General features: G+C 43.7%; 1 protein-coding gene across 1 annotated transcript; it reads right to left on the bottom strand.

Annotated features, from left to right (window-relative positions):
* Positions 1-29,291: 29,291 nt before the first annotated feature.
* On the bottom strand, positions 29,292-64,990 carry SMPDL3A (sphingomyelin phosphodiesterase acid like 3A). Its single transcript, XM_044289414.1, has 8 exons — positions 64,835-64,990; positions 56,198-56,411; positions 55,702-55,846; positions 49,567-49,663; positions 47,375-47,553; positions 36,863-37,043; positions 33,500-33,624; positions 29,292-29,884 (listed from the first exon to the last, which is right to left on the bottom strand). The coding sequence occupies exons 1-8, from the start codon at positions 64,929-64,931 to the stop codon at positions 29,546-29,548; spliced, it is 1,377 nt and encodes a 458-aa protein (XP_044145349.1). The 5' UTR covers positions 64,932-64,990; the 3' UTR covers positions 29,292-29,545.
* Positions 64,991-72,089: the final 7,099 nt, after the last annotated feature.

Genomic DNA, 72,089 nt, shown 5'->3' with positions numbered 1-72,089 from the left:
CACCTTCCTAGTTTGGACCTTTCCAATTATTGTCAGATAGGCGTGTACTTTGATAAGGAATGTGACATCATAACATCACCCAGACATTTTTCCCAATTAGAGACAGACCTCTAGGCGTCTCTCTGAATGTTTCTTACACTGTTGATCTATGGACCCATAATGATATAAATGGGCCTTGTCTTCTCACAGAGATATCTGTACCTCTTCTATACCAGCAGGTGATTAATTGTTAATTACAAAAACACCACATCTTTGCAGACACTCTTTACAATGTTTTAGAAGTGAATATTCTCCTATCAAGAAATATAAATAAACATATATATATATATATATATATATATATATATATATATGATACTCGATACATCAAGGTCCTTCATAACATCTAACAATATGAAACAATACAGATGTTCTATTAATTTTCTTATACAAAACTAAGGTTGATTATATGAATACATAGATATTCTGCTTAATTAATAAATACCTAACTGTTTAGGTAATTAGTACCAGCTGCTTCTAGGGCTTACACTTATCTCAGCTTAGGGGTATGGCAATGGGTAGCCCTTGTGCGCCCAGTTATGCCAACCTATTCCTGGGCTGGTGGGAGGACACCATCGTGTTTAATGAGCCATGTCATCAATGGGCTCAGATTATCCTATTCTGGGGGAGATACATTGACGACGTGTTTATCATATGGTATGGCACCAGTGACTCCTTTTCCGAATTTGTTACTCACCTCAACACCGATAATATAGGTCTCAGGTTCACCTTTGAAAGCGACAGAAACAGCATTGCCTTTTTGGATATACGCATTACTAAGCGTCAGGGTGAACTGCATACCGAAACTTACAGGAAACCGACGGCCACCAATAGCCTATTGCGGTGGGATAGCTATCACCCTGAGAGTCTTAGACGAGGTATCCCAAAGGGACAGTACCTTAGAGTCAGGCGAAATTGTTCCTCATATGAATCTTTCCATCACCAGGCAGCAGACATGTGCAAGAGATTTCAACAACGGGGATATCCCAATCGAGTTTTGAGGGATGCGTTTTTACACTCCAGTAAAATGGAACGCCAAGCCCTATTAGTAAACAAAGTAACAGACAGAAACAGATTGGTGGGTGTGGACCAATGGACAGTCAGCTGCGGTGCCCTTAATAGGACAGGTTCAAAGTCCTTAATACAAAATAGAAAAAGGTTTAACGGGTACCGCGCTAATTTGTAAAGCAGTATACAGGATCAAGAACCAGAAAGCAACGTGCCAAATTCGTATGATGCACAAACGAAAAATTCCAAATCCATAAACAATAATATACAGGCGGATCTCACACTTCCATATAAACCATGCGATGATTTTCAGCAACCTGATACTCAGCTGCGCATATATGAAGACGACTGTCTTACGTCTCCCAGTTCACATGCGAAAGAATGGATGTCCGCCTGCAATATACGGTGAAATCTCCCCTTGTGATAACAGTCACACGAAAAGCCTGATCCGAAAACAGTCCGGAATACCCTAATGAAGGACAGAAAAAGATTGCGCAATACCCTCGGGGTTTAAAAGTAGGAATACTTTAATCTACTTACAAAAGGCAAGTTTTCACAAGCATATAAAATACCCTAAGGGTATTTTATATGCTTGTGAAAACTTGCCTTTTGTAAGTAGATTAAAGTATTCCTACTTTTAAACCCCGAGGGTATTGCGCAATCTTTTTCTGTCCTTCATTAGGGTATTCCGGACTGTTTTCGGATCAGGCTTTTCGTGTGACTGTTATCACAAGGGGAGATTTCACCGTATATTGCAGGCGGACATCCATTCTTTCGCATGTGAACTGGGAGACGTAAGACAGTCGTCTTCATATATGCGCAGCTGAGTATCAGGTTGCTGAAAATCATCGCATGGTTTATATGGAAGTGTGAGATCCGCCTGTATATTATTGTTTATGGATTTGGAATTTTTCGTTTGTGCATCATACGAATTTGGCACGTTGCTTTCTGGTTCTTGATCCTGTATACTGCTTTACAAATTAGCGCGGTACCCATTAAACCTTTTTCTATTAGTAAACAAGACCTGGAATGCTAAAAAAAGGAGATAACACCATCAGAATTATCGGCACTTTTGATCACCAAAATCAGAAAGTTAGGGGTATCCTAAGTAGATATTGGGATGTTCTCCTGACCGATCCAGACATTAAGGATGTGCTCCCCCCCAGACCAGCGATTACATATAGACGTGGACGATCCTTAAAAGGACAGATTGGTACACAGTCACTACCAAAAACCAACAGGAATCACCACATGGCTCAATCCCAGACCAACTGGTACTTTTAAGTGTGGTGGAAACTGTGTCTGCTGCCCATTCATTTTAAAATCAAAAGTGTTCCCTAGTGTTAGCACTGTAATAACATACACTATACTAGACTTTGCCAACTGTCGTACCCAAGGGGTGATCGACCTGTGTACTTGTAGTTGCCCTTTAAGTTATGTGGGAAAAACCAAACGTGAGCTTAGGAGACGGGTTGGGGAACACCTAGGGGATGTCAGGAACCGCAGAGACAAACCGATCGCACGTCATGTGCTTGAGGTACATGATGGCGACATGAGTACACTCAAATTCCAGGTCATTGAAGTTATACGACAGTCACCAAGGGGTGGCGACTGGGATAATAGGATTCTCCGTAAGGAAGCCCAGTGGATATACCGCCTCAAAACAGTGTTTCCAATGGGACTAAATTAACAGATTTCCTATGGGTGTTTTATTTAGTCTCCTTCACGTTATTCATGCAGTAGCCAGCACTATGGTTATCCTTTATAAATGTAAATCAGCCGTATATCGGACCGGAATTGGTCCAGTTATATATATATATATATATATATATCAATATGGGGGGCCTGTTCCATTGACATAACCTTATGTTAATACAGTTTATTATATACAGCCTCTCTATACACCCCCCTCTATATGCATGTGGGATGATCGCTTCAAAGATGCACAGTTTTATAATATATGGCCCAAGAACTTATATACCTATTATTACTCCCCTCCCCCTCTATAATCATGGTGACAGTATCGCTATCTGCCGTCCTGATTCTCCTCCCACCTCCCTGCATGCGGTTCACAGGCAGGATATGATGTGAGTGAATGCCGGCTCACTTCCGGTTTTGGAATCACATGTGCGTTCCACCTGGCGCCGCGTGCATTCCAAACACCGGAAGTGGTGTTTTTTTCGATCCCAAGGCACTAATAGGGTTATCTAGGAGGCGGGGCTCAATTCTAGGCCTGCTATGTAATTTTCTGAGTTTTGCCCACCATTATCAGTTGGGCATTCATCTAATGAAACCTGCAAGAACCTATCAACTATCCTGAGTCCCCTGATGAACCAGCCTTTATTACATCTGGGGAAACGCGTTGGGACAAATTGCCAAAGAAGGGACGAACATCATCGATCCTTATAGGCAGGGTATCATTAGGCGACAGCGAGGGTTTAGCCACGAGAGGTGGGGTAGCCCCTTTCGGGGCGGGTGATCCACTTGTAGGCAGGGGTACGTTGAGGTTTGTATTAGGGATATTGTTCCCTTCTCCTTATCCGCCACCTCTCTATTCACTGTTTGGCCAGGTCCACAGTCATCTAACTGTAAGTTGCCGTAAATTTTTCTATACATCGGACTTCATTATCCTGATACGTCCAAGTAAGGCCTTGTCTATTCATTTGACGTAGCCTAACATACATACTAAGATGGGGTATTATTTTAACCAACAACAGTAAAAGTTATGTTTTATATAAAAAGTTATTTTTCTCTGTGATGTCTATATTGATACTTTTTGTAACCCTATAAATTCCACTGTGATTTGTTATGTACCTAGCCAGCATCTTTGAGGAGGGTTGAAGTGGCTCCCTAAGTTTTTGGTCCATCGTGAAATTTAACTGTAGGGTATATGGCCAATCCGCCCCTGCTGCTGTGCCATTCTGTAACTAGCAGTCTGTTATTTTGCCTCATTTTCTTTCCTCCCCTGATTCAGACCCTGCATATATATAAGAAAGGGACTGTCATCCAGTTGTGGGCCACTGTTTAGGGTGAATCGTGCAAATAGGTAGGGGAAGTGCTAGGCAGGACTGACAGGTATTCCAGATAAGAATTACAAAGATAGGGCAGGATGAGTACATGTGTGATCCAGAAATGGAAGACAGGCCAGGAATGATACTTGGTAGCTAGACAAGAGATTACACTTTTGCTGGTTAGTAGATACTAGAAAACCCAAAGCTCAGGCCAGGAGGTGAAACCACAGCCCAGCTAAATAGGAAGGCTGATCAACATCTTAGTCAGCAGCTGGACTGGGAGCAAGGATTAATTCTCACAGCACTGAAAAGAAGTTCACTGAGCACTAGTCACAAAACACACACATGGTATCTGGAGTGATGCCCACACCTGTCGGTACAGCAGAACAGTGGTCGTCAGCCTAACACTAGAGCTGAGAAATAAAGAGAAAAAAAAACCCACAGATGGTAGTTTTTTAACGACCAGTGAATATCGGCCATCAAAAAATAGGACATGTCCTGTTTTTGGCTGTTTTCATGGCCAGACAGACCCTACTGAAATCAATGGGGAATTTTTTACAATCGTTTAGACAGGAATGTACCCTAGTGCAAACTATGGGTATACTGGTGTAAATGGTCTTTCAGGGGTTATAATTTTAAAAAAAAACTAATTTACGTGCAAGCGCAGAGACATTCACTCCTCTCTTGATGCAGAAGGACCTGTGTACTCGGTACTCCCAGCGTGATGATATGACCACGCTGGGTTGTGCAGACCGATATCTACGGTCTGCAACATGGAAATGGCAAACATACAGTCATGTGAATGGGCCCTAAGGGTCCATTCACATGATCGTATACGTTTTTGTGGACCGCACAGTGTGCTGTCTGCATTTTTTGGGACCTCATTGAAATAAATGGGTCCACATCCGATTCGCTAAATTTCAGAACGTATGCGGACAGAAAAATACAGCCGTGGGCTCTAATGAAGACAAAAAGTTAAAGGGTTTCTACAACTTTTTATTACTGATAAGCCATCACTTCAATAAGGCTGAGCTGCTCCCAGGTCATTGATAATAGTCATGATGTCACTGGTCTTGTGGGAAACAGCAAAAAGGCTGTGGCGATACTGCGAGTGCCGCTGCCTTTTAAAACAGCTGATTGTCAGGGGTCCCAGGTGTCGAACCCCCACCAATCAGATGCTGATGATCTATCCAAAGGATAGAGGGATCAGGTAACCTGGGGCAGTGATCGGGGAACCCGAGGTGTGCATGCAGCAGCCCCTGTCCTACTGTGTGATGGTACCAGAGATGGTACACAATACTGAGGCGGTAAAACCTTCCTCAAAGCAATACAATTGAGGGATATACAACAGGGATGACCAAAATCCCATGTGGGGCCCTCTATAAGGTCCAGGATCCCTCCCTACTATGAACCTAGTGGTATTTTGCTTTTAAAATTGTTAGGATTTAGACAAGATGGCCGAACATGGTGGAAGAATTAAACATGGCTGCTGGATTATTGCAGCAACATTGTCCCTAGCGCATGAGCACTTGTTACGTCTCTCCCTATGCTCAGCTCACAGGACAATGGCGGAGACTATGTGGGGTGAGGGTTTTATAGGCCTGTGACGTCACTGGGGATGGTTACTGGTGGATTGGCTGGGTGCACTGCACTGTGGGTCATATCGAGTTCCCAGGTTTTTGGACTTTCACTTTGTAACATGCGCAGCCGCCATTTTAGGAAAATCTGATTTGTTTACACAAAGCCCAAGGAAATTCAGCTTCATTGCAAATCAAAGTTTTCCCATTTGGACCGAATTCTGCTTCAAATGCTTAGCTTCCACTTTATTTTATTTTAGTAATTTTTCTTTATATGTATGGAATGTGCCATTGCGCAATGCTGGTAACATTCTAGTGCACCTGGTAGCCTGCGTCACATGGCCTGTTATAGGTGGGGCTTGCAGCCTTATCCCTTCTACCACTGCATGAGTGATCTCACTATGGAGGTATGTGGGAGATTGGCTGTGAGTTAGATCTTAGCGCCATTCAAACTGTGTTCACACACCATAGGTAGTCTAGTGGTAGGACCCATGCCACACTGAGATACCTTGATGGTGGTGCAAAAGGGCTCTGTTGTGTTCCTGACTGGAGAACATTGGCTAAAGGCTCCGTTTTTAAAATCAGCCTGAGGTATTAGCCAGTATTGTCAGTTGCATATCATTGTGGTGCACCTTTCGCAGTGATTTATGTATTTGTATATTGTCATACACATATTATCCCATCTTGTGTAGGATGCCTTGTGGTGCATGTGGTCCGCTGCCGATATCCTCCATTTTCTCTGGGGATTGCCGCTACCAACGGATCACATGCGGAGGAATTGCTCCCCCGGTGATAAACACGCTATAGAGTTACATTTTTAGCCAGATTTATCCTTACAACTTTTTGTAAAGCATCATAAAAAAGTCGTGGCCAAAAGTTTGTACATGTACAGTCGTGGCCAAAAGTTTTGAGAATTACATAAATATTGGAAATTGGAAAAGTTGCTGCTTAAGATTTTATAATAGCAATTTGCATATACTCCAGAATGTTATGAAGAGTGATCAGATGAATTGCATAGTCCTTCTTTGCCATGAAAATTACCTTAATCCCAAAAAACCCTTTCCACTGCATTTCATTGCTGTCATTAAAGGACCTGCTGAGATCATTTCAGTAATCGTCTTGTTAACTCAGGTGAGAATGTTGACGAGCACAAGGCTGGAGATCATGTCAGGCTGATTGGGTTAAATGGCAGACTTGACCTGTTAAAAGGAGGGTGATGCTTGAAATCATTGTTCTTCCATTGTTAACCAGGGTGACCCGCAAAGAAACACGTGCAGCCATCATTGCGTTGCATAAAAATAGCTTCACAGGCAAGGATATTGTGGCTACTAAGATTGCACCTCAATCAACAATTTATAGGATCATCAAGAACTTCAAGGAAAGAGGTTCAATTCTTGTTAAGAAGTCTTCAGGGCGTCCAAGAAAGTCCAGCAAGCACCAGGATCATCTCCTAAAGAGGATTCAGCTGCGGGATTGGAGTGCCACCAGTGCAGAACTTGCTCAGGAATGGCAGCAAGCAGGTGTGAGCGCATCTGCACGCACAGTGAGGCGAAGACTTTTGGAAGATGGCCTGGTGTCAAGAAGGGCAGCAAAGAAGCCACTTCTCTCCAAAAAAAACGAGGGACAGATTGATCTTCTGCAGAAAATATGGTGAATGGACTGCTGAGGACTGGGGCAAAGTCATATTCTCCAATGAAGCCTCTTTCTGATTGTTTGGGGCATCAGGAAAAATACTTTTCCGGAGAAGAAAAGGTGAGCGCTACCATCAGTCCTGTGTCATGCCAACAGTAAAGCATCCTGAGACCATTCATGTGTGGGGTTGCTTCTCATCCAAGGGAGTGGGCTCACTCACAATTTTGCCCAAAAACACAGCCATGAATAAAGAATGGTACCAAAACACCCTCCAGCAGCAACTGGGTGGACAAACAAAAACCCACTAATTCTGACAAACTCCAAGAAGTGATTATGAAAGAATGGGTTGCTATCAGTCAGGAATTGGCCCAGAAGTTGATTGAGAGCATGCCCAGTCGAATTGCAGAGGTCCTGAAAAAGAAGGACCAACACTGCAAATACTGACTCTTTGCATAAATGTCATGTAATTGTCGATAAAAGCCTTTGAAACATATGAAGTGCGTGTAATTATATTTCACTACATCACAGAAACAACTGAAACAAAGATCTAAAAGCAGTTTAGTAGCAAACTTTGTGAAAACTAATATTTGTGTCATTCTCAAAACTTTTGGCCACGACTGTACTACAGTACCCTGGTGGCTTATAAACTGATGGAAACTGTGTAATCATTATGAATAGACTGAACTATTCATAGGTATATTGTGCAAAAATATAACAAATAGCATGCAACATTTCAAAAATGTATTGCAAAAAAATGTATTTGAAACCAAAGACGCTCCAAAAATTGACCAAAAAGTCACCAAATACAGACTTAGCAAATCTGAGCCACTCTATATAACCGAATCTGTGAAATTAACATTAACATGTCCAGCTCTGGTAGCCTTTCTGGCTGCTCCCCCACGGATCATGCCCAACATGGGCAAAATAAATTTGCTCTTATGCTCTTAGAATGCTCTGGATTTCTATATTGAAGTTTTTTTTTAATGTCATATTTGAAGCTTTTGAAGGATTCCAAAAAAGAAGATTGTGTTTTTCCCTTATAAGTGTCCTCTGCTTATGATCCATTTCTGGGTCTGGTTTCCAAAACTTCATCAAGATCCCTCAACATGAAAACCCAGCCTTATATTGCACTATATGGTTTGCCGGTGAAATGCAACATCCACATTTTGTTACACATAAGAATAAACACTTATATACTTGGAATAAAAATTTCCAGATGTTTATTAAGGTTACTACAGCCATCTAGTGGTAACTTTTACAATGCAAAGTATTCTGCAATTGTTGAGTCTATGTGTTAATTTGAGTCAAAATGAGATTGAATTCAAAGGGGAAGTGTGGAATTATCTATCTCCTTTATAGTACTTCTGAAATCTACAGTTACAAGCACACACACCTCTCAATTCATCGAGCACTTCAGTAGATGTGGATTTATTGAGGTATTTAGCATATACTGAGATATCAATAGAATTTAACATAGTACATAATCTTATCTCTGAAAAAAACCTCCCATATTGTTCCCAGAGTTTTCAAGAGTTAAACAAAATTCCCGAGGTACAGTCATAAAAAAAAAAAAAAAAGTGCAGTTGAATACAGTTGAATTATTGTTCTGGGGGCCCAAGGAACCCCAGTCCGATCCTGTTCTCAGTTATCTACTATTCACCTGTTAGATGCCTGGGCACTAGAGTTGAGCGAACACCTGGATGTTCGGGTTCGAGAAGTTCGGCCGAACATCCCGGAAATGTTCGGGTTCGGGATCCGAACCCGATCCGAACTTCGTCCCGAACCCGAACCCCATTGAAGTCAATGGGGACCCGAACTTTTCGGCACTAAAAAGGCTGTAAAACAGCCCAGGAAAGAGCTAGAGGGCTGCAAAAGGCAGCAACATGTAGGTAAATCCCCTGCAAACAAATGTGGATAGGGAAATGAATTAAAATAAAAATTAAATAAATAAAAATTAACCAAAATCAATTGGAGAGAGGTTCCATAGCAGAGAATCTGGCTTCCCGTCACCCACCACTGGAACAGTCCATTCTCAGATATTTAGGCCCCGGCACCCAGGCAGAGGAGAGAGGTCCCGTAACAGAGAATCTGTCTTCATGTCAGCAGAGAATTAGTCTGCATGTCATAGCAGAGAATGAGGCTTCACGTCAGCCACCACTGCAACAGTCCATTGGCATATATTTAGGCCCAGCACCCAGGCAGAGGAGGGAGGTCCCGTAACAGAGAATCTGTCTTCATGTCAGCAGAGAATTAGTCTGCATGTCATAGCAGAGAATGAGGCTTCACGTCAGCCACCACTGCAACAGTCCATTGGCATATATTTAGGCCCAGCACACACACAGGCAGAGGAGAGAGGTCCCGTAACAGACAATCTGGCTTCATGTCAGCAGAGAATTAGTCTGCATGTCATAGCAGAGAATGAGGCTTCACGTCAGCCACCACTGCAACAGTCCATTGGCATATATTTAGGCCCAGCACACACACAGGCAGAGGAGAGAGGTCCCGTAACAGAGAATCTGTCTTCATGTCAGCAGAGAATTAGTCTGCATGTCATAGCAGAGAATGAGGCTTCACGTCAGCCACCACTGCAACAGTCCATTGGCATATATTTAGGCCCAGCACACACACAGGCAGAGGAGAGAGGTCCCGTAACAGAGAATCTGTCTTCATGTCAGCAGAGAATCAGTCTTCATATCATAGCAGAGAATCAGGCTTCACGTCACCCACCACTGTAAGAGTCAATTTTCATAAATTTAGGCCCAGAACCCAGGCAGAGGAGAAAGGTCCCGTAACAGACAATCTGGCTTCATGTCAGCAGAGAATCAGTCTTCATATCATAGCAGAGAATCAGGCTTCACGTCACCCACCACTGTAAGAGTCAATTTTCATAAATTTAGGCCCAGAACCCAGGCAGAGGAGAAAGGTCCCGTAACAGACAATCTGGCTTCATGTCAGCAGAGAATCAGTCTTCATATCATAGCAGAGAATCAGGCTTCACGTCACCCACCACTGTAAGAGTCAATTTTCATAAATTTAGGCCCAGAACCCAGGCAGAGGAGAAAGGTCCCGTAACAGACAATCTGGCTTCATGTCAGCAGAGAATCAGTCTTCATATCATAGCAGAGAATCAGGCTTCACGTCACCCACCACTGTAAGAGTCAATTTTCATAAATTTAGGCCCAGAACCCAGGCAGAGGAGAAAGGTCCCGTAACAGACAATCTGGCTTCATGTCAGCAGAGAATCAGTCTTCATATCATAGCAGAGAATCAGGCTTCACGTCACCCACCACTGTAAGAGTCAATTTTCATAAATTTAGGCCCAGAACCCAGGCAGAGGAGAAAGGTCCCGTAACAGACAATCTGGCTTCATGTCAGCAGAGAATTAGTCTGCATGTCATAGCAGAGAATGAGGCTTCACGTCACCCACCACTGCAACAGTCCATTGGCATATATTCAGGCCCAGCACCCAGGCAGAGGAGAGAGGTCCCGTAACAGAGGATCTGGCTTCATGTCAGCAGAGAATCAGTCTGCATGTCATAGCAGAGAATCAGGCTTCACGTCAGCCACCACTGCAACAGTCCATTGTCATAAATTTAGGCCCAGCACCCAGGCAGAGGAGAGAGGTCCCGTAACAGAGGATCTGGCTTCATGTCAGCAGAGAATCAGTCTGCATGTCATAGCAGAGAATCAGGCTTCACGTCAGCCACCACTGCAACAGTCCATTGTCATAAATTTAGGCCCAGCACCCAGGCAGAGGAGAGAGGTCCCGTAACAGACAATCTGGCTTCATGTCAGCAGAGAATTAGTCTGCATGTCATAGCAGAGAATCAGGCTTCATGTCAGCCACCACTGCAACAGTCCATTGGCATATATTTAGGCCTAGCACACAGGCAGAGGAGAGGTTCATTCAACTTTGGGTAGCATCGCAATATAATGGTAAAATGAAAATAAAAATAGGATTGAATGAGGAAGTGCCCTGGAGTCCAATAATATATGGTTATGGGGAGGTAGTTAATGTCTAATCTGGACAAGGGACGGACAGGTCCTGTGGGATCCATGCCTGGTTCATTTTTATGAACGTCAGCTTGTCCACATTGGCTGTAGATAGGCGGCTGCGTTTGTCTGTAATGACGCCCCCTGCCGTGCTGAATACACGTTCAGACAAAACGCTGGCTGCCGGGCAGGCCAGCACCTCCAAGGCATAAAAGGCTAGCTCTGGCCACGTGGACAATTTAGAGACCCAGAAGTTGAATGGGGCCGAACCATCAGTCAGTACGTGGAGGGGTGTGCACACGTACTGTTCCACCATGTTAGTGAAATGTTGCCTCCTGCTAACACGTTGCGTATCAGGTGGTGGTGCAGTTAGCTGTGGCGTGTTGACAAAAGTTTTCCACATCTCTGCCATGCTAACCCTGCCCTCAGAGGAGCTGGCCGTGACACAGCTGCCTTGGCGACCTCTTGCTCCTCCTCTGCCTTGGCCTTGGGCTTCCACTTGTTCCCCTGTGACATTTGGGAATGCTCTCAGTAGCGCGTCTACCAACGTGCGCTTGTACTCGCGCATCTTCCTATCACGCTCCAGTGCAGGAAGTAAGGTGGGCACATTGTCTTTGTAGCGTGGATCCAGCAGGGTGGCAACCCAGTAGTCCGCACAGGTTAAAATGTGGGCAACTCTGCTGTCGTTGCGCAGGCACTGCAGCATGTAGTCGCTCATGTGTGCCAGGCTGCCCAGGGGTAAGGACAAGCTGTCCTCTGTGGGAGGCGTATCGTCATCGTCCTGCCTTTCCCCCCAGCCACGCACCAGTGATGGACCCGAGCTGCGTTGGGTGCCACCCCGCTGTGACCATGCTTCATCCTCATCCTCCTCCACCTCCTCCTCATCCTCGTCCTCCTCGTCCTCCAGTAGTGGGCCCTGGCTGGCCACATTTGTACCTGGCCTCTGCTGTTGCAAAAAACCTCCCTCTGAGTCACTTCGAAGAGACTGGCCTGAAAGTGCTAAAAATGACCCCTCTTCCTCATCCTCCTCCTCCTCCTCCTGGGCCACCTCCTGTTCCATCATCGCCCTAAGTGTTTTCTCAAGGAGACATAGAAGTGGTATTGTAACGCTGATAACGGTGTCATCGCCACTGGCCATGTTGGTGGAGTACTCGAAACAGCGCAACAGGGCACACAGGTCTCGCATGGAGGCCCAGTCATTGGTGGTGAAGTGGTGCTGTTCTGTAGTGCGACTGACCCGTGCGTGCTGCAGCTGAAACTCCACTATGGCCTGCTGCTGCTCGCACAGTCTGTCCAGCATGTGCAAGGTGGAGTTCCACCTGGTGGGCACGTCGCATATGAGGCGGTGAGCGGGAAGGCCGAAGTTACGCTGTAGCGCAGACAGGCGAGCAGCGGCAGGATGTGAACGCCGGAAGCGCGAACAGACGGCCCGCACTTTATGCAGCAGCTCTGACATGTCGGGGTAGTTGTGAATGAACTTCTGCACCACCAAATTCAGCACATGCGCCAAGCAAGGGATGTGCGTCAAATTGGCTAGTCCCAGAGCTGCAACGAGATTTCGCCCATTATCACACACCACCAGGCCGGGCTTGAGGCTCACCGGCAGCAACCACTCGTCGGTCTGTTGTTCTATACCCCGCCACAACTCCTGTGCGGTGTGGGGCCTGTCCCCCAAACATATGAGTTTCAGAATGGCCTGCTGACGTTTACCCCGGGCTGTGCTGAAGTTGGTGGTGAAGGTGTGTGGCTGACTGGATGAGCAGGTGGAAGAAGAGGAGGAGGAAGCCGAGAAGGAGGAGGTGGCAACAGGAGGCAAAGAATGTTGCCCTGCGATCCTTGGCGGCGGAAGGACGTGCGCCAAACAGCTCTCCGCCTGGGGCCCAGCTGCCACTACATTTACCCAGTGTGCAGTTAGGGAGATATAGCGTCCCTGGCCGTGCTTACTGGTCCACGTATCTGTGGTTAGGTGGACCTTGCCACAGATGGCGTTGCGCAGTGCACACTTGATTTTATCGGATACTTGGTTGTGCAGGGAAGGCACGGCTCTCTTGGAGAAGTAGTGCCGGCTGGGAACAACATACTGTGGGACAGCAAGCGACATGAGCTGTTTGAAGCTGTCTGTGTCCACCAGCCTAAATGACAGCATTTCATAGGCCAGTAGTTTAGAAATGCTGGCATTCAGGGCCAGGGATCGAGGGTGGCTAGGTGGGAATTTACGCTTTCTATCAAATGTTTGTGAGATGGAGAGCTGAACGCTGGCGTGTGACATGGTTGAGACGCTTGGTGACGGAGGTGGTGGTGGTGGTGTTGGTGGTACATCCCCTGTTTGCTGGGCGGCAGGTGCCAACGTTCCTCCAGAGGCGGAGGAAGAGGCCGAGGCGGCAGCAGCATAATAGGCCGAGGCGGCAGCAGCAGAAGAGGTAGCAGGGGGAGCCTGAGTGACTTCCTTGGTTTTAAGGTGTTTACTCCACTGCAGTTCATGCTTTGCATGCAGGTGCCTGGTCATGCAGGTTGTGCTCAGGTTCAGAACGTTAATGCCTCGCTTCAGGCTCTGATGGCACAGCGTGCAAACCACTCGGGTCTTGTCGTCAGCACATTGTTTGAAGAAGTGCCATGCCAGGGAACTCCTTGAAGCTGCCTTTGGGGTGCTCGGTCCCAGATGGCGGCGGTCAGTAGCAGGCGGAGTCTCTTGGCGGCGGGTGTTCTGCTTTTGCCCACTGCTCCCTCTTTTGCTACGCTGTTGGCTCGGTCTCACCACTGCCTCTTCCTCCGAACTGTGAAAGTCAGTGGCACGACCTTCATTCCATGTGGGGTCTAGGACCTCATCGTCCCCTGCATCGTCTTCCACCCAGTCTTGATCCCTGACCTCCTGTTCAGTCTGCACACTGCAGAAAGACGCAGCAGTTGGCACCTGTGTTTCGTCATCATCAGAGACATGCTGAGGTGGTATTCCCATGTCCTCATCATCAGGAAACATAAGTGGTTGTGCGTCAGTGCATTCTATGTCTTTCACCGCTGGGGAAGGGCTAGGTGGATGCCCTTGGGAAACCCTGCCAGCGGAGTCTTCAAACAGCATAAGAGACTGCTGCATAACTTGAGGCTGAGACAGTTTCCCTGGTATGCATGGGGGTGATGTGACAGACTGATGGGGTTGGTTTTCAGGCGCCATCTGTGCGCTTTCTGCAGAAGACTGGGTGGGAGATAATGTGAACGTGCTGGATCCACTGTCGGCCACCCAATTGACTAATGCCTGTACCTGCTCAGGCCTTACCATCCTTAGAACGGCATTGGGCCCCACCATATATCGCTGTAAATTCTGGCGGCTACTGGGACCTGAGGTAGTTGGTACACTAGGACGTGTGGATGTGGCAGAACGGCCACGTCCTCTCCCAGCACCAGAGGGTCCACTAACACCACCACGACCATGTCCACGTCCGCGTCCCTTACTAGATGTTTTTCTCATTGTTATGGTTCACCACAACAACAAATATATTATTTGGCCCAATGTATTGTATTCAAATTCAGCGGGATATAAATTTGAGGCCTAGTATTTAGGCGCTGGGTGACCGGTATGGATTTAGTGACAGAATTAGACTTGGAAATGCACAGAAGCGTGTGTGTGAAGTTATTCTGAATGACCCTATGTGCACCTTCAATATTATATACCCTTTTAGGGATAGATTTCAAATAGCTCTGATATAGCAGAAACCACTAAATTATGAAATTGCTAAATTGGGAATTGTACTTCAACCCAGAACAAAAAATGTGCTTTGACGGACACTAAATATCTTGCCCAGCAACAACAGTACAGCGGTGGGTAACGAGAGATTTAGAGGGATTTAAATTTGAGGCCTAGTATTTAGGCGCTGGGTGACAGGTATGGGTTTAGTGACAGAATTAGACTTGGAAATACACAGTAGCGGGTGTGTGTGAAGTTATTCTGAATGACCCAATGTGCACCTTCAATATTATATACCCTTTTAGGGATAGATTTCAAATAGCTCTGATATAGCAGAAACCACTAAATTATGAAATTGCTAAATTGGGAATTGTACTTCAACCCAGAACAAAAAATGTGCTTTGACGGACACTAAATATCTTGCCCAGCAACAACAGTACAGCGGTGGGTAACGAGAGATTTAGAGGGATTTAAATTTGAGGCCTAGTATTTAGGCGCTGGGTCACCGGTATGGATTTAGTGACAGAATTAGACTTGGAAATGCACAGAAGCGTGTGTGTGAAGTTATTCTGAATGACCCTATGTGCACCTTCAATATTATATACCCTTTTAGGGATAGATTTCAAATAGCTCTGATATAGCAGAAACCACTAAATTATGAAATTGCTAAATTGGGAATTGTACTTCAACCCAGAACAAAAAATGTGCTTTGACGGACACTAAATATCTTGCCCAGCAACAACAGTACAGCGGTGGGTAACGAGAGATTTAGAGGGATTTAAATTTGAGGCCTAGTATTTAGGCGCTGGGTCACCGGTATGGATTTAGTGACAGAATTAGACTTGGAAATGCACAGAAGCGTGTGTGTGAAGTTATTCTGAATGACCCTATGTGCACCTTCAATATTATATACCCTTTTAGGGATAGATTTCAAATAGCTCTGATATAGCAGAAACCACTAAATTATGAAATTGCTAAATTGGGAATTGTACTTCAACCCAGAACAAAAAATGTGCTTTGACGGACACTAAATATCTTGCCCAGCAACAACAGTACAGCGGTGGGTAACGAGAGATTTAGAGGGATTTAAATTTGAGGCCTAGTATTTAGGCGCTGGGTGACAGGTATGGGTTTAGTGACAGAATTAGACTTGGAAATACACAGTAGCGGGTGTGTGTGAAGTTATTCTGAATGACCCAATGTGCACCTTCAATATTATATACCCTTTTAGGGATAGATTTCAAATAGCTCTGATATAGCAGAAACCACTAAATTATGAAATTGCTAAATTGGGAATTGTACTTCAACCCAGAACAAAAAATGTGCTTTGACGGACACTAAATATCTTGCCCAGCAACAACAGTACAGCGGTGGGTAACGAGAGATTTAGAGGGATTTAAATTTGAGGCCTAGTATTTAGGCGCTGGGTGACAGGTATGGGTTTAGTGACAGAATTAGACTTGGAAATACACAGTAGCGGGTGTGTGTGAAGTTATTCTGAATGACCCTATGTGCACCTTCAATATTATATACCCTTTTAGGGATAGATTTCAAATAGCTCTGATATAGCAGAAACCACTAAATTATGAAATTGCTAAATTGGGAATTGTACTTCAACCCAGAACAAAAAATGTGCTTTGACGGACACTAAATATCTTGCCCAGCAACAACAGTACAGCGGTGGGTAACGAGAGATTTAGAGGGATTTAAATTTGAGGCCTAGTATTTAGGCGCTGGGTCACCGGTATGGATTTAGTGACAGAATTAGACTTGGAAATGCACAGAAGCGTGTGTGTGAAGTTATTCTGAATGACCCTATGTGCACCTTCAATATTATATACCCTTTTAGGGATAGATTTCAAATAGCTCTGATATAGCAGAAACCACTAAATTATGAAATTGCTAAATTGGGAATTGTACTTCAACCCAGAACAAAAAATGTGCTTTGACGGACACTAAATATCTTGCCCAGCAACAACAGTACAGCGGTGGGTAACGAGAGATTTAGAGGGATTTAAATTTGAGGCCTAGTATTTAGGCGCTGGGTGACAGGTATGGGTTTAGTGACAGAATTAGACTTGGAAATACACAGTAGCGGGTGTGTGTGAAGTTATTCTGAATGACCCAATGTGCACCTTCAATATTATATACCCTTTTTGGGATAGATTTCAAATAGCTCTGATATAGCAGGAACCACTAAATTATGAAATTGCTAAATTGGGAATTGTATTTCAACCCAGAACAAGAAATGTGCTTGAACGGACACTAAATAACTCGCCCAGCTACAGCACTAGGGACAGATTTAGCTGGATATAAATTTGAGGCCTAGTATTTAGGCGCTGGGTGACCGGTATGGATTTAGTGACAGAATTAGACTGGGATATGGCCAAAAAATAAACAGACTATTGCTGGTTAAATGCACTTGGTGTGACAGCTTCACCCTGATGTAGGCTTTAGCCAAAAAACAACCACACCATTGAGGGTTAAATGCACTTGGTGACAGGCGCAGCTTGCCCCTGATTTTGTATATGGCCAAAAAATGAACAGACTATTGCTGGTTAAATGCACTTGGTGTGACAGCTTCACCCTGATGTAGGCTTTAGCCAAAAAACAACCACACCATTGAGGGTTAAATGCACTTGGTGACAGGCGCAGCTTGCCCCTGATTTTGTATATGGCCAAAAAATGAACAGACTATTGCTGGTTAAATGCACTTGGTGTCACAGCTTCACCCTGATGTAGGCTTTAGCCAAAAAACAACCACACCATTGAGGGTTAAATGCACTTGGTGACAGGCGCAGCTTGCCCCTGATTTTGTATATGGCCAAAAAATGAACAGACTATTGCTGGATAAATGCACTTGGTGTGACAGCTTCACCCTGATGTAGGCTTTAGCCAAAAAACAACCACACCATTGAGGGTTAAATGCACTTGGTCGCAGCTTGTGCTGGCGCACCACAAGACACAAAATGGCCGCCGATCACCCCAGAAAAATGAGACTGACAAACGGTCTGTGCAGCCTAAAAACAGTGAGCAATTGAGGATCAGCAGCTCAATGATCCACAGCTGCAGATCGATCAGTTAATCAAGTCCTTTGGAGGAGTTAATCTGCCTAATCTCGCCCTACTGTCGCAGCCGCAACCTCTCCCTACGCTAATCAGAGCAGAGTGACGGGCGGCGCTATGTGACTCCAGCTTAAATAGAGGCTGGGTCACATGGTGCTCTGGCCAATCACAGCCATGCCAATAGTAGGCATGGCTGTGATGGCCTCTTGGGGCAAGTAGTATGACGCTTGTTGATTGGCTGCTTTGCAGCCTTTCAAAAAGCGCCAAGAAAGCGTCACAAAAGCGCGAAGAAAGCGACGAACACCGAACCCGAACCCGGACTTTTACGAAAATGTCCGGGTTCGGGTCCGTGTCACGGACACCCCAAAATTCGGTACGAACCCGAACTATACAGTTCGAGTTCGCTCATCCCTACTGGGCACTTAAAGGGGTTTTGTCACTTCAGCAAATAGCATTTATTGTGTAGAGGAAGTTAACACAAGCCACTTGCTAATGTATTGTTATTACCCATATTGCCTCCTTTGCTGGCTGGATTATTTTTTCCATCACATTAAACACTGCTGATGGATTGCAGGGTGGTCGTAAACATAGAAACAAGCAGAGTATAATTTGATGGAAAAATGGATCTAACCAGCAAAGAAGGCAATATACAGTAAGGTCCATAAATATTGGGACATCAACACAATTCTAAAATTTTTGGCTCTATACACCGCCACAATGGAGTTGAAATGAAACAAACAAGATGTCCTTTAACTGCAGACTGTCAGCTTTAATGTGAGGGTATTTACATCCAAATCAGGTGAATGGTGTAGGAATTACAGCAGTTTGCATATGTGTCTCCCACTTGTTAAGGGACCAAAAGTAATGGGACAGAGTAATAATCATAAATCAAACTTTCACTTTTTAATACTTGGTTGCAAATCCTTTGCAGTCAATTTCAGCCTGAAGTCTGAAACGCATGGACATCACCAGACGCTGGATTTCATCCCTGGTGATGCTCTGTCAGGCCTCTACTGCAACTGTCTTCAGTTCCTGCTTGTTCTTGGGGCATTTTCCCTTCAGTTTTGTCTTCAGCAAGTGAAATACATGCTCAATAGGATTCAGGTCAGGTGACTGACTTGGCTATTGCATAACATTCCACTTATTTCCCTTAAAAAACTCTTTGGTTGTTTTTGCAGTTTACTTGTCATTGTCCATCTGCACTATGAAGAGCTGTCCAATGAGTTCTGAAGCATTTGGCTGAATATGAGCAGATAATATTGCCTGAAACACTATAGAATTCATCCTGCTGCTTTTGTCAGCAGTCACATCATCAATAAATACAAGAGAACCATTCCATCGGCAATGTAATATGTTTGCGATAAAATTTTGCGATTAGAAAATTTGCGATCAACAGTAAGGCGTAAGTAACTTTCCTATTGCTTGCTAGGGATGTTGCTAAGTGCTGATATTCGCATAAATTTGCGATAAATTTGTGATTAGAATATTCGCGTTCAACACTATTTGTGAATACGAATATATAGCACTATAGTCTAAATATTTGCAAATTCTCAAAGTGGCGATATTCATGATTCAAATTCGAAATTCAAATATTTACACTCAACACTATTTAAAACCCTAATCTCTAAACAAATGTAATCATTAAAAACAGAATAACTCTTTAAATATCCTATCATGAAGCCATATAAAGCCAAATTAAATATGGGGAAAATAATCATCTTAAAGAAGCTAATTCTAGGAACACTGGAAAGGAAAGCTTACTCATAGTAACATAGTAACATAGTTTATAAGGCTGAAAAAAGACATCTGTCCATCCAGCTCAGCCTGTTATTCTGCAAGTTGATCCAGAGGAAAGCAAAAAAAAAAAAAACAACCTGGGAGGTAGAAGCTAATTTTCCTCACTTTAGGGGAAACAAATTCCTTCCCGACTCCAATCAGGCAATCAGAATAACTCCCTGGATCAAAGACCCCTCTCTATTAGCTATAGCCTGTAATATTACACTCAAGAAATACATCCAGGCCCCTCTTGAACTCTTTTAGTGAACTCACCATCACCTCCTCCTCAGGCAGAGAGTTCCATAGTCTCACTGCTCTTACTGTAAAGAATCCTCATTTATGTTTGTGTACAAACCTTCTTTCCTTCAAACGCAGAGGATGTCCCCTTGTCACAGTCCTGGGGATACATAGATGATGGGAGAGATCTCTGTACTGTCCCCTGATATATTTATACATACTGTAGTTAATAGATCTCCCCTCAGTCGTCTTTTTTCTAAAGTGAATAAGCCTAATGTTGATAATCTTTCAGGGTACTGTAGTTGCCCCATTCCAGATATTACTTTAGTTGCCCTCCTCTGGACCCTCTCCAGCTCTGCTATGTCTGCTTTGTTCACAGGAGCCAAGAACTGTACACAATACTCCATGTGTGGTCTGACTAGTGATTTGTAAAGTGGCAGGACTATGTTCTCATCACGGGCTTCTATGCCCATTTTGATGCAACCCATTATCATATTGGCCTTGGCAGCAGCTGCCCGACACTGGTTTCTACAGCTTAGTTTGCAGTTCACCAAAATCCCTAGGTCCTTTTCCATGTCAGTGTTACCCAATGTTTTACCATTTAGTATGTACTGGTGACTTGCATTATTCCTTCCCATGTGCATAACCTTACATTTGTCGGTGTTAAACCTCATCTGCCACTTCTCTGCCCAAGCCTCCAATCTATCCAGATCCATCTGCAGCCGTATATTGTCCTCTTCTGTGGTAATTACTTTACACAGTTTAGTGTCATCTGCAAAAATTGATATTTTACTGTGCAAGCCTTCTAAAAGATATTTAATAAATATATTGAATAGAATATGGCCCAATACTGACCACTGTGGTACCCCACTAGTGACATTCACCCAATCTGAGAGTGTACCGTTAATAACCACCCTCTGTTTTCTATCACTGAGCCGGTTACTTACCCACATACAGACATTTTCTCCGAGTCCAAGCAGTCTCATTTTATAAACTAACCTTTTATGCTGTACAGTGTCAAATGCTTTGGAGAAGTCCTGATATACGACATCCATTGATTCACCGCTGTCAAGTCTAGAACTTACCTCTTCATAGAAACGGACATGACCAATCCCTCATGAAGCCATTCTGATATGGCGTTATTTGCTTATTTTCATTGAGGTACTCCAAGATAGAATCTCTTAGAAAACCTTCAAACAGTTTACCCACCACAGATGTTAAACTTACCAGCCTATAATTTCCAGGGCTCTGTTTTTAGACCCTTTTTGAATATTGGCACCACATTTGCTATGCGCCAATCCTGTGGAACACTCTCTGTCAGTATAGAGTCCTTAAATATCAGAAATAAAGGTCTGGCTATGACATTACTCAATTCTCTTAGGATACTGTGTGTATGCCATCTGGTCCTGGCGATTTGTCTATTTTAATCTTTTTAAGACACTGCTGTATGCTGTACTTCTTCCTGAGTCAGACAGGGCACTTTTAATTGGGAACTTACTTTTACATTCTGCATTTCATCTGACAGTTTATTTTCTTCAGTGACTACAGTGGAAAAAAAAAATATTTAATAGCTTTTCTTTCTCCTCCTCCTCCTTATCTCCTCATTCCATGATTTAATCTTGGCTTGACACCCTTTTAGTAGTTTCACATTAAGTTCGACAAAGCTGTCCACCTTAGATGAGATTGTTATTAGTGATGAGCGGCAGGGGCAATATTCAAATTTTCTATATTTCACAAATATTTTGTAGAATATTCGTCATATATTTGCAAATTCAACAATTTGCAATTATTTTCTTGATTGCGAAAATCGGCAATATAATATTCGTGTAATACGCTCGCAATACAGGCGTAGGTCACTTTTGCTACATTTTCCAAGCTGCTAGAAGTTTCCTGAGACTGGAGAAAATGGTTGGCATGGCAGAACATTTAAAATGGCTTTATATGCAGATAGAGTGCTCCAATATTTTTGTGATTGCGCTAATTGGCACTAATGATGCGAGTATTTAGGCGCAATACTTGAAATATCACATTTTAGCAGGTCTGACTACATATTACTGATTGGTGCACTATGTATTGTTGTGACATCTATCACACTACCTAACACACTGCACTGCAACAGCTACACTGTATCGGGATATAACCTACTGTGGGGATTCGCTCTGGTAGGCAGGGTAAGCGAACACAGTGCAGAAGCAAAAACAAGGTTGTAAATCAAAGTTCAGTGTTTATTCACACATAGATGAAAAAAAAAAGCCAAAAGTAAGTGTTCAGTTTTGGTGCCTGTTCACACCACACAAAGTCCACAGTGCAAAAAGACTTCACCTGGTCAGCAGATGATTTTCACCCGCATCCGCAGCAGGCTTTAGAGGCCTGTTTCCCCAGCATGCAGTTCTCACAAATAGATGGCCTCAGTGTCTCAAAACACAGACTCCCAAGCTTCTCTGTCATGGAGGATAATCCCCCCCCCCCAGCTGAACTTGCTGGCTGGGTTTTTATATCCCAGCCCAAAACCCGACCTGGAACCGTGGGGAACAGCCACCCACCCTGCTCTTTGGCTGCTCCCAATAAGAACCGGCCCAGATCGGCTTTACAGCCATACTAACAGCTGAAGTGTCAGACTGCAACTTAAAACTGACACTTCAGGGAAAAATCCGGTTCTTACCTCACCGAGGCAAAGAACCTCGGTGACACGTATCTTCCGTCAATGACGGCCCCTTGTTCCTTCTTACATACCTCCCCCCTTTGTTCAACCCTGAGGGGATGAACACTTGCCAGCCAGTGGACCCGGGACAGGGCATCCGCGTTTCCCTGTAACCTGCCTGCCCTGTGTTCCACGGAAAACTTAAAGTTTTGCAAAGATAAGAACCATCTGGTGACCCGAGAATTACTCTCTTTGGCCTGGCTTATCCACTTAAGAGGGGAGTGGTCAGTCACCAGACGGAACTTTCTCCCCAAAAGATAATAGCGGAGAGACTTGAGTGCTGACTTGATGGCCAGGCACTCTCTCTCCACTATACTGTACCTAGTCTCGGCTGGGGTGAGCTTCCGGCTGAGGAAGACAACAGGATGCTCCTCCCCGTCAACATCTTGAGACAGTACAGCACCGAGACCTACCTCGCAGGCATCGGTCTGCACTATAAACTCCCTTTTGGTCGGGTGTCACCAAAACCGGGGACCCACACAGGGCCGACTTCAAAGAGGAGAAAGCCTTTTCCGCCTGCTCATTCCAGTGGACCATCACTGACTTGCGTCCCTTCAAAAGGCCTGTCAATGGTGTGTGGCGACTGTAGCAAAATTGGGGACAAACCTCATATAGTACCCCACCATACCCAGGAACAACTTTCCTTGCCGAGGAGTGACAGGTCGGGGCCAATTCCTAATTGCGTCAATTTTGTTCACCTGAGGTTTGATCATTCCGCGCCCAATTACATACCTTAAGTACTTGGTCTCTTCTACCCTATCGTGCACTTTTTTGGGTTAGCAGTTAAGCCAGCGTTCCTAAGGGAGTCCACTACCTCCTGTACTTTAGGTAGTTGACTTTCCCAGTCGGTGCTATGGATGACGATATCGTCCAGGTACGCTGAAGCATATCGACAATGTGGACAGAGTACAATATCCATTAGCCTTTGAAACGTGGCAGGAGCGCCATGTAGACCAAAAGGTAATACCTTGTACTGATACAGCCCCTGTGGTGTGACGAAAGCCGTTTTTTCTTTGGCAGCCTCCGTCAAGGGTACCTGCCAGTACCCTATGGTGAGGTCCAACACAGGAAAATACTGGGCTTGGCCCAACTTTTCAATAAGCTCATTCACTCGGGGCATGGGATACGCGTCAAACTTGGACAACTCATTAAGTTTGCAGAAGTCATTACAGAACCGCAATATCCCGTCTGGCTTGGGTATTAATACTATCGGACTGGCCCACTCACTTTTTGACTCCTCGATGACACCCAGCTGGAGCATTAGCTGCACTTCCTCCGTGATGGCTTGTCGCCGAGCCTCAGGTACCCAGTACAATTTTAACCGGACTTTCGCCTGAGGCTCAGTGATAATGTCATGCCGGATTATGGACGTGCATCCAGGGAGGTCTGAGAACACATCCGTGTTCCGACTAATGAACTCCCTGGCTTCCTGAGCCTGTTTAGAGGAGAGGCTGTCAGCTTCCCCTAGGAACCCTGGTCGTGGGCTGTCTTCCATACAGGTTTCCCTTTCCTTCCATGGCTTGAGCAGATTCACATGGTACACCTGCTGCAGCTTTCGCCTCCCTGGCTGGTGTACTTTGTAATCTACCTCTCCAATTTTTTCAAGTACCTAGTAGGGCCCCTGCCATCTAGCTAGGAACTTACTGTCTACATTCGGTACCAGAAACAACACCCGATCACCCAGGTTAAAGTTTCGGACCCGAGCCTGCCGATTATAGACCCTACTCTGGGCTCGCTGCGATGCCTCCATATGCTCCCTAACCAGAGGTAACACCTTTTCCATTCATCCCTGCATCTGGGTGATGTACTCAACAACACATTTGTGCAGTGTGTTTTGTTGTTCCCACGCCTCTTTGGCAACGTCCAACAAACCGCAAGGGTGTCTGCCGTATAGCAGTTCGAAGGGAGAGAACCCGGTAGAGGCCTGGGGAACTTCTCGCACTGCGAACATGAGATAGGGCAGAAGAAGGTCCCAGTCCCTCCAATCCTTAGACACCACTCTTTTCAACATATTTTTTAACGTCTGGTTAAACCTCTCTACCAGGCCATCCGTTTGCGGATAATACATGGATGTCCGTAACTATTTTATGTGGAGCAACTTACAGAGTTCCCTCATGACCTTGGACATAAATGGGGTCCCTTGGTCAGTTAGAACCTCCTTAGGCAGACCCACTCGAGAAAACATCTCCATTAACTCCTTAGCTATGAGTTTGGCTGACGTATGCCGCAGTGGCACCGCCTCTGGGTACCGTGTGGCATAGTCGAGGATGACCAGGATGTGCTGGTGCCCTCTAGCTGACTTTGGTACTGGGCCTATGAGATCCATAGCGATCCGCTCGAATGGAACCTCAATAATCGGGAGAGGGACCAGAGGACTATGGAAATGTGGTTGGGGGCTGGTTATCTGGCAGGTTGGGCAAAACTTGAAATACTCTTCTACCTCTCTGAACACACTGGGCCAGTAGAACCGCTGTAGAATCCGGTCCTACGTTTTCTGCTGGCCCAGCTGTCCCCCAAGAACATGTTGGTGGGCTAAATCCAACACAAACTTGTGATAAGCCTTGGGTACCACCAGCTGTTCAATATGCTCACCCCTTAGTTGATTTACTCTGTCCAGCATCTCCTGTTGAACCACAAAACGGGGGAACATAGACTCGGCCCCCAGTTGTTGCGGCTCACCTTCAACCACTACTACATTTTCCCAGGCTCAAGATAGAGTCAGCTCCTGGTGCTGTTCTGTACCAAAATAATCTCCGGAGACGTTGAGGTCTGCCAACTCCGGACCCGGCAGTGAGTCCTCCACGTCTCCACCATCACACTTAGCGGTGTTGTCTCCCCCTCCTCCACCGAAGTGGCGGTCACCCCTACTACTGGCCCTTTTGGACTCAGGTTCCCAGGGTTCTGGTCTCCCCCCTGAGCCGGGCCACTCTGCTAGGGTTACATCTGTCTCATGTGCATTGGTGACTCTCGCCTCAGGCCACAGTGACAGGAAACCGGGGAAGTCTCTCCCAAATATTAATTCATAATGTAGCCCTGTGGCGACGGCCACCTCATGAGTCCACCTGCCGGCCACCGTTGATAGGCAGACCAATGCGGTGGGATAGTCCTTCAAGTCCCCACGGATACAGACTACGCCGACCTTCCGGCCAGTATACTCGGCAGGCCGCACCAGGGCAGCTGAGTCCAGCAGTGCCACCGCCAGAGTGTCCCCCACTACCACCTTGCACAGGTGGCTATTATCCATAGTCTCTGAGGTTCCTGTGGCACACAACTTTCTGGCATATAATGAGTGGCGGTAGCCATAGTTGGTGTCCATGGGTTCCCCCCGATCGGGACAGTTGGCCCTTATGTGTCCAGGCTCCTGACAACGCCAGCAGACCACCGGGGTTGGATCTGCAGGCGGTACGTCCCGGGCGGGTCTAGCTGGCACCGGCTGCCGGGTCTGGGGTGGAGATTTCCGGGGTTTGACTGGCCCCCTCCCAAAAGAACCCCCCTGTAGATTTCTGGTGGCCTTGTAGCGCTCGACTAGGTCTACCATTTCCAAGGCATTACCCGGAGACACCTGGCCGATCCAGTGCTGGAGAGGGTACGGCAAAGCCCTCCAGAACACATCCACCAGCAGACGATCCAGCATAGCAGTGGGAGTCAAAACGTCAGGCTGCAGCCATTTTTGCAACCAGTGTAATAGTTCATAGTACTGTGGCCTGGCAGGTTCAGCCGGGTTAAATTCCCAATGATGCACCCGCTGGGCCCGGACCAACACATTCACCCCCAGTCTCGCCAGGATCTCACCTTTTACAGTCAGGTAGTCGGCCGCATGATCATTAAAAAAAAAACTTGCTGGAGTCCAGACGCCAGGAACGGAGTGACGACCTCAGCCCACTGGTCTCTGGGTAATTTTTCCCTCATGGCCACCTTTTCAAACACCGCCAGATAGGTCTCAAGTTCAACGTCATCCGAGAGGGTCTTCTTAGGGATCACCGCACGGACAGCTTTCCGGGCATTGTGGATGTTGTGGGGCGCTCCTGCTGCTTGCAATGCCATCACATGTTGCAATAGTAGCTGGTTAGTTTCCTGCTGCTTGTTAGCCTCCTGCTGCTGCAAGTTAGCCTCCACGAGGGCCTTTACGACTGCCTCCATTTTGTCAGGGGACACGGGTCGCAACCTTGCCGGCTTGATATAAGACATGCACTTGTGCCAGGGAAAACAAAAACTTTTCGGCCTTCAGGCCTGCCTCACAACGTCTGCCCGCATCGACACCAAATGTGGGGATTCACTCTGGTAGGCAGGGTAAGCGGATGCAGTACAGAGGCAAAAACAAGGTTGTGAATCAAAGTTCAGTGTTTATTCACACATAGAAAAAAAAAAAAAAGCCAAAAGTAAGTGTTCAGTTTTGGTGCCTGTTCACACCACACAAAGTCCACAGTGCAAAAAGACTTCACCTGGTCAGCAGATGATTTTCACCCGCATTCGCAGCAGGCTTTAGAGGCCTGTTTCCCCAGCATGCGGCTCTCACAAATAGATGGCCTCAGTGTCTCAAAACACAGACTCCTCAGCTTCTCTGTCATGGAGGATAATATCCCCCAGCTGAACGTGCTGGCTAGGTTTTTATATCCCAGCCCAAAACCCGGCCTGGAACCGTGGGGAACAGCCACCCACCCTGCTCTTTGGCTGTTCCCAATAAGAACCGTCCCAGATCGGCTTTATAGCCATACTAACAGCTGAAGTGTCAGACTGCAACTTAAAACTGACACTTCAGGGAAAAATCCGGTTCTTACCTCACCAAGGCCAAGAACCTCGGTGACACGTATCTTCTGTCAATGACGGCCCCTTGTTCCTTCTTACAGTAATGACACTGCTGTCTCTTTCAGAACTTTAAAAAATGTTCGAAAATGGCTGCTGGGGGGGGGGGGTTCTTATATAGTAAGGGGTAGGCAACTTTCCCATTGGTTGCTAGGGATGTTGCTAAACTCAGACAAAGACATTGCAGCCTTCTCATTGGCCCACAAGCAAGAAGCAGGGAGGGATAATGGGTTCAGATGAAAAAAAATCTAGTATATTATAAAATACAAATATATATTACTATAGTCTTAATATTCACAAATTCTCCAAGTGCCGATATTCACGATTAATACTCGCGATTTGAATATTCGCGCCCAACACTAATTGTTATACCCAAATGCTTAAAATGAGGATCATACTTAAGTACAGATACTTTTACTAACCCCTCCACTACTGCAGAGTCCAACAGAACCAAAGCAGATTGTAAACCCGGCACTCCATGCCTGCGCTTCTGTTCCTACATGCAGGCACGCGCTGGGCTCCCTCACTCCCTCCTGCTGCCATGTGCTGTGCTGACAGAGCGGGCAGCAGGTATCTTAACTATGATATTGGCACTCTGTGCTGGCTCTTTCTTCCCCTGACAGCATGCAGCGCTTCACTTCAGAGTTCTATAGTGTATATAGGGCATGCACGCATGTCTCTACTCCTTTTGTGAGGCATCACGCTCTTTATCTTCCCCAGCCTATGGTTGGTGTCTGCAATGTGTATTTAAAGGTGCCTCCTTGTACAGGAAGGTGCCTGAGCAATTAGGTTCCTAGCTTAGTCTAGTCCCTAGTTTTGAGCAAAGGTGTTACTGTTTCTTGTCATTTCTGTGTACCAAACCTTGGATATTGTTTAACGGACTCTGCTTGACTGCCACCTGCCCTTGACCTTGTATCTTGCCTATGAATCTTGCTACTTCACCACCTACCCTGACTTCGGACCCTGTTACAGACATCACTATACTGCCGCCTGCCCCTGACCTCGGACCTAGTGCTATGACCTTGCCTCCCCACCGCCTGATCAGCCTCTGTCATTCCAGCACCCTCTGGGTGTTCTGTAATGCCTGGAGGTCAGTCCAGTGGATTCACACCCAGGTCACGGTCCCCTCGTGTCCCAACCCTCTTCAGAAGTAGCACCTAGTACATCCCTCAGGAAAGTCTATCCTTATCATCAGAGGTATGGTGAAGAACGAGGGGTGTACTTAGGCATTGCCCTCTGAGGGAGTTGTTTATGTGAGACAGCAGGTTTGCATCTGCTGAACATAACACTGGTTTACTCCAATTATTATTATTTATGTTTAAATGCCATAGGGCACTGTATATCTATTAAGGGGGTATACATACATAATATAAATGAAAAGAAGTGCAATAAGCATTAACTTATTAACTGCCTAGTTTAGAGAAGAAAATAATCCTACCCAGGAGGGCTTAAAACCTGCAACCTTATTTACAACATATCACTGGAGTGCAGCAATCTTTTTTAACTTAATGAACTAACTATCGGGTCACTTCGCTACCACCAACTCAATTGTGATTGAGTAGTGCAGACCCCAACTCTGTTTCCGAAATCTGAAATTGCAACCTCTTCTGCCAGCACTTACAAGGAAATTCAATTACATTGAGAACCTAGCAATATCATTTCCTATCACATCTACAAATATTAGCTGCCTTTTACATACAGACATCAGTAAGCCCCAACATGTTATCTATGACAGTATATTATTATATTAAAGAAAAAGTGAGAGGTGTCTTCTTTTTCCCCTTGTTTATTAATTTAAATTTCCTTCCAATTTAACACAACTTTTCCTATACATTAAATTACTTTATTCTTTGATTCCCTTGACTGTTTGCTGTTAAATAATATATATTAATTCTAAAAATATTTTAGCCAAATTATGACTCCTCTCTTTCTGAGTTCTGGCAGGTAAGACAAATTGACTTTCTCAGCAATGTGAACACTGTCTTTTGAGATACAGTACAGCACAATGTACTGTAACTGTAACTCTATAAAAAATTTGAGGAGTCTTGTATACCGTCATATTTCAAAACGTCTAAAAGGCAGTCTAGGTAGGAAGAGCCATCAACGTATTGAATTGCACAAACTTGTCTGTCTTTGCATACAGTATCACAACCATCAGGGCTATCAAAGTTCACTAGGTAATTCTTGTAATACTTCTGGAAGTCAACGCTTTGTGGCTTTCGGAATCTTAAAACAAGTTCTTTCAAACTTTCAGGCTGTAGATCCTTTATGTTGTACTCTGTAGTCATGATATATTCAAGCTTCCACAAGGCTTCTTTTCTTAGGTTTGCATCAGTAAGATTCAAGTAGTAATGCCAGAGGTCCTAAAACAAACAAAAACATTATTGGAAATGTAAAACTAATTGTTAAAATGTTAGTGGTTTAAAAACTAGAAGGCATGCTATGAAGAGATAGGTTCTGCCTTCTTTCTGCTCCTGCCTAAAGCTGTTTCTCTTAAACAATGAGCATGAAGCTGCATCCCCCTACTCCTTCCACTCCACTCGTTTCTATCATAAATGGAGGTTAGGAAAGACTTCTGAACATTTACAGAAATCCTGCAGATCCTTACATATGTATAATTTCTTTGATATGATGAATGAGATATTCAGCACTGCACTTCCTGCCGGATTTTTTTCAGCCATAGGGATAGGCGGGAGGTGAACCTATTACCTGAGATAGTGTACAATTATGGTGGATATTGTTTCCTTAAAGATGGACATAGCCACAGGGTGCCTGCTGTTTCCCACAGCAGACACCCAGGGCTAATGTCTGCAATAATGCCAGCCACAGAAAAATGTGACCACTGCAACTGAGGCGGCTTTACCTGGGAGCATTTGTGTTAATAGTATTAGTCTCTCTAAAGAGTTCCTTGCTATTACAGCTGTAGTTCTTATGAAGGCCTGCAGGTGGCAGGACTGCATAAGAAAATCGTGAATCTGCCTTACAATGCAATTTTAATTCATTGCAGTGTAAGGCAGAAGCAATTTGAAGATCGCATATTCAAGCCCCTTAGGGGGACATTAAAAAAGTAAGGGAAAAAAAGTAACCAAAAAGTTTTTAAACTTTCACAAAAATGTGAAAATATAAGAATTCAAACCACCTCATAATAAAAATATACAATAAAAAATTGAGATCAGACGCACCGCTGCATTTCAAAGTGCCCAAACTATTAAAACTATAAAAAAAAATCAAAATAGCCCATTTTCAGTGTTTTCATCGTTTCATCGTCACATGGGGTCCACTCCAAAAGCCTGTGCTCAGCCTGACATTAAAAATAAGTGACCCCATTCATGCTTAAATAATGGCAGTGGCAAGATTGGGGTAAATGAGTCATATTAACCCCAATCTTGCTGACTGCCTGACACATACCATATGTTCTTGCCTTCCTTTATTTTCAGGCAGGCTAATCACTTTTGTACTGGGGGATACCGGCTATGCTGCTGAGTGCACACAATATAGAATTTAAGAGCCCTGCATCGCAGAAAGAGGATTGTGTTTGTGCTATTGCAACACCTCAGATACAACACTACTTTCTAGCAAAACCTCATGTCCGACACTACATTCTAGCAAAACCTCAGCTCTGACATTACATTCTAGCAAAACCTCAGATGGGACACTACATTCTAGCAATAGAGCTTTCCCATAGAGATGGGTGCAGTCTGGTATGCATTTACGCGGCTCCGCTAGACTGGGAAAGGTCCTAGGAGGATTGTGGTTGTTGATGTCCCGCAATAGAAGTGCCAGGCTCTTCCCCTTTCCTCAGTTAGTACTGTACATGCCAGGATCAATGTCCGGTACATCACAGGCTGATGTCCTTATGTAGTACAGCTGCGATTTATCGGCAACATGCAAAGCGCCGGCCATTCAACTGCGCCCCCCCCCCCCGTATTTGTCCTATAAGACGCATTATAATTTTCAACCTACTTTAGAGGGTGGGGGGGATGTGTCTTATAGGGCGAAAAATTAGTTTTTTGCTTATTTATTGATTATTGGGCATTTGTTTTTACCTTGTTATGTTACATACATTTGTAAATTAAAGGGGTTGTGTCATCTCATACATTGGTTGCATATCGCCATGATATGGCACCAAACCAATGTCAAATAGTTGAAGATCCCACCTCTTACCCACTCCTATTTACCGAACAGGCCTCCCCCAAAGCAAATGAGAGCACTCTGTGCATGTTCACGTCTCTCCTTTCACTTCTATGGGAGTTCTGAAAATAGCCGAGCAAGTGCACTTGGCTGTTTTCCGTACCCTCATAGAGTTGAATGGATGGCACTCTGCGCATGCACGGCCAACTCTATGGGACTGCTGGAAATAGCAGAGACATTTGACTCTGCTATTTTGGAACTCCCATAGAACTGAATGGAGGGTAGCTGCTCTTGCACAGTGTGCTCTTTCACTTACACCCGTTCTGGATATAGAAGCGTGTCCCAGAGGTGGGACCCGCAGCCATCTGACAATTCTGGCACAACCCCTTTAGGTTATGTTTTAATAACCAACTCTGTATACTTCTGGTTCAATTATTTTATATTATTTATTGTCAAAATATCTAATACCTGCAGGACTAAAGGACAGTAAATCAGTGGTTAACATTTAAACTGTCCAAGATTATTAAAATTCTCGTCCAATTCCTACAATTGCTTAAAATAAACAACCATAACATAAGTGGTATACAGCTAAAGACAATGATTGGCTGCCGCAGTTATGTGCCGAATCCAGGCACATTATTGCTATTGTTTGTAAGCAGATGCAGGAGTACCAGTACCAGAACATCAGAGAACATTGCTGGAGGACTAGGCTGGTGTGTATAAAATGTGCATATTTAGTAGTAAAACAAAATTAAAACCGTACAAATGTAGATTCGCCATAATTGTACTGACCTACAGAGTAAAGTTGGCATGCCATTTTTACTGCACATTCAATGTTGTAAAACAAAACCCGAAAAAACATTGCAAAATTGTATTTTTATTTTTTTCAATTTCACCCCACAAAGAATTTTTCCCATTTTTCAATACAAGATATAAAGGTAAATTAAATTTCAAAATAAAACTTGTCCAGCAAAAAATAAGCACTATATGAACAGAAAAGAAAAAAGGCAGAGAGAAATAAACAGAGTAGCACAGCAAGCAGTGCTGTTTCCGTAACTCCTGTAACTCTGGCCACCTCTCCATCACACTGACTGGCTGCTTGGGAGTTAAGGAAACAGCACAGCAGCTGTGCTTGAGTAATGAGTATGGATGTGTTTCATCAGAAATACGTAGCCAGCCCTGTATTTGCCATATTTTTTATATGAAGATAGAGGGATAAAAGTTAGTTAGCTATGGAAGTTAGGAAAACAGCGCAGTGCTGGCCATTTCTGTAACTTCGGCCAGCTGGGAGGGTGCTTAATGTATATTAGGCTACTTTCACACTGCTGTTTGGTGCGGATCCATCATGGATCTGCACAGACAGATTAGTTCATATAATACAACCGTATGCATCCGTTCAGAACGGATCCATTTGTATTATCTTTAACATTGCCAAAATGGATCCGTCTTGAACACCATTGAAAGTCAATGTGGGACGGATCTGTTTTCTATTGTGCCATATTGTGTCAGTGAAAACGTTTGGCTCAGTTTTGTCAGACGGACACCAAAAAGCTGCAAGCAGCGTTTTGGTGTCCACCTCCAAAACGGAATGGAGGCGGAACGGAGCCAAACTGATGCATTCTGAGCGGATAATTATCCATTCAGAATGCATTAGGGAAAAACTGATCAGTTTTGGACCGCTTGTGAGAGCCCTGAAACGGATCTCACAAACGGAAACCAAAACGGCAGTGTGAAAGTAGCCTTATTCCTATCTTGGCTATGAAAGACCAAGATGGGACAACCCCTTTTATAACTTAAGAGTAGTGGTCTAATTTGTTTGCCCATATAGCGTATATTTAACCTCTTACCTTTAAGCTGTAGCTATTAGTATCGTATTGATACAAGCGAAATCCAGGGTTATTTGACTCCTTCTCTGAGGAGGACTTAATGGGTGTTACAGCTGGAGCAACAAATGCAGATCCAACAGGCTTATCTGAAACATAATTTAATATTGAAATATTGAGTTATGACAGTCATTGGAAATGGTCCAGGTTTGTTTAGTATTAAAATATTGGCCCTTTTGGCCTTCATTAAGCACTTATGCATTGATATTCTGCCCCTTTTTACCTGTATGAAATAGTGAAGTCTACTGCACAAAATAATATGCACCTCAAAATATGTGTTAGAATGGAAGCCTAAGGGGCTATGAATGTTACAATACGCCTATACAGAGAGGGCCAAGTGAGAAGCACATAGCACAGGACCGACATGACTTAAGCAGGAAGGAATCATGACTTCAGATGGAAAAAACTGACGAATATTCTAAAAACCTTATATACAGTATAGCACTATATTGAATATAGTGCTATATATAATTTTTTTTTATATTCGTCATTTTTTTCCATCTGAAGTCATGATTCCTCCCTGCTTAAGTTACTTAAACAGGGAGGAATCATGACATTTAGATGGAAAAAAATGACGAATATTCAAAGAAACGAATATATAGAGCAATATAGCTAATATAGTGCTATATTCGTTGTTCAGAATATTCGTAATATTCTAAAACAAGAATATATAGCAATATAGCGAATATTAAAAAAAACTAATATAGAGCAATTTAACTAATATAGTGCTATAATCTTTTTTTTTAATAGTTGTAATTTTTTTCCAATCTGAACTTGAGATGAGAAAAAAATTACAACTATTAGACAAAGAAGATTATAGCACTATATTAGCTAAATTGCTCTACATTCGTTTTTTAGAATATTCGCCATATTGCTATATATTTTTGTTTTAGAATATTACAAATATTCTAAAAAACAAATATATAGCACTATATTGAAAATATATTAGTTTTTTAGAATATTCGTCTTTTTTCAATCTGTACAGCTGTTCCACTTCGGCATACTCCTCCCCGACAAGAGTCTCTGTCACCATCGTGAATACTCAGATCCCATGGTATATTCTAAATCCCAGGCTTTCCCATGGTGACGGGGACGAGTATGCAGAAGTGGAACAATTGTACAGATTGAAAAAAAAAGAAGACAAATATTCTATTAAACAAAAATATATTCGATATAGTGCTATATATAATTTTTTTAGATTAGTCGTCATTTTTCCCATCTAAAGTCATGATTCCTCCCTGTTTAAGTTGTTTGTGGGCCAATGACTCATTGGCCCACAAGCAAGAAGCAGGGAGGAATCATGTGTTCAGATGGGAAAAAATTACGAATATTCCCAAATTCTCGAAGTTGCGATATTTGAGATAAAAATCTGCTATTTGAATATTCACGATCAACACTATTGGTCAGCATCACAGTAGTTTTTCATCACTGCATGCAATGGGTGGATGTTTCTGTTCGGATAACAGCTTGTTGTGTTTTCCATAAGGGTCTTGAAAGGCAGAGTTTGAATGCTTGGGAATTTGCTTCCTACTCTTTCAAATCCCAGAACCACTACCATTAATGTGTAACTTTTAATACTTAAAACTAAAATATTCAATAACCCGTTGTTTGTGTAATACTTGAAAGGCAGGATAGGGACAGAAGATCAGAAAACTCTCCCTAATATTGTCCCTAGAGTACTGAAACCCTACTTAAAAACCAAATAGCTGCCCTGATAAGGGAGATACTGTGTCAGGAACCTTCTAGATGCACTAAGGAGACCCTGACACAGAATAAGCCATTACCAATAATGTATATACAGACAGTATACTAATTAGTCATAGCCAAATGCCAAAAATAAAAAAAACAATAGGTATGAAAATAACATAGACTAGTCCTAAAAAGGTGTGTTGCTGATAGTCCAGGTTCAATCCTGGTCAAACCCTATGACCAAATAGCATTTCCCTAAAGCTATGGCGCCGTAGTTCATCACAGGCACTGGGGACAATGTTTAATGTGTATGATTGCCAATATATTCTTAACTTGACTCACAGAAAAATAAGTAACTCCACATAGCTGCACAAAAGGGTTTACCAATAGGCTGCCAAACAGCCTAATAAATGATAGAGGTACAGAACCTACTGTGTTACTCCCCAGAGTTTATATAGAACTGGAGAGCAATGCTCTCATGCTTATTTTGGGGGGCCAGAGAGGTGAAGAGGGGGTTATGTCCCTGTTCAGCTCTGAACCCTGACAACCCCTTTAATGGAATCTAAATAAAGTAATACAAAATTTAAATACAAAAAAGTATCCTTGTATTGGAGTCCTGGTCTCTAGTTCTTTGCACCATATGTGGTAAATATATGTTGGAAAATCCTCCCGAAGAATACCTCAGATGGACACTGCAAAATGCAGTGTAAAAACCCCCTACAGGCAATTTAGGGCTCTTTCACACTTGCGTTATTTTCTTCCGGCATAGAGTTCCGTCGTCGGGGTTCTATGCCGGAAGAATCCTGATCAGTTTTATCCTAATGCATTCTGAATGGAGAGAAATCCGTTCAGGATGCATCAGGATGTCTTCAGTTCCGGACCGAAACGTTTTTTGGCTGGAGAAAATACCGCAGCATGCTGCGCTTTTTGCTCCGGCCAAAAATCCTGAACACTTGCCGCAAGGCCGGATCCGGAATGAATGCCCATTGAAAGGCATTGATCCGGATCCGGCCTTAAGCTAAACGTCGTTTCGGCGCATTGCCGGATCCGACGTTTAGCTTTTTCTGAATGGTTACCATGGCTGCCGGGACGCTACAGTCCTGGCAGCCATGGTAAAGTGTAGTGGGGAGCGGGGGAGCAGTATACTTACCATCCGTGCGGCTCCCGGGGCGCTCCAGAGTGACGTCAGGGCGCCCCAGGCGCATGGATGACGTGATCACATGGCAATTCACATGGTAATTCCGGCAAGTGGAGTACACGCCGGATCCGAACAACGCAAGTGTGAAAGAGGCCTTACTTGCCGGAAAGGATGAGCTACAGGATTCTGGAAGATGAGTGAAGGTACTACCCTGTTTTAATGTGACTTTGTTCTTTGTATAAGAACAGTGGGGGAGATTTGTCAAACTGTTGTAAAGTAGAACTGGCTTAGTTGCCCATAGCAACCAATCAGATTTCACCTTTATTTTCCAAATGAACTGTGAATCTGATTGGTTGCTATGGACAACTAAGCCAGTTCTACTTTACACCAGTTTGATAAATCTCCCCCAGTATTTTCCTCTTTCTTGATCATTTCTCAAAATGTATTTACAATTGAAGAGAAACTTAGCTTATCCCTTGAACTGTTATGAATAATCTTACCTTTTTCATCTAAAACAACCATGAAACTATCACGGTGTGTATGCCCATAAAACTGTCCGGCAATAACATCATTGTAAGTGCGGAATATTTTCACCAGTTTCTCATTGAATTTGTATTCCATTGCCGATGTGAATAGAGTAAATGGAAGATATCCAATCGGAACATGAGCAATGACGTACGCCTATGAAAATAAATATTATTATTAATTATGGAGAAAATACATTTAATAATAAAGTTCATATTATTAGCATTATTAATATCAATTGAACAAAAGTATTTAATTGTAGCATGTATGTACTTCACGTTTATTTTACCTCCACTAGCAGAATGGGTCGCACACAAGCCTGTGGTCAGGCCTGCTCTTATCAAAGAGGCTGCTAAATTGAAAAGAGATTTCAACAAAGTTCAATCAGACCTTCAGTACAATTTAAGCAAATTAGAGCTGACAGACCATAGGCACCAATCTCAATATCTTATCAAACTAATTAAAGATACCAAATTTAAGAGGTTGTCTCACTTCAGCAAATGGCATTTATCATGTAGAGAAAGATAATACAAGGCACCTACTAATGTATTGTGCTTGTCCATATTGTCTCCTTTGCTGGCTTGTTTAATTTTCACCACATTATACACTGCTCGTTTCCAGGGTTACGGCGAGAACTGCATCAGGATGGGAGCTTCTGTGCATGAGTTCATACGTGCACTACCATGGTCCCGGCCACCAGAGAGGCAGTGTGCAAATACTCTCCTAATTGATGGTGTTATATTATGAACTGTGAGTGTATGGTATGAATATGACCACTCCTATTATACCACTGGCCGCTGATTTCAACGTAACTTTTTTAATTTTATACTTTTTTATTTTACACTTGTTTATGTTTATGCTACAACGTGTAACAGGGATGAATTGTGAATTTTTTAAGTGGCTCTGGGGGGAAAAAAAACTATCTAAAAATAGATCCAGACTGACAGTAGACAGGGTCATTGGTAGTAAGTGGGGCCAATGGAAAAATACAATTTAATTCTCCTTTATGAATATTGGACTAATCTCCCCAATCCTTATGAGCAGTTCTATAGACAAATATGGAACACTATCATTTTATGTACAGCCCTACAGTGATATTTCGAGCCTGGTCATTACACATATAGTCCAATAGTCAGAGCACCATAATTAGAAGGAGAGCTCTCTAGTGAGGTATGGAGCACTATTATCACTATTAATACATACAGAGCCCTACAGTAGTAGTACACTAATATATATATATTGTGGGGATTCGCTCTGGTAGACAGGATAAGCGGACACAGTATAGAGGCACCAACCAGTTCTTAAATCAAACAGTTCCGTGTTTATTCACACTATTCGCAAGTTCGTAAACAAAAAGTCACATTTAAGACAAAAGCCACCTTGTGATTTTGGTGTTAGTTCAGTTCTGCCTCAAAGACTCCATGAACAGGCTTTAGGCGGCCTGTTTCCACTCACACGGGTCTCAGCCCTCCAAGTTCGGCACAAGCCTTAGATCCAAATACAGAGCTAGTCTCTGCTTAACCTAGCTGTCTTTTAAAGGCAGCTAGGTGTTGCCAAAATCCGGACCAGCAGATGAGATCCAGCCCGGTGTTTGACCCCACCTGGCCACTAATCAGTCCAGCAGCACACACTAGGAGAAAAATACCTGCCTCCCTATACAACTCCCTTAACTGTGTCACATACCCCCCCTTTTGTTCTACCTTGAGGGGGTGAAAACATGCCAAACAGTGCACCCGGGATAGGGCATCCGAGTTTCCCCTGCAACTGGGCTGCTCTGTGTTCTACCGAGAACTTAAAGTTCTGTGAGGATAAGAACCATCTGGTGACCCGGGCATTTCTCTCTTTGGCCTGGCTCATGCACTTGAGAGGGAAGTGGTCGGTCACCAGGCAGAACTTTCTCCCCAACAAATAGTAGCGGTGAGACTCAAGTGTCCACTTGATAGCCAGGCACTCTCTCTCCACTATACTGTACCTGGTCTCAGCTAGGGTGAGCTTGCGGCTTAGGAAGACAATGGGATGCTCCTCCCCGTTGACTTCCTGAGACAGTACAGAACCAAGGCCTACTTCTGAGGCATCCGTCTGTACCACGAACTCCCTCTTAAAGTCGTGTGTCACCAAAACCGGTAACCCACACAGGGACGACTTTAAAGTGGAAAAAGCCTCCGCCGCCTGATCAACCATCACTGATTTTCGTCCTTTCAAGAGTTCTGTCAAAGTAGCAAAGTGGGGGAAAAACCTCATGTAATAGCCCACCAGTCCCAGGAATGACTTTACTTGCCTAGTGGTGACAGGTCAGGGCCAGTTACGTATCGCCTCTATTTTGTTCAATTGGGGTTTGATGAGTCCTCGCCTAATGACATACCCTAGGTATTTAGTCTCCTCTAACCCTATCGCATATTTTTTTGGGTTAGTTAGAGGTTAGTCCGGCCTTCCGAAGGAAGTCCACTATGGCCTACACCTTGGGCAGGTGACTCTCCCAGTCGGTACTATGAATCACAATATCGTCCAGGTAAGCCGAGGTGCACCTACGATGGGGACAAAGCACAGTGTCCATTAGTCGTTGAAACGTGGCGGGGGAGCCATGAAGGCCAAAGGGTAACACCTTATACTGATACAGCCCCTCAGGGGTAATGAAGGCAGTTTTTTATTTGGCTGCCTCCGTTAAGGGTACTTGCCAGTACCCTTTTGAGAGGTCCAGGAGAGAGAAATACCTTGCCTGTCCTAACCCTTCGATTAGCTTCAAATTTAGAAATGTAATTTAATTTACGAAAATCGTTATAGAACCATAATATCCCGTCTGGCTTGGGTATTAGAACTATTAGCGGTCCAACTCACTTTTAGACTCCTCGATGACATCCAGCCGCAGCATTAGCTGCACTTCCTCTGAGATGGCTTTTTGCCGAGCCTTGGGCACCCGGTACGGCATTAACCAGACTTTTGCCTGGTGCTCGGTGACAATATCATGCTCAATTATGGAAGTGCGTCCAGGGAGTTCCGAGAACACATCCGTGTTCCGACTAACAAACTCCCTGGGTTCCTGAGCCTGTTTAGAGGAGAGGCTGTCAGCAATTCTTATTGTCGCAACCGCTTCCCATGCAGCAGACAAAGGGGCCGAAACCTCTTCCCCTAGACAAACCGATCACGGTCCGTCCTCAGCCCAGGTCTCCCTATCCTTCCAATGTTTTAGTAGATTAACATGGTAGATCTGCTCCGGCTTTCGCTGCCCTGGCTGGTGCACCTTGTAATTTACATCTCCAATTTTCTCTATTACCTCGTAGGGCCCCTGCCACCTAGCCAAGAACTTACTGGGTTAAAACTCCGGACTCAAGCCTGCCGGTTATAGATTCGACTCTGGGCTCGCTGAGCCGCTTCCATATGTTCCTGAACCAGAGGCAACACAGTCTCTATCCAGTCTTGCATCTGGTTGACGTATTCAATAACACTTTTATACGGAGTGGGCTGTTGTTCCCATGCCTCCTTGCCTACGTCCAACAGCCCGCAAGGATGTCTGCCATATAGAAGTTCTATGGGCGAGAACCCTGTAGAGGCCTGGGGCACCTCTCGCACTGTGAACATAAGATAGGGCAGGAGGAGGTCCCAGTCCCTTCCATCTTTTGACACCACTCTTTTTAACATATTTTTTAAGGTTTGCTGATGGTAAACGGAGGGCCGTAGAGTGTTTTATGTGCAGCAATTTGCACAGTTCCCTCATAACCTTGGACATGAATGGGGTCCCTTGGTCCGTCAAAACATCTTTGGGTAGTCCTACACGGGAAAACATTTCAATTAACTCTTTAGCTATCAGTTTGGCCGATGTATGCCGTAGTGGCATCGCCTCCGGGTAGCATAGTCTAGAATTACTAAAATGTGTTGGTGCCCTCTAGCTTTGGTACTGATCCTATGAGATCCATAGCGATTCTTTCAAACGGGACCTTGATGATCGGGAGAGGTACTAAGGGACTACGGAAATAGGACTAGGGGCTAGTTATCTGGCAGGTCGGGCAAGACTTCCAAAACTCTTCTACCTCTCTAAACACACTGGGCCAGTAAAACCGCTGTAGTACACGGTCCTGTGTTTTCTGCAACCCCAGATGACCCTCGAGAACATGTTGTTGCGTTAGATCTAGTACCAGTTTGCGATAAGCCTTGGGCACCACCAACTGTTCAACATTCTCACCCCGTAGTTGGTTGACCCGATACAGCAAATCATGGAGAACCACAAAATGCTGAAATATCGACTCGGCCCCCGGTTGTTGTGGTTCTCCATCGATCATTAATACATTCTCCCAGGCTCGGGATAATGTTGGGTTCCAGTGTTGTGCTGTACCGAAATTAGCAATTCAGGGCCTGGCGGTAAGTCCTCCACCTCCCCAACCATAACATTCAGCGGGGTTGTTCCCCCCTCATCCACCAAAGTGGCAGTCACCCCTACCGCTGGCCCTTTGGCCTTAGGTTCCCAGGGTTCTGGCCTCAAACCTGAGCAAGGCCAATCCACTGGGGTTATCCCTGACTCTTGGGGATCGGTAAGTCTCATAGCTGGCTACAGTTCCAGGAAGCAAGGGAAGTCTCTTCCTATTATTAGTTCAGAGTGTGGATTCGTGGCAACGGCCACTTCATGAATCCTCCTGCCGGCAACCATGGTAAAAGACACCAGAGCGGTGGGGTAGTCTTTTAAGTCACCATGTATGCACATTACCTCGACTTTCCGGCCAGTAAACTCAGTGGGTCACAACAGGGTAGCCCTTACCAGGGTCACCAGACTCCCCGAGTCCAGCAGAGCCACCACTGGAGTGTCTCCCACTTCCACCTGGCACAGGTTATTATTATCTAGAGATTCCCTGGTACCTGTTGCACATAGCTTCCTGGCTTATAGCGACCAACGGTAGCCATAGTTAGTGTCCATGGGTGCAACCATATGTGGATAGTCGGCCCTTACATGACCAGGCTCATGACACCGCCAACAGATCATCGGAGCCAGGTCCGCAGTGTGTACCTCCAGGGCGGGCTTTTTTGGCTCCAGTGTCCAGGTCTGGGGTGGTGATTGTTGGGGTTTAACATCCCCCTTCCCGAAAGAGCCTCCCCTTAGTTTCCTGGTAGCCTCATATCTTTCAACCAGGTCCACCATCTCAAGGGCATTAACAGGAGATGCCTGGCCAATACAAAGCTGAAGAGGGTATGGTAAAGCCCTCCAAAACATATCAGCTAAAATACGGTCCAGCATAGCAGTGGGACTCAGTACGTCCAGTTGTAGCCATTTTTGCAAAAGGTGAAATAAAGCATAATACTATGGTCTTGCAGACTCAGTCGGGTTAAACTCCCACTGATGCACCCGCTGGTCCCGGACCAGCACATTCACCCCCAGCCTCGCCAGGATCTCAACCTTTACTTTCTGGTCATCGGCCACTTGCTCGTCCGGTAAGTCAAAATACACCTGTATACACCAGTAGGCTTCCCTAAATTTGAGTGTTTTTGATCTATTACCATCCCTTCTTGGAGGGGGGATGTCTCGCTTCGTGAAAATGAAAAGGAATCGGCAAAAGTAGGTTTTGGCATCTAATAGTGGATTTGTGTTGGCAGATTCTCTCTTTTACCCTTTGGGAGGTTTCTCCTACCTACACTAAACGTGGACATTTAATGAGGTAATACCTTATTTTCATGAATAGAGACATTCCATAGCCCAACTCAAATTCCAGGTCATAGAACAAATCCCCCCTCCAAGAAGGGGTGGTAACAGATCAAAAATACTCAAACTTAGGGAAGCCTACAAGATACATACATTACAGAGTCTTACCCCCAAAGGTATGAATAGGGAGTATGAGATACAAAATCTTCTTTAATTCACTCATTTGTCCATATATGTGTTATGATTTGTATCAAGGATTATGGTCTTTTATAAAAAATATAATTATATACTTATTTCTTCTGTTTTTAGGCCCCTGACCACTGTTGGGACCGTGTGCCGCATAAGGGTATCCTTTAGTGGTGTTCTGGTTATTTACTATTACAACATCTGCCCTCTTTAGCTTCTCTTTCTTTTTTCTGAGTTCTTGTCCCTTATTTCCTCCTTGTCTAGTTTTATTCCCCTTTCTCTCACCTGCTATCTCTTCCCTGTGTCTTGTTTTCCTTCACTATCTCTTTCATGTCCCTCTATTCCTTATTTTGCCATTTCTTCCACTTTTTTCTCACTTAGTTACATTGTATGCAGGACTTTCGTCTCCGCTCAAAAATCATGTTCTGAGAGGACACTGAACGGACCCCATTATAGTCTATGGAGTCTTTAGGCTCTGTTACGCTCAGTTTGGTCTCAGTTATCTACAGAATCCGTCCTTTCTGTTCTCCTGCTCCTCCACGGAGCCGGAAAGGAGAAACGGTGATGTGAAAGGAGCCTAAATCTACTTCGAACATAGTCATTTTCTGAGTTATTTTCGGTATTAGCAGTTATTCTCAGTGTTCCGTCAGTCATTGTTTTGTTTTGTTTTGTTATTTTCAGTGTTTCTTATATAATTGTATTTATTTTGTTGCACTTTTAGTGTCTGATGAAGGCCTGCACGCTGAAAACGTTAACACACGTACTGCCGCTTGACTTTTATGTACTCAGCAATAAAAAAGCAACCTTGGATCAAGATCGACTGCTGTGATCTGTTATTACTTTTATTAACCCCTTAGTGACCAAGCCTGTTTGGGCCTTTATGACCAAGCGTTTTTCTTCCTTTTTTCATGGTCTCGTTCCAAGAGCTATAACTTTTTTATTTTTTCGTCTATATAGCTTTATGAGGGCTTGTTTTTTACGGGACAAGTTGTAGTTTTTAATGGCACCATTTTGGGGTACACATAACTTTCTGATTAACTTTTATTAACTCTTTCTGGGAGGGAGATGGGGAAAAATAGCAATACTGCCACAGGGTTTTTACATTATAAATTTTACGGCATTCATTTTTCGGTACAAATAACATAATATCTTTATTCTCTGGGTCAGTACGATTACAGTGATACTAAATACTTATATTGTTTTTTAAGTTTTACTACTTTTTTTTTCCAATAAAACCCCTTTTATTAACCAAAAAAATGATTTTGCATTGCCACTTCACAAGACCCATAACTTTTTTTTTTCTTTTTCTATGGAGTTGTGTGAGGGCTTGATTTTTGAGGGACAACTTGTATTTTTTATTGGCATAATTTTGGAGTAAATGCCGCTTTTTGATCGCTTGTTATTACGTTTTTTCGGTGGAAACTAAGAATAAATTAGAAATTCTGTCTTTTTTTTTTTTTTTTTACGGCGTTCACCATAGGGGATAATTTATGTAATATTTATGTAGTTCGGGTCGTTACGGACACGGCAATACCAAACATATGGGGGACATTTTCTTTTAGCAATTTTTTTCATTGAAAAGCGTATTTTCAATGGAAAAAAAAGCATATTTTTTTATTTTAGGGATTTTTTAAATTTAATAAATGTGTATTTTTTTCTATTTTTTTTACTACTTAAAAGTCCCACAAGGGGACTATAATATACAGTATTTTGATTGCTTTTAAAATGTAATGCATTATCTCTAAAATGTAATGCATTATCTCTATCTCTGCTGGAGAGAACTGAAGACAGGCTCGGGGCCCTGATTGGAAGCGAGGTAAGCTTCCCAACACATCAGCACCCCGCGATCGCATTTTCGGGGTGCTGATGGGAGACAGAGGGAGTCTGCTCCCTCTGTCACCACTTTACAAGCAGTGGGCGCCATTGCGCCCGGCATGTAAAGGGTTAAACAGCCCGGATCGGCACGGGGGCACGGGGGAGCCGTGCAGTGCTTAGACCGGGCCGCCGTAAAAACGGCGGCCCAGCCTAAGGCCCCTTAGTGACCGCCGTAAAAACACGTATGGGTGGTCACTAAGGGGTTAAATTATAACTACTTTATTGTAAGAACTGTGAATCTGTGGAATAGACTTCCTCAGGACGTGATCACAGCAGGAACAGTGGACAGTTTTAAAAAGGGTTTAGACGAATTCTTAAAAGTAAACAACATTAATGCTTATAAAAACGTGTAGAAATCTGAGTCTCACTTTCTTCTGGGGTTCATGTCCCCACCTATCCCTTCATTGAACTTGAAGGACTTATGTCTTTTTTCAACCGTATTAACTATGTAACTATGAAACTATGTAAATGAAAATTATGAATAGTATTTTACTCAGTTAATCAAGAACCAGTTTTTTTACACCTTACGACAGTTATCCAAATCCACAAGTCTAGTTTTATGCCTGCCAACTAGCCACTAGATGGAGACTCAAACCCACAGAATAATATGAAAGAGCAGCTTTAACATACTCAAATGCTCAAAATGTGAATTATTTGGCCTTGGTCAGTGATTTACATCAGTGATTGTGGGCCAAAACCAGTAGTAAAAATTTTCACCTGTTATATTCTTCACAGTATCTAAAGGAAATCACTGAGCACGACATTGACGTGTGACAACTACAAGTTATGACTTGTAGGGAAGAAGCCCTACATATAAGAGCCAGTGCAATTTTTATGTTACATTTTCTCAGTTTTTCTCCAACATAAAGCCTATTAGATAGACACCAAAGGGCAAATAATTCTTTGAATTATAAAGCCAATGCTGTACTATGGAAAAAGAAGTACTTGACTGCATGATACTGGAGTTTTAACAAGCTCATGATGTAGTCATTCACAGAGAAGTTTGTTTCTATTCTATTCAGTAAGCACAAAGCCCTGAATATCCAAACCTCATATCATGCAGTATGACATTGTGGACAAAGGTAGACACATCATATATGCAACCTGTGCAGGGGTCCAATAGGTTTAGGGTGGGGCAATGCAACCTTAAAATCAGCTTTCTACTGTCTAGCAAGTTCCATGTAAGGACCTGAGCTATTGTATTTCTTGACTTCCAATTGTTAAATTATTAGAAATATAGTACATAAAGCAGTGAAGATGAGGGTCTCTATATTGTTCTAGTACATCAGTCATCTGACTGTCTGTGTCCACCCCGACTATGAAAAATTTTGCATACTTGCCAACAGTCCTACATTTGCCAGGACTATCACTACTTTTTAAGGGCAGTCCCTGCAAGTAATTGTCCTGTGTACTGTCCCAGGGCTGGCAGACTATTTTTTTTTAAAATTGGCTCTATCTCTAGCTAACAACTAGAGATATGAGAGGTTTAAGCTTTAAAATGCAGTGCTTCTGCAATCCAATCCAATGTATAACCTTTAGAAACTAGGTTGGGAATGAGATCTGCATATACTTATCTACAACGCTGACTCTCATCCTGGTTCCTTTTATACAGCCTGAGATAAACCAGGTTGAGGCAGCACCCTCTGCCTTCAGCTGCCTATCATCTCAGATAGCAAAGAAAGGTGTCCCCGTATAACTGTAGTTTACCCCAGGGGGTAACTTGATTTTGGGGCATGTTATCCCTCTCCACCATCAGAGAGCATGCTTACTATATGCCACATATGGAGGGGTTATTTATTTGTTTATTTTTGCAGAAAAGCCAAAATAGACAATTAACCTATGTGTCTAGATCATGGCATCAAATAAGCCAAAACAAACGCTTGCACCACACACAAACAAACATAAAGTTTGCACCTTACACTGTCCCTACCTTGTCGTTTCTCAATCAACTCACAGCATAAAGTGGCTTGCACTTTGGGTTTTCAATCCACACATGTCCATTTATGCTGCGGCGGGTTTTACTGCAGGTTTTACCCATGCCTTTCAATCTTTGAATGCAAAGGTTGAAAGCAGTGGTAGGCCCTCTACAATTTCTGCAGCAATATTGCCCCAAAAAACAGCCCATTTGAGTTTTTTTGATACTGCAGATTTTAGTTAAACCCACTGCTGATTTTCATGACTTCAGTGGCAGTGTCATCTTGTGCGAACGTGTGAGTACCCACCTAGGTACTAATAGCCAAGTGTATTCTAGAACTATTTTCAAAAAGGTTTAACATTTTTAGTGCATTTAAGTATTCTTAGAGTACAAGTCACGGTTGCAATGCAGCAGTGCTGCAGGTGGTTACTGCATGGAAGTGTGAGTTACAGCGGGCTCCAAGTAAACTAATTAGGACTACACTGTTTCGTGGATCTGTATTAGGGATTACTGTGTGACACCCACACAACCACACAGCCATTAACAATTCAGACCAACTAAACAGTGCGGTCCTAATTTGTTTAATTAGAGCCTACTGTGGCTCATTCAGCTGACCGGTACTCCACCACAGCACAGCCTCATCGCAACTGCAACACGACCAAACTATGTGCTCATACCCTAATAATTAAATAAGAAATATAAATCTGCGATCAATTGTAAGAAGCATTGAAATTTGGTCATTAGTTAAGTATCCTTAAATGGGTTTGCTAAATTAACAAATGACCGATCCAAAGCTGTTCCTGAACTGTTGATTTTGCATTTTACAGCCCATCATAACTAAGACACTATACTGTGTGGTGTTAACTATCATGCCAACTAGTTTGTTACCTTTTCATTGTTTTGGCGAGAAAGTTTCAATGTTTCCTCCAGCCACTGAAACTGATCAGCTGGGTCTGTCATATTGAACGTCACTTTATTTGGACTATAGTACAAGTTGGTGTTTAAACTGATGATCCTAAGAGGATGTGATGTGCCATTTGATTTGAAGATCTGAGAATAGTATCCGCCTGCAACAGAAAATGGAAAATATGTTCTGGTTAAACAAACTGAGAAATTCTATATAGAATTTAATAGCAGATTTTTAAAGGAGATTTCCATTAAGACCTCTTCTTCCCTATCCACAGGATAGGGTATAGGTGTCTGATCACAGGTGGTCCACCACTGGGGTTCTGCAGAACGGGGCTCATGATCCCACACGCATGCATGTCTACTGCTTTATTCAACTCTATAGGAACAACCATGTGGAGCAACCATGTCGTATGACTGTCATTCTACTCAATTGGAGAAGCATGGGCCACCCTTCTATGGATAGGAGATGTTATCTTAATGGGACAACCCCTTTAACCTCTATTGAAATATTTGAAATATGTGCTATGATTTTTAAGGTTCAACAGTATTCTAGTTTCAGTTTACCCTTATGTAGATGATTACTTTTAGAGGACAATAGAGGGATTATTTGAGATTATATTGTAACATGTTAAACTTATTACAATTTATTTTCTGTACCTTATAGTGCTAACATATTCCACAAAGCTGTACCAAGGATGTCATTGGTCCCTTGGGCAAACTATCTAATTTCTGTGTCTTACACATACTGTATACTCTAGTACAATTTCATAGAGGGCCAATTATATGTAAATGTAACCTACAGTGCCTTGAAAAAGTATTTATACCCCTTGAACTTTTCCACATTTAGTCACGTTACACCCACAAACTTAAATGTATTTTATTGGGATTTTATGTGATAGACCATCAAAAGGTAACAACTATTTGTGAAGTGAAAAGAAAGTGATACATGGTTTTGAAAATTTTTAATAAATTAAAATCTGGAAGGTGTGGTGTGCATTTGCATTCAGCCCCCTGTACTCTGATACCCCTACATAAAATCCAGTGTGACCAACTGCCTTTAGAAGTCACCCTTATTAGTAAATAGAGTTCACCTGTGTATAATTTATTCTCAGTATAACTACAGATGTTCTGTGAAGGCCTCAGTGGTTTATAAGAGAATATAATGAAAAACAAGGAACACACCAGGCAGGTCAGATATAAAGTTGTGGAGAACTGTAAATCAGGGCTAGGTTATAAAAAATATCCCAAGCTCAGAACATCTCTAATAGCACTGCTCAATCCATCATCCGAGTGTGACACATCTGCAAACCTACCAAAACATGGCTGCCTACCTAAACTGACAGTCCAGGAAAGGAGAGCACTAATTAGAGAATCAACCAAGACGCCCACGGTCACTCCGAAGGAGCTGCAGAGATCCAGAGCTGAACTGGGAGAATCTACTATTAGTTGTGAACGCCACAAATCTGGCCTTAATGGAAGACTGGCAAGAAGAAAGCCATTTTTGAAACAACCCATAAGAAGTCTCATTTGCAGTTTGCCACAAGTCTTGTTAGGGACACAGCAAACATGTGGAAGAGGGTGCTCTGGTTAGATGAGACCAAAGTAGAACTTTTTGGCTTAAATGCAAAACATTATCCAGAAATATGCCTATATTAGGTGTATTTCTGGCGCACGATTAGTTGTGCCACAATCTGCGACTTATCCCCACTCACGCCAGGTTTAAAAAAAGTGGGTGTGGTGTGGGCAGGGAAGGGGAGGCTGGCAGGCCCATCTCATTTATAATTTTCTAAGCCAAATACCATCAAAAGTCATGTCTTCTTATTCCCTTGCCCCTAGGAGCAATATTAAGATTTGGGCCATCAAAGACTTTTGTTTAGGGATCATACAAAAATTCTGCCATGACAGTAAATACAAATCATGGATAGAATTAGGTGCTTTATTTTAAAAAGAATATTCCTGGATTAATAAAAAGTCAATTAAGCAGAAGTAGCAACTCAATGTGGGCCATTCCCTGCTCTAAGTGGGACCAAGATGATTTGCGTTATATGTTTTGCAAGTTTCTTGAGTAACATAGGAAATTTTGACAAGTTTACACTTCTGTTTCCTCTTTTGGTTAAATCATGTGTTTGACTTCCAGATAGTAAAACAATATACAGGTAGTACAGAAATACCTTTCCGAAATGTGCTGAGAGCTTCTTCACACAACCACGGCTTCCAAAACGCTGCTACTGCTGTATATACCTCACTTCCTGATACAGGAAACTGATCCTATAATACATATGGAAGTAGTAGATGCAGAGAATTTAATATGGTACATCCATTTTAAGCATTGTAGTTTAGAATGAAAAATCTGTGCTAACATTCCTTATACATCTTTATAGCAATTTGAGCAACATTTGTCTCACACAATTCTCCTGCAAAGGCATAGAGTTAATAAGGTTGTCTCATCATTCAATACCTTTCATATTGAAGCTACCTGGCAGTCAACCTAAAGTAATCTCTGGCAGCTGCAGGTGAAATATAGTATTATATAGTGGCCATTCAAATAAATGGTTGCTTTTATCATTTACAAATGGCTCGAGAGCGCTAAAAAGAGACCACAGCTTACACAGCATCTCTCTGTTCTGACTTATAGAGGGGAGGCAGCTAAGGGGTGGATACCACACTATGGTGTCCACATGCCCAGATAGAGTATATAGACAGAGGTTGTCTTCATGATAAAGTTATGGCTGCCAGCAATCTATTTAGATTAAAAAATAAAGCTCACATTTGTCAGACATTTGTCAGACATCATGCACACCTGTCGTGCCGTGACCCAGTGGATAACTGCAAAGAGTTCACTACTTAACATCTACCATTAAGAGTTAATGTACTTTCCATGCTTTGAATAATATTGTCAAGGGAAAACATTTGCCCCCTCTGATGAAGGAGCTGTGTGGTCTGATTGCATCAGCCAGTGAATCTGGCCTAGGCAGCAAAAGTGTGAGGAGCTACATGGGTCTTTGCAGTGTGAGGCCTACTACCAGGATCCTCCATCCCTACATGTTGAGGACAAGTGGCAATCTCCTGAGAGAAGGAGAACAGATATTCATAGAATGTTGAGGACAATAAGGACAGTGCATAATAGCAAAGGTAACACAAATCCATGGTTTTGGACTTAGCTGCTTGTGGAAAAGTTTAAACTGTTTAAGTACTTGTGAAATATCTCAAAACTGTGACTACTTTATATGCTTGTACTGCAACACCTATCATCCTCAGCAAAGAGTCATCTGTGTCACCTAAACTAGGCCTGGTTATTGACTCCACCATCCGCCGACACCTGCTCCTAACATTCTGATGTGCACCCTGCCAAACATCCAGCATCAAGGGCACACAGCCTAACACCAGGAAAATACACCTCAAAGAGCCTAGGTGGTGCCCCAAGGAAAGAAAGGGGACACCTTCCTTTCATTGCACAACCACTGGGAGCTTTGGAATGAGGACAGCAACTGAGAACCACTACTACTCCTAGCAGTGACACTACTAGCACTCCCTCCTAATGGCTCTCCCCTTGTGGATCACTGCATATTTTTTGTACTTATACTTACACAAAAGACCACAGACTACAGATATCTGAGGTATGTGATGCATATTTTTTTTTCAGTATTCTGTACTAAAGTATGTATGTAGTAAGTCCCTTTTACAACTTATATGGCTTCTGTAAAAATCCTGTTATACTGTCAGCATTTTTTGTGAGGACATATCTAGTCTTAATTTTAACTGCACTAGAGTGTTTGAGATTAGAAAAACATGGTTGCATTGTTCCACAAACAGCACCGCTCTTCATGGGATGCATATGGTATTGCAGTTCGGCCTATGAATAAGGGTCATGCTGTTTTTGATAGAAAGCAGACACATTTTTCTAATCTCAATCCTAATATTAATATACAGTTTGTGTTTCACTGCGATACAGTGTGTCACTGCAAAAAAGAGAGAATTATATAAATTCCATGGCACTCCAATAGTTATGTTGCATATTAGTGATTTATTATATCCATCCAAATAAATATGCGAACAATGGCCAACGTGTCGGTCCAACCTGGACCTTATTCACGGCTGTAGTGTCCTGGTACAGATTTGAAGGAGAACGGTGTGCCTCAAATCTGTACCAGGACACTATGGCTGTGAGCAAGGTCCAGGTTGAACCGAAGCGTTGGCCATTGTCCGCATATTTATTTGGATGAATATTATAAATCACTAATAAGCAACATAACTATTGGAGTGCCGTGGTATTTATAAAATTCTGTCTTAAGATTCTTGTACCACTGAGCACCACCTTACCTACCTGAAGTGCCGACCAACTGTTTATCTATCAACTGCAAAAAAGGGGACTCTTTGACACTGGGATTATTCTGGTTTGGCAAGTTCGCACTGCACCTCTAAAAGTTTGTGAGGAGACTGGGCACCTGCTTTAGCTTGCTCTCAGTCAAATCTCCTTGTAGTGGGCCCTACTGTCAGCCACTGTAATGAATGTGTTTTGGCAGTCACTGATGGGAGCACTGTAGAAGATCTTGTCTGGAGTACATGGTGTACATGGTGAGGTTCTGCTGCAGTTTTTGGCAGGTGTCAAAAACCACACTGCAAAAACATATGCATTACTATATTGATTTGCTACTGTTTCGGGGTTTTAATGATCATCACCTGTAGTTGCCACTAAACCATGCCAAAACTACACCATGTGAATAGGGCATGACAAGAAGGTCTTTTTTACCATGTTGTATGTACAAATGTCTGTGTTTTTGCCCACTGGACAGTCAGATTTTACAGAACTCTATGTATAGGATATGATGGTTCAGTGAGCAGATAACACAGAGGTTCTGTACACACAGCACAGTACACGCTGCTTCCATAGCTTTGGACCTCGCCCAGGACCTTAGATACATGCAGAGCTCAGATTGCTGCTTCTGTACACTGGAAGCTTTTTGCCTTTTTAGGAAAAAAGTGCTTCTAGTAGCCTGAAAAATACAATACTTCAACTACATACATGAAGTATACAAAAGTACACGTGAAAGCACCCTAAGGAGAAAACAGGAATAATGTGATTCAACAATGTTGTATAATTTATAAGCTAACAGATCTTTGTTCATTTCCTCGTGGGATCTCATTAATAACATCTACATAAGTATTCCCTTATGTTTTAAGCCTTACTCTTTTGCTCTCAATGTTTTATGTGTCTATATACCGTAATATACATATTTAATTTATATGTGAAAGATATTAAAAATTTTCTAATCTGCCCCTCATTCATCTGCCATATACTGGAAAGAAGCCCAAAGCTATTTTTGAGCACCAACGACAGTGTCACTGCAAATAGTTTACTGATATAATGTTATATTGCAAGTTAAAGGGAACCGGTCACCTGGATTTTGTGTATAGAGCTGAGGATATGGGTTGCTAGATGGCCACTAGCACATCGCAATACCCAGTTCCCATAGCTCTGTGTGCTTTTATTGTGTAAAAAAAACGATTTAAAACATATGCAAATTAACCCGAGATGAGTCCTGTCCCTGACTCATCTCACGTACAGGACTCATCTCAGGTTAATTTGCATATGTATCAAATCGTTTTTTTTTGACACAATAAAAGCACACAGAGCTATGGGGACTGGGTATTGTGGATGTGCTAGTGGCGATCTAGCAACCCATGTCCTCAGCTCTATACACAAAATCCCGGTGACAGGTTCCCTTTAAATGTTATGATTTGTATGATTTGTTATACCTGTGTACCTAATAGCATTGTATGGTTTATCCTGTTAGGTTGCCAGGAGATGGACCTGGATCCATCCCCTGGTTAGACAGTTGCTGCTATTGGGGAAGGACTGCACTGTGTTATATGCCTCGGGACTGTGCTTTGTTATTGTCGGATGTACTATTGCTCTTAGTCTGCATTTTAGTAAAGACAGACTTATTTATTTGACTAAAGAGACCAATTGGACTAGTTATTGACTCTGCCAGTTGCCAACCATTGCACCTACTCTCCTGCCTTGCACCCAAACCAATGCCTAGCAACACGGACACCCCAACTACCAACAGACATGAGGAACAGACTGGTGCCCCAATACCAGGGTGTTCACTGAGGGTAGAAAGGGGGCATTTTACAGTCACTGTACAGCCCTAAGTAGTCAGATTCTATTAATGTATCAACTACAGCATCCCAAAATGTAGGACAGTATTAGGAATGCATTACAAACAGAACAAGTATAATACTCTATATAAATCTGTATAATGCTATATATAATGCACAAAGATGAAAAAAGTGGATGATACTTTTAATAATATTTCGATAAATTGGTATTAGTAAACATAATGCTTATATTCTCTTAAAGGGATTCTGTCACCTCCCCTAAGCCAAAAAACGATTTTAAAGCAGCCATGAAGCACAGCTTACCTGGATTAGGCTGTGCTCTTTTATCTTGCAATCCGTCCAGCAGTTACTGCAAAAAACGACTTTGATCGATATGCAAATGTGTCCTGAAGGTGCCCAGAGGGGCGTTTTTTTCTTCTTAGTGAGCCCAGTACCGCCCCTCTTACAGTGCCCAGCCCGCCTTCCTTGCACTGTCTAACCGCCCCCAGCCTGCCACAGCCTCTCCTCCCCCTCCCTCACGCCGAACGAACTCTCGCACAGGCGCAGTACCCACTGAGGGCTGCGCCTGTGCGATCAGCAGGAGACTGAGGGCAGGAGCTTCATCCTCGTCACTGGGCATGTGCTGAGCCCAGTGACGTCCGATGCTCGCTCTTCCCTCAGTCAGCAGGGAAGAGCGAGCATCGGACGTCACTGGGCTCGGCGCATGCCCAGTGACGAGGATGAAGCTGCTGCCCTCAGTCTCCTGCTGATCGCACAGGCGCAGCCCTCAGTGGGTACTGCGCCTGTGCGAGAGTTCGTTCGGCGTGAGGGAGAGGGAGGAGAGGCTGTGGCAGGCTGGGGGCGGCGGTTAGACAGTACAAGGAAGGCGGGCTGGGCACTGAAAGAGGGGCGGTACTGGGCTCTCTAAGAAGAACAAAACGCCCCTCTGGGCACCTTCAGGACACATTTGCATATCAATCAAAGTCGTTTTTTGCAGTAACTGCTGGACGGATTCAAGATAAAAGAGCACAGCCTAATCCAGGTAAGCTGTGCTTCATGGCTGCTTTAAAATCGTTTTTTGGCTTAGGGGAGGTGACCGAATCCCTTTAAGTCTTGAGAGTCCAAGATTTTGATATTGATGGCCTATCCTCTAGATAGTTCCTCAATATCTCATTGATTCCAGCTTACCATGAGCAGCGCCATACATTGGATAATAGCTATGCTTGGTGTTCCAGCTCAGGCCCTTTCCCTTACCTTACCTAGGCCACGTGACTGATGAAAGTGACGTCAGTGGCATAGGAGGCGGCCACAGCACTCATTGGAGCACAGTGACCTTTTCAAACATCTAATTGGTAAGGGTGCCAGGAGTTGGACCCTCACTGATCAGTTATTGATTATCTATCCTAAATATTACATATATATATATATATATATATATATATACACATATATACATATATATATATATATATATATATATATATAAAAATCTTGGGCAACCCCTTTAACACTCAAAACCCCAATACCTCTCTTGCCCAATGTTATACTCACATCAGAACATTTATTTTATTTTTTTAGAATATTCATTGTAGCCACAGGTTCACTAGTGTCAGAGAATGTCTCCATCAGTCATCTTCCTGAACCTTTGTAAGTGTGACATGAGGTTTTTGGGATATAAGAGGGTCATTTTAGTCACTTTTAAATCTTCACATACATTTTTAGTTACGTTAGGCTTTGTAGGAGTTGCCTGACTCCTGGATTTTTCTCAGCAAGGCCAGAAACCAGTAAATGTCAGGAAATTAAAACCTTCGGAATATAATTACTGGTAGAATTCTTCTGTGGCCAAATACTTTCATCTTATATGTTGAATGAGCCTTGGACACAATATAGGGAAGGAGCCTTGGAGAGCAGCCTTGTCTTTAGTATGAAATACTTTCTTATTGTTTTATACCCTCTGATTTTGCTGATCTGCTGTATCTCCAGTTTTGAAATACACTATACATGACAGGGCCTGGAGAGGGGTAGCCAGATTCAGTGGCTGCTTAGAGTGTCATGAAATGGTTGGGGGGGAGGGGGGGGGGGTGTCGTCACACAGGAGGAGTAATTTTTGATCAAATACGTTTTTCATGGAGTTTGAATTCGAAATGAAAACCTGAAGATGGAAGGAAATTATATTATTGCAGAATTTGGAAGGAGCAAATTACCTGGGGCCAGTAGTCATGATTACCGAGTGCAGGAAATACAAGCATATCCGGTAAAAGGCTATGAATAGTGGAGGTCATATTACCAATGATATCTATTACCAGTTTTGTGGACAACTCCTTCACAGGAACATGGGGTGGACTATCTCTGTGGAAGAGAAATATGACTTTAGTCGTATCTTAGACAATTCCATGCTAAAGGTACAGTTATACTAATTTAACTAGAAAAAACTCTTCCATTTGAAGATGGACACAAGAAATGTGTTGATGTAGAAATTCCTATCTTGATATTTTATGAGTTAAATAAACAGTTGTAGTAAACCTTTGGTCCCCAATACACATTAGTGTATCGTCGGCCAAGTCAGCTAACTATCACAGGTTCAGCCAACAATCTAATGTTTATGGGAAACTTTTGACTCTACTTCTACAGATGATGTCAGGGAAGTGAATCACTGGGCAAACTGAATATGTTTTAACAATGGCAGGAATGATTATTTACCCAGTCCATATCATGAAGTCAACTTTCTGTTCAGATGCTTTTATATATTGGATTGCTGATAAGATAAGTCCATATGGAGAATCACACATAAAGTCTCCAAAAATTCCAGGACTGGAGGCATTGGCACCCTTAGAAGACAAGCATACTTTGGTGTGGTCCTCAGTAAGATGATATGAAAAATCCAAATGAAGGTCTGAAATATGCCAAAACTGTCCTGTAAGTAAAGTAGAAAATAAAATCTATTATTTACTGAAACCAAAATGTTTTAACTATATTTTGAGATAAACAGCATTATGTGATGCACTGTGATATTTGGTTCTGCAGGGGAGGTATTGTGTGCAGCACTACGGTATTGCTGGCCCCATCTACTTGTGTTGTCCTTTGGACAATTTGCACCTGCCTACAACATGGGACCTCTTAGTTTTTTCCAGGGCCGCTTTAAGTTACCAGTTTGCCCCTGGTTAGTATAGCCCTTAGGAGGAGATGCTTTTTTCAGGGGGTAGGGTGAGTTTGGATGATTCAGGGTGTACTAGGGAGAAAGTGACTGCTCTTGCTCTCCAGCAGTTCCTTGATAGAACAATGGCATCCACGGGACCCCACATTGGTAATCTCAAACTTAGAAAGAACTTTTCATATGTTTTACATTGTATGGATACAACCTGAAAACTGGCATTGTGTCCATCGCTTGTACGGATACAGTCTGGTTGTCTTGCTTTGGGTACATGTGGTGGATGAAAACCTTGTGGTCAGTCTGATGGGATTTTGGAGGCACAGTCCCATGGCATCAGGTAGATGACTGCGAACAGCACTATATATCTCTCCTTGGGTGATGCTCAATCAGCTACAGATACTGTTTTTATTAGCTGATTTCTCTGTTATAAGGTCAAAGGGATGATGGCTTGTCACTGGTGTAAACAGGGGATGTGCTGCCCATATAATATGACCTTTATGTCATTGAGTGGCGTTCCTTATGTGCACAAAATCTGCCAGTGTAAAAGGAGTTTTTGTCAGCGGCATTGATCAGCTAATTTGGCGGGCTGATGTACTGTACTTCCAGCTTTAGATTGTTCCAGCACAAAGATAACAAGATTTAGATAACACAATAGGACAGTTCTGTTCAAGGATAAGGTCAATTTTGACCCACAAAAGAGAAGGCTATAATTTAACTCCTGCAAACTGACTTGGCATTGAAATGCTTTACTTTCCATGGCATATTATACTAAACTAATATCACTGAGCACTTGTGTTGCCCATCCATACAAACAATGGGATTGCAGTGCTCAGATGTTCCTACAACTCCCATAGAGTTTTTATGGAGAAGAGAGGTCACATGTTTGACTGCAGCTCCCCTCAAACTCCTCCAAACCCCCCCAAGATAAGGCCAGCTACTGTATTTACTGCATAGTACATGAGAATGTTTTTCACAAAAATGACGCTATGTTTTTGCACTAATAGTGAAGTTTAATATTTAATTATAGGACAGCTCTGTTAATGGAGGCAATCTCCTGTCCTTCAGATTGTGCCAGCCACATATCCCTTTCAAAGTGCCAGTCAGGGTAATGTCTTTAAAACCTATTGCCGGATTCTAGTTGCTTGCTTATCTACAAGCTTTAATAAGATGCTTATTTATAGCTTCATAATACTTTATAAAGAGCTTCCTGGTGACACAACAACTAGCAATGTCAACTGTCAGGATTACATTGTATGTGTGGATAGACTGATTGCTATAGAAACAGGACAATTCCACTGCATTATGTACTACTTTACATACTTTTTATGGTAATTCTGATCTTTGCATGATGTGTGTATAACTGTAGTTTGTGTTCTGGTCTATGTCAGGGTATGACCACATGGCTTGCGATGTGGCCGCATTACATATGAGTACCGTGCAGCCGTATGGGCCCCAGCGGGCTCTAATTAAATTAATGAAGACTGTATTGTTTAGTGGGTCTGATTTGTTAATGGCGGTATTGAAGGTGCCGCATGGCCATTAACAATATATATCCATGGAACAATTTGCTTTTAATTAGAGCTCACTGTGACCTGTACGGTCATGCGCAGCATGGCCACGTCACAAGAGCCACATGACCGCACCACGTAGGTCGTACCCTCAGTAGTACATACATTTAACATTATTTAGGCCTTTCCATTCTCCTGCTCCATTATAGGAGCAGGAGAACGGAAAGGACAGATTTGGCACATAACTAAGCCGAACGGAGCTCACGGGCCCCATAGATTATAAAAGGGTCCGTTAGGTTTCTGGAAGATTTTTGAAGCGGAAACAAAAGTTGTGCAAGCAGGACTTTTGTCTCTGGGAGAAGATATTTTCTGAACCTTTTCTGCAATGATAAGTTGTACCTGAATAGGTGCTCTTGCCCTTCTACAAACGTGATAGATTCCTTAAAGCTAAGACTGGCTCACAAGTTTATAAATTGTAGACACATTAATCTCCAGATGCCACAGATTACATTTTACTTCTAAGAGGCCATCAGCAGCAATTAAAGGTATAGAATCTTGCTTCCAATGTTTTAATACAAATGAAGAATGAGGGTAGTTAGTGTGGAAAGTCCAATTACTTCTCATTCCAAGGTCAATGTTGCTGTGCATGGAAATCCCAATCCTCTGGATTGATCATCAGCATCTGATTGGCGGGGGTCCGACACCTGGGACCCCCGCCGATCAGCTGTTTGAGAAGGCAGTGGCGCTCCAGCAGCACTGCGGCCTTCTCACTGTTTAGCGCAGGCCCAGTGACGTCACGACTAGTATCACTGGCCTGGGCGCGGCTAAGCTCCATTCAAGTGAACAGACACCACATAAAGTCATACGAATAGATGCTCCAGAATTGTTATTACATGGGGAACACAAATAGTTACTAATACAGACATGTCCAATGAACGGACATGTGCTCTTTAACCACATATATATGTATTTTCTTATGTAACCATATGAGGGATTATTTTTTATGGGGCAAGTTGTAATTCTTAACGGTACCATTTTGAGGTACACATAACTCGTTAATTAACTTTCATTAACTCTTTCTAGAGAGAATTAAAAGTCAGAACACTTAGGCTGGGTTCACACCTGAGCGTTTTACAGCGCGTTCCTACGCGCTGTAAAATGCTCAACAAGGAGAAACCAATGCTTCCCTATGGGAATGGTTCTCACCTGGGCGTTTTACAGCGCGTACGATAGCGCTGTAAAACACCCGACGCCCCAAGAAGTACATGAGCTTCTTTAGGGTGTCTTGTCGCGCGTTCCCGTACATAGACTTTCGGGAACGCGCGACAATGGGCGTTCGCTTGTCTCTGTATGCGCGATTGCAAACGCCGGTACAATCGCGCATACAGAGCGCTCCTTTCAGAACGCTCAGGTCTGAACCCAGTGTCAGACTTGGACTTCACTTAGAGACAAGTGGGGCAGTAGCAGGGCCGTGGGAATATCTTTCTATATTCGACTGTATCATAGTTTGCCTTAAACCAGGCATGCTCAAATTTGATATATTTGGCATTGCCAGGCATGCACCTAGCCTTTCTGCTGCCTGAGGCAAAAATGTAAATGGCACCCAATCCCTCCAGTCTACTGTTTAAGGCTTAAACAGTAGGACTGGAGGGATTGGGTGCCATTTAAATTTTTGCCTCAGGCAGTAGAAAGGCTAGGTGCATGCCTGGCAATGCCAAATATATCAAATATATGTATATTTTTTTCAAAACTTACTGCTACTCCTTTTGCTGCATTCCAAGATCCATAACATTTTTTGTTTTATTTCGGCAGGAATGTGTCAGAGCTTGATTTCCTGCTCTGTCCCAGGTCTAGATGCAGCACTTATTTGTATAGCTCTCCAGCCACTCACCCCTGTTGTGAGCGCTGCTCCCTCTAGGTCTAGGCGCAGCTTCCATCAGTGCAGCCTCTCTGCTGCCGACTCTGGGGGTCCATTCACACGTCCGTAGTTTGGGTCCGTATTCGTTCCGCAGTTTGTGGACCCGTTCACTTTCAGTGGGGCTGGAACGGATGCGATTCCACATTTCCTGGATCCGCATCCGCATTTTTGGGATCCCCGTTTTTTTCGAGATCCGTTGTTTCGGGGTCCGCAATTTCATTCCTGAAGGAAGTGGAGCATGTCCTGTTCTTGTCCGCAATTGCAGACCAGAGGAGGCATTTTCTATTGTGGTGTCTGTGATGTGCGGTACGCGGGTTGCGGATCGCACATCGCAGGTGTCAGTGTTTTGCAGATCCGCAATTTGCAGATCCGCAGGACACTTACGGACGTGTGAGTGGACCCTAAGTGTGAGCGTAGCTCCTATCGGTGCAGGCTCCCGCCATCAGTTTAAGTCCGTGTGCATCTGAATGTAGCGCACTGGAATCACTCTGGGCCGTTTGGCCTAAGTGTCTGCGCAACTCCGTTTGCGCAGTGCGGACTTGATGACGTATGTAGGAGGCGACAGGCATCAAGGTTTGACCCACCCTGTGGGTGTGTGCTAACTAAGGCAATAGGTCAAATCAGTTAGTTGCTGCCAATCTTACTGGACGAAGGTCCTGTCAATCATTAAACAGTGCATTTAACCCTCCAAACTTGTAGTGACACCTATTGCTGCCCATTTCCCCTGATGAAGCCAGAATACTGGTGAAACATGTCGGGGACAGTTGTAGTTTGCAGTTTTAGATTCAGTCTTCCACTCCATTGTGATCCAACTGAGTTCAGTCTGGCTGGACTACATCTCAATAGAGATAACAATCAAGCTATTCAGTTCAAACACAAGCTTATGGTGTGTACTATAGCTTGTAGGGCTATCTGTGGTCTGGCATCAAGCTGACCTCATGTGCATAAGGGGGTCATTAGCATCCCTCTGACAGTGGGTTGATGTCGCCTGTTCCCCACTGCTTTACACTGCCATACTGACAACAATATTCAGTTGGCAACAGCCCTGCACTAAGTAATACGGCATTGCCCTACATTACAAGTATTAGGGTGGGAGGTAGTGCACCCCTCCACGCCCGGTCATTGCCGTTCAACATCTCAATTCTCTAGTTGAGTGCTGACTGTATTTTTAACATAGTATTTTTTGGTTTGTAAAATAGTTAATAAAGGTAAATAAAATGTGCATGGACTGTGGTATTTGGTGTGGTATAATGTGCCACAATATGGTATTGATGGCCCTGGCTTCTATCAATTTGGACCCAACTACAAAATGGGGCCACCTTTTGTAATTTTTCCAGGGCCACTTTAAGTTCCCAGCCCGCTCCAGCATATACTGTATGAAACTTGCCTGTCATACTGATGCACAGTAACTGTTTCACTACCAGAAAGGACTAGCTATGCATGTTGCCGTAATGCACAGTGATGTACTCCGAGATACACTCTCCCTGCAGGCCAGGATATAGCTGATTTAATGCGTTTTGTGATTAAAATTGTGAAAATATTCAGTTAAGCATCCAAATCGAATTTTAGAAAATTTTGCTCATCTCCAGCTTCTATAATGCTGCTACTGTAGTACAGTGTATTATGCTGTTAGCAGAAATCTGACAGACAATCTAATAGGCTGTGCTAGCATGTACAGAAGGCAGACCTAGGAGCCTTCATTAGACCACTGGCTATAATTAGACAGCTCCACCCGGCTCAGGACAACCATTCTGGTCTAGACAGGTCTATCTTCACCCTGGTCAGGACTCCCATTCTGTAGTGTTGTAAAAAAAACGTACATGCAGGTTTAAAGCATTCACACTCGTGTTTGGTGCGGATTCGTCATGGATCTGCACAGACGGATCTGCACCGATAATACAACCGCATGCATCCATTCATTCAGAATAGATCAGTTTGTATTATCTTTACTGTTGCCAAGACGGATCCGTCTTGAACATAATTGAAAGTCAATAGGGGGCGGGTCCGTTTTCTATTGTACCATATTGTGTCAGTGAAAACGGATCCGTCCCCATTGACTTACATTGTGTATCAGGATGGATCCGTTTGCCTCCGCATCGTTAGGCGGTCACCAAAATGCTGCTCTGATGCATTCTGAACGGATCCTTATCCATTCAGAATGCATTAGGGCAAAACTGATCGCTTGTGAGAGCCCGGAAACGGATCTCACAAACGAAAACCAAAATGCCAGTGTGTAAGTAGCGTTAGAGACTGCCTTCAAAACATGTATGGGCAGTCACTAAAGCCCCTTGAAGAAAAATGTGTTCTAGATTTTATTTTTCAGATTTTGCCACAGATTTAAAGGGAGTCTGTCATCAAAGTTTCACCTTTTTAACCCTTCCCATAGCTTTCTAGCAGCCTTACAGTTAAAACCGGCAAAAAACGACTTAGTAACATATGCAAATGAGGGCTCGCAAGTGCCCAGGGGCGGCGTTACCCTTGTAGGTGCCCCGCTAGCTCAGCCTTATCGTCGCTTCCCCCTGCCCATTCTTTCCCTCTGCCCGCCCATCCTTTCCCTCTGACCGCCCATCTACTTACTTCTTGTTTCGCCGAGATCCTGCGCCTGCGCATTCAGTCCGTCGGCCGGCGCATACGCACTGCGATGCCCATTCCTTGTACAGCATCACAGCAATTAATGCGCATGTGCCGGCCGACAGACTGAGTGCGCAGATGCGGGATCTCGGCGAAACAACAAGTTAGTAGATAGGCGGTCAGAGGGAAAGGATGGGCGGGCAAAGGGAAAGAATGGGCGGAGGGAAGCGACGATAAGGCTGAGCTAGCGGGGCACCTACGAGGGTAACGCCGCCCCTGGGCACTTGCGAGCCCTCATTTGCATATGCTACTAAATTGTTTTTTACCGGTTTTATAAGTCCAGGATTGCTCATAAAGGTAAAGTTTTTATTAACTGTAAGGCTGCTAGAACGCTATGGGAAGGGTTAAAAAGGTGAAACTTTGATGACAGACTCCCTTTAAGGCATTGAAAAGGCTTAGCAAGATCAGTGGTGAATCTACTTGATGATTCACACAGATTTAAAAATAATTTGAAAATGCGCACTTACCCTCAGACTGTAAGTGACCCTATGTCTTTGATCAGCAGACATATTGTGCCATGAGAATGTAGATTACACATCTGCTGTGTAGACTTTCCGTATTTGTCTTATTTAGTAAGATGTTCATGAACCCACTCAGTTTTAAGTTTACAGTTTCCTGAATTGTCAGTAGGGAGATAACTGACCAGAAATGTTATGCTGACCACTAAAACATGAAGTGACTTGACATGCATAATATTACAGATGATAAGGATTTTAAAGGATTGTCTGTACTTTTCTAGAAACGGCGCCACTTTTGTCCATAGGTCATGTCTGGTATTGCAGCTCATCTTTAGTGAAGTAAATGGGCCTGAACTGCAATACCAGAAACAAGTGCGGCAATGTATATGGAAACAAAGCAGACCCTTGTTTTCTAGTCTAGACTACCCTTTTAAAACAACGGTTCTCACATTGTCTATGAGTTTTCTAAGGATACGGCCACACAGTCACCTTTCCTGATGTAGTTTTACAACTTTTTCTCTTTTTTTTTAATTCACTCCTGCTTTTGGCTTCCTAAACTGCAAACCCAAAGGTATGGCAGAACCCTATGAGAATGAGAGAGCTCCAGGATCTCAAGGGCAGGTGCATCTATACTACTGTATTTGAGATGTTCCTCAGCACAACAGTAAGAAGTAATTCAGGTGAACCTGCAGGTTTTTTGGGGTTGGCCAACTAGCTTGTGTGTATGGGGCCTGACAGAAGATGGAGGAGGAGACAGATAAGGCACTTTGAATTCCAAGAGATAAACTACCACTAGAGGTGTCTAGAAGTGGCTTACCACCCTCTGACCATAGACAACATATGTATGCTCAACCATAGGCCTCATGCACACGACCGTTGTGTGCATCCGTGGCCGTTGTTCCGTTTTCCGTTTTTTTCTGCAGGACACATTGACTTTCAATGGGTCTGTGGAAAAATCGGAAAATGCACCGTTTGGCATCCGTGTCCGTGATCCGTGTTTCCAGTCCGGGAAAAAAATATGACCTGTCCTATTTTTTTCACGGACAACGGTTCACGGACCCATTCGAGTCAATGGGTCCATGAAAAATCACGGATGCACACAAGATTGTCATCCGCGTCCGTGATCCGTGTCCGTTTTTTCCTATCATTTTAAAGGCAAACTTGACTTTGATTTTTTTTTTCATTTTTCATGTCCGTGGATCCTCCAAAAATCAAGGAAGACCCACAGAAGAAAAAACGGACACGGATCACGGAACAACGGAAACTGTTTTTGCGGACCGCAAAAAAAAACGTCCGTGTGCATGAGGCCAAACCAGGAGGAATAGTTGTTGCCCAAAGGTGTGTAGGCATTGAAATAAATGCGAAAGAGGTAGACCACTTAGCAAATGAGCAAAATTAGAGCAGTGCTGAGATCAACAATAGAACAGTATACAGTTTCAGGCCAAACATTATCCAGATGAAAGTTTCTGCTAGATAATGGTACATTGACTTTTCTGTTTTATGACATTGCTCCTTGTACAGGTACAAATATGCTTTTTCAGTTGAGAATGTGTTAGTTTTACACAAATACCTTTTTGTTTGTGCTGTAAACAGAGTACACAATCACACTAGTATGTGGTACTAAGTAACTTGAGTAACATGACCACTGACCAGCCTGGCTGCTGTACTGACCTGAGGCTTCTTGTTTACTGTAGTCTCCAGGCTTCACTGGATGGGCCGAGGTGGCCAAGGGGGCGAGTAGTATCAGCCAAAAACTGAGAGAGCTCATGTTGTTCTGCTGGAGATCTGCGACCTGAAGGCTATTCCTTCACATGAGTTACACTTATATACTTCCTTGTTTGCCAGTGTTAGGTATGAGTAACTTCTCCGGTTACAACAATTAACCTCTTCATGTGTGGTAGCACGTAGAAGCAAGACACCGCAGGAAACATGAAAGGAACACTACCTCATTTTTTTCCAAAAGTTTTGGATGACTTCTAGGCTGCTGAACTGACATTTACTTGACAATTCTAGCTTAGGGATACATCATGTGAAAATAAAAGATTGTGATGACTAGTAAGATACCTCTATACGTGATTATCAAAGGTATATGTTGGCGTATTCATGTTTTATAGAGAATATATCATGTATTTTTTAACGTTAGTTTCATTATGTTGATCACTCTGAATAAGAGAGTCCATGGGGGTCATTTGCAAAGACTCATGTTGTCCTGTGACCCCAGAGGATGGCGTACACCTGGTCATGAATTAAGCTTACGCTTTAGGCTACTTTCACACTTGCGTTCAGAACGGATCCGTCTGCATTATATTGTCAAAAAATGTCTAAGTGTGAAATTAGCCTGAACGGATCCGTCCAGACTTTTACATTGAAAGTCAATGGGGGACGGATCCATTTGAAGATTGAGCCATATTGTGTCATCTTCAAACGGATCCGTCCCCTTTGACTTACATTGTAAGTCTGGACGGATCCGTCTGCCTCCGCACGGCCAGGCGCTGCAAGCAGCGTTCAGGTGTCCGCCTGCTGAGCGGAGCGGAGGCTGAACGCTGCCAGACTGATGCATTCTGAGCGGATCCGCGTCCACTCAGAATGCATTAGGGCTGGACGGATGCGTTCGGGTCCGCTCGTGAGCCCCTTCAAACGGAGCTCACAAGCGGACAGCCGAACGCTAGTGTGAAAGTAGCGTTAGCTGTCTATCAGCCTAGAATGAAATCTACGTAGCTCGTAGTTGCCATAGATATCAGTCATCATTTATGCCAGAAAAATGATAAATGTGGCAGGGTCAATGGTTGTGACCTCGCCACAGCCCCTTGTCAAAAAGTAGCAAAGGTGGCGCAAACACGTCATTTGCACAAAAAATGGCATTTAAAAAGTTACAAATCCAATATTTGCAACTTTTTTTTTTCCACTGGAATACTGGCATAGGGGATTGGCAATGTATTCTTTTTTTTCTAGCGAGGAAGGCATAGAAAAGACATTTGTGACTATATTTAGGCACAATGGTGTTTAAAAAAAATCATAAGCTTATTATCTGCAACTTTTTACACCAGTTTATGGAGTAGGGGGGTCATAGCAAATAGCTATATTTATAACAAAGAAACAGCAATCTCACAACTCGCTCTGACAGGGCAATACGGGCAAGAGCTCTGTGCGTCGGTGCCAATCCACATCACGTCGCGTAGAGACGCAAGGATTTATAACTGAGCCTCTACACAGCTCATGGTTTGATGAACCTTGCAGGTGATTTTCTAGGTGTTATTTATTTGTGTCAGCATTTTATTTTATTTATCACACAGTAGATGGCATACGCTTCCACATATTACTCATAAATATCATTTATTAACATGTATTCACTATGGATTTGCATATATGTATTATGTATTTACACTTTTGAAGGATATTGGCAATTGTATATTTTGAGCAGATTATGATTCTTGCATGAATTGATTAATTATCTAAATAATTTGTATGTCTCTATACATACCTCACACTGGCGCATGTCTCACTGCTTGAGAAAAGCCTCATTGTGTTAGGCTGAAACGTCGTTTTTGGGGGTTAATAAAACAGGTCCACCACGTTTTCACCTTATCTTGGAGTCCTGCCTCATTCTTCCATTGTATATTTATCTTTAGATTTTAAATATGTAACTTTGGCAGCCATCTTGGGGGCACACACGTGTTTCTTGCGTTTCTGTAAAGACAACAGGGCCATCCTGGCTGACGAATGACAGCAGTCAGCAACCAATACATGTATTAGTTAATTATATACACATGATCAAGCATATAGTCATACATGTATATATTTTTTTAACTATATTCCGTAATAAATGACATAGCAAAAAAGGTCCACTATGAGGGTGCACTCACACAGCGGATTTTGCTGCAGAAATTTCCGTGACTAAAAATCAGTTCCATTCAACCCAATAAGTCAAGTGCGTGGAACTGATTTTCAGTTTTGAAATTTTCTTTAAAAAAATCTGTATCCTGTGAGTGCACCTTTAGGGAAAAAAATCACAAGCTTAGGCCTCATGCACACGGCCGTTGTTTTGGTCCGCATCCGAGCCGCAGTTTTGGCGGCTCGGATGTGGACCCATTCACTTCAATGAGGCCGCAAAAGATGCGAACAGCACGCCGTGTGCTGTCTGCATCCGACGCTCCGTTCCGTGGTCCGCAAAAAAAATATAACCTCTCCTATTTTTGTTTTGCGGACTAGTAATAAGACAACACTGTAGGCGTTTAAATTTGTTAAAAATAATTTATTATCCCAGTGGTTTCCTTCAATCCACCTGGTGATTGTGATTCATCTCCATTAGAGATGAGTGAATCGAAGTTGACGAGGTGGAATTCGATCCAAATTTCTGGAAAAATTTGATTCGCACTGAATCCGAATTTTCTCTCGCTTTGTGGTAACGAATTGCATTTTTTTCCTATAATGGCTGCTACACATGTTAGGACATGGAGCAAGGAACTCTGGGAATGAGGGATCACCCACAATGCCATGCATACAGCCAATCAGCAGCCAGCCAGCCTTGTGATGTCACAGCCCTATAAATAGCCTCAGCCATATTGGATTCTGACATTTTCCAATGTACTTAGTGCAGGGAGAGATGTCAGCAGGCGCTAGAAATAATAGTAGAAAATACTTTAAAACTTTTATTTTGCTGTATAGGAGTTCAGGGAAAGGATAGGGAGGAATAATTCCACAACATTGAAGCAGAACAGGGTTCAGTAGGGGAGTTTACAGACTGGGTAATAGGAACAATCCTATTACACCTTGCTGCACTGACTGCGGATCCAAATTGCCTTTATACAGCTCTGTAATTCCAGCAAACCTTTCTTGTTATTGGGGTGCAAGTGATGATGTTTGATACAGCCATTAACAGGGTTTATTACAAGGAAATGTTTCTATGTCTTATTTGCCCTTGTGCAGTGCAGTTATATGTTCTAAAGCTTTTTTGGCTTGTATGAGTGGGAAAAAACGGCTTATTAGCCATTGTGTGGTAAAGTGAGAAAATGACAGCCCTTTTTGGCGTGCATTATTTTGAAAAAAATAAATATTATTTGCCATTCAGCAGTGCAGTTATATGTTCTAAAGCCCTTTTTGGCGTGTTTTAGTGGCAAAAAGTAAGGGCCTATTTGTTCAGCGGTGCAGTTGTATGTTCTGAAGCCTTTTGTGGTGTGTATACGTGGAAAAAAATAAGGGCCTATTTGTCATTCAGCGGGGCAGTTATAAGTTCTAAATCCTTCTTTGGCGTGTATTAGTGGGAAAAAAGGGCTTATTAGCCGTTGTGTGGTGAGAAAATTACAGACTTTTTTAGGGTGTTTTCATTTCCTTTTTATTTATTTATTTGATCTAACAGTATTTAAGACAAAGAAGTACCAGGCCCTGCACAGGGGAGTAGCAGAGGCCTAAATGTTTCTCGTGCAGGCACAGGTCGCAGCAGAGTAAGGGGGCGTGGCAGCAGGAGTCGCAGCGAGAGGCCTGAGCTCCCGGTGTCATCTAGTCGTCGTGTCTTGACCAGCAACCATGCGGTTCTTGAATGGTTGACTCGGTCATCCACTTCATCCCAAGTGACATCAGACACCCACAGCCAAGAATCGGTGGGTTTATCAGACACAACCCTTAGTTGGCATGGCCCGGGAGCAGGCCCTGTGCCCTCACCTGTCCTCAACCTGCCTCTGTGCTTTTATGTTCCCTCAGCCAGAGAAGTATTATATGCTGTGGGCTAAGCACCACTATACAGCAAGGACGAGCTACTAGAGGACAGCCAGCAGCTACTGGCCAGCCAAGATGTGGAGGAGACATCCACCGCTTCCTCCGGTAGGCAGGCAAGTAGTGATGAGGAGAGTGGGATGGGAGCTGGTGTTGAGAGCAGTCAGGCTCCTGACCCAGAGATGTTTGAGAAAGACATCAGTGACGTGCAGACACTACTCGATGATGATGATGTAGCTGATCGCACTTGGGAGCCGGGTGACAAAGGGGTGTCATCATCATCGGGAGAAGAGGGTGGCAGCTTGCCCGTGAGGCAGCAGTGAAGCCAGCAAGTCACTAGTGTGGCCAGGAGTCAGCAGAGTGGCAGCAGTGGGAAGTTGTGAGCCAAACATGCCCGGGTAAGACCGCCCGCTTCGCAGGAGGCTACCTGCCCAGAAAGTAGTGGTGCAGGGGTTTACGGAAGCAGCGGCGGTAGCAGTCAGTCAGATCGGAGTGTTGGGGGTAAAATCACCTACTTGGTGGTGTGGCAGTTTTTTGTTAAGCCGCCGAAGGAGGTGAACATGGCCATTGGTCGAATCTATGGGCAGAAGGTGAAGCGTGGCCAGGGTGCCAATGTTGGCACTACGGCCCTGCATCAACATATGCAGCATCACCATAAAGTGGCCTGGGAGAACCGTGGCTCCGATGTGGTGGTCCAGCCTGCTGCAGCAACTGCTGCATCACCCAGTGGCACGCACACAGGTTCGGGCAATCAAGGCTTCACCACCTCAGCTGAAGGGAGCTGTCTGTCCTTCCCATCAGCTGCTGGTCCTGATGCTCCTGCGACTCGTCCTACTCCTCGTCAGTCATTCCATCAGCAATTGATCACCAAAGCGATTGACAAGAGACAACAGTGTGTGTGCACTCATCCAACAGTGCAGAAGCTGAATGTGCTCCTGGCCAAGCTGCTGGTGTTGCAGTCCCTCCCTTTCCAAGTGGTGGACTTTGCACCTTTCAGAGAACTGATGGCTTGTGCCGAGCCGAGGTGGAAAGTCCCAAGCCGTCATTTCTTTGCCAAAAAGGCAGTACCAGCCCTCCACACTTATTTAGAACAGAAGGTGGGCCAGACCTTGAGCCTGCCAAAGTGCATGGCAACGTGTGGAGCTGTATCTACGGTCAGGGACAATACATGTCCTTTACGGCCCCTTAGGTGAATGTGGTTCCTGCACAGCCACACCAGCAACTTGGCCAGGTGATGCCGCTTCCGCCTCCACGTTGTCACACCATTGGTCCTGCGACAATGTCCTCCTCATCCCCCACCATGTCCTCAGCCTCCACTGCAGGATCAATTCACAGTGCTCCTCCAGCATACCACATGTGCAGGGCACGGTGGTGTCACTCGGTTCTGCAACTTGTTTGCCTGGGCAAATGGAGTCACACAGGGGAGGAACTGCTCCGTGTCCTTCATTAAGAAATCGAATCCTGGCTTTCTCTGTGACAACTCAAAATCGGAACCATGGTGACCGACAACGGAAAGAACATGGTGTCAGCGCTACATCAAGGAGGGCTGAGCCATGCACTCTGCATGGCACACGTGTTCAATCTGGTTGTCAAGTGGTTTATGAAGTCTTTGACCCATCTGCACGACATCCTAAAAATTGCCAGGAAACTTTGCATGGACTTCAGCTCATACAACGCAAAGCACACCCTCCTTGAGCTGCAGAGGCAGAACGACATCCCCCAACATAGGCTGATATGTGACGCTTCCACCCGTTGGAATTCCACCCTCCATATATTGGCCTGATGCCACACATATGATGCCAAGTTCTCCTTCTTTCACCCACCTATCTTTCATCTGGTACTGGTATTACCACCCACCTGTCATTGTGCCACTCTGTGGCCTCCTGATGCTGCTGCCACCTCCACACTGTCATTTTGCCACTCTGTGGCCTCCTCCTGATGCTGCTGCCACCTTCAGACTGTCATTGGGCCACTCTGTGGTCTGCTCATGCTGCTTCTACCTCTCCACTGTCATAGGGCCGCTCTGTGGACTTCTAATGCTATTCCCATCCTCCCCACTTCGTGACTGGGAGACTATTTTGCCTTTCGGCCTGGCTGACATAATCAATTTGACTATTCTTCTGATCTGTCAGAAGGAAGGAAAAATGAGACGCACAACGTATCCTGTCTATGTAACAGCTGTAGTGCCTGCATGACATGGTCCCTGATTTGCATCAGAATTGGCTTATGATTTGGTAGCTAAAAGCAGGAGTGGGTACAAAACACAGAAGACATGCATATATTCCTATCACGTGTCATCTCTGTTTTGGATCCAGTCCTGTTTTTTTGACAATACCAATACTGATTGATTGCTGACCAAATGCTGACTGAGTGAAGGCAGATGCACGACAGACAGGATCTGTTTTTTGGGGGTTATTGTTCTGACGGATCAGAGGAAGGGCAAAACAATCAGTGACGTCAACACAAACCTACTGCTGACACCCATTCCACTCTGTCGGGGGGCTCTACTTGTATAAGCATTTAATAGAACAGGTTCTGTAGACATCTATGTGGAATCAGCTGACAATGGTTTAAAAGGAGGGCACTCTTTCACGCTACAGTAGGATCTTGGGCCTCAGTACTGTTCTTTATACCTGGCGCTAACATCAACCTGTAAGGCTGAGTTCACACTTGAGTTATTTGGTCAGTTTTGGCCCCATAACTGCCCAAATAAGTGAAGTATGCTGTGATTCTAAGAGCGATGCTTGTCATCTACATGTCATACTGACTCACAGTACTGTTGTACTACCACAGCAGACTCCCTATGATTCGCCATGAATAAATTCGGATCGAACCAAGTTTCTTCAGAAAATTTGACGAACCAGACGAATTGAATTTTTGAGAAATTCGCTCATCTCTAATCTCCATTCTTTGCCCAGGCATCTATAAAGAATCGGTACAACCACCTCCCTAATGGTCTTAATGGTTCAACACAGTAGCTATCCCCTTTAGTGCCCATACACAGTAGTTATACCCCCTCTTTGACCCCGTACAGTAGTTATGCTCCTTTTATTCCTACATACAGTAGTTATGACCCCTTAGTGCCCCCATACCGTAGTTATGTCACTTATTCCCCTCACACAGTAATCATGCCCCCTTAATGCCAACACACAGTAGTTATGCCCCCTTAGTGCCTCCTCACAGTAGTACTCCCTCTCAGTGCCCACTTATAATAGTG

The sequence above is a fragment of the Bufo gargarizans genome, chromosome 4, assembly GCF_014858855.1.
Source record: "Bufo gargarizans isolate SCDJY-AF-19 chromosome 4, ASM1485885v1, whole genome shotgun sequence".
Classification (NCBI taxonomy): Eukaryota; Metazoa; Chordata; class Amphibia; order Anura; family Bufonidae; genus Bufo; species Bufo gargarizans.
Note: the sequence above shows the minus strand (reverse complement) of the source record. Positions and strands in the feature narration are given on the sequence as shown.

Excerpts from the sequence above, each read along its gene's own strand:
- SMPDL3A (XM_044289414.1), bottom strand. The coding sequence starts at position 64,931 with ATGAGCTCTCTCAGTTTTTGGCTGATACTACTCGCCCCCTTGGCCACC. Across the intron at positions 55,847-56,197 it reads GACTTCATGATATGGACTGG|AGATAGTCCACCCCATGTTC; the intron begins GTAAATAATCAT and ends TCTCTTCCACAG. Across the intron at positions 47,554-49,566 it reads TCTCAGCACATTTCGGAAAG|GCGGATACTATTCTCAGATC; the intron begins GTATTTCTGTAC and ends TTTCTGTTGCAG.